Here is a 61,671-nt window from a genome sequence, read left to right as displayed (position 1 = left end):
CTGCAGAGAGAGATTAATGAACAGCAAAAACAAACCAAAAATATCACAGGTACAAACGACCAATTTTTTTTAAAACATAAGGGAAATATACGTAGTATTATTTAATACAAGATGTATGTAGTGACAGCCAAAGGTAATTATAGGGTTTATCTGTATAGTGAATCTGTGAGCAGTTGGATCCAAGCACTAGTAGGTGTTTGTGGGAGTGTGCTTGTGTATGTAAGGTTTATCCATAAGAAAAATGCTCAATAGTGGTTGAGAGGAGCCAAAGTCCTGCTCCCAGTGCGCTGAGGCACACTGTGAAACCAGAATTAGTGGTGACTGGCGGCCATTTTGCCCCTTTGTCATTCATTGCTTTTAAAGTTTTGATCTTTTTGTTACTGACCCTATTCAACTTTTGGTGCCCACCCAAAAAACCGATGTTTTAATTCAGTTCGAGTCAAAAATATGTTATTCATCACAAAGGGAAACTATATGTTGCTATAACTCATATTATGCATGTCTCTTTACAGTTGTTATAGATGCTGATGGCTGCAGGCAGAAAGTATCTCCTGTACCTCTGACTGAAAACACTTGTTGTTGTACCGCAGAGGATGCTCAGGGATTTCCTTAATGTTTTTAATTTTAGAAAGAATCCTTCTTTACACAATAATCCCTAAAGAGTCTAGAGGAGTGTGTAGAGAAATTAGTTCCAATAATATTGCAAGCAACAAAAGTTATAAAAAATGTTAATTTTGAAAAACTACTCAATCAACAAAAGGTTTTTAGAGTAATTCATAACGTCTATGCAAAAGTTGAACCAACATTTTTGAAGTCCGCCATTTCTTCCAGATTTTGTTTGATTTTTTTTTATTTGATACTTAGTTTTACAAATTGTATTCTTTTCCAACTGCGTTTTAAAGATCACTCACTACACAATACTACTACAATACTACAATTTAAAGGAGCAGATCGATCCATACCGCAGATGAAATCCCAGGTGTCTTTGATTCCTGGATGAAGGAGCTGTTCAGAAGCCAGTTGATCCTTTTTTCCGACTCGGGTCTTCTTTCTTCTGCTCTGTGTTGCGTGTTCTCAGATGAGAACTGAGCATCGACTACCTAAAACATGTCACTTTTATGGTGTGAGAGAACCGTTGGAAGGTTGCAAAACACCATTTACTGGGAGACAGGGAGCAAGTCAGTTTACTGAAACTTTCCTTTCCCTTTTTTGACCTAGTAGGAGACCCCCAGCAACTACTTCCTCTCGCAAGTCATCCTTTGCCCTTTCTTACTTAGAATTCCTAATTCTAAGAATTTTCAAATTTTTAGAATTAGAAAATTCTGAGAATTAAAGTTTTCTTAATTCTAAGAAAATTCTTAGAGGCTGATTGACTTATTCTTCCCCATCCCATGCTCCACTATCCTCAGCCACCCCTCAATTCTTCCTAATTAATTCCACCTGCTGCAGCTAATTAGGCTCAAGCCAGTTCACCTGTGACCCTTTCTCTGTAATCCTGCCTCCAATCACAAACACTCCCTACCAGATCGTCTCCTGTCACTGCTTGCTCAGTCATCATGTGGTTCGTCTGTCTCAGTAATCCTTACCTTGGTCAGCCTGTCAAGCCACATCCAACCAGCTCACCACTTACAGTCTGTTCCACCAGCCTCCAGCCAGTTAAACTGTTATCTACAGCTCTGTCATAATTTGCCTGTTCAATCTGTCATGTCCAAATCCTCTTCTACAATAAACCTTAACCTACAATAAATCTGGGTCACGGCACCAAAGCAGGGTATAAGAAATCGCTTGTGCTATCTGCAGTGAATATTCTGAACTATGTATCTTTAAGTGAAATCTGCTACTGCGGTATGATATTGTATCTATTCTTTGTATTGTGATTATTTATTGATTGTATATAATGTCTGTTTTATGTGCTGATTGACTGTCCAAATGCCAAAGGCAGATTTTCATTGTGTTTTAAACACACTGGACAAAAAAGTCTTCATATCTTATCTTACCTTTTAAGACTCTGTGTTTGGCTTGAGTATCAGGTTCTCTGATCTGCTCATTATTACAGATCTGAGGAGAAAACATGCAGTGTATGTGTATGTTTTTGTTGTTTTTTGTTCCTTTGTTTATTTTTACCCTACTTATTTCTTTAGCGCTATTTATAATTATTATTTCTGCATTTCTGCCTTATAATCCAAATAGACTGCATAGCTGAATTTCTGACTTCATTCAAATACTCTTAATTATAGCTCCTGGTCCTTGACCTTCCATGGGGTCAACTGCAGGTTTGGTGCTTGCTGGAGAACCAAACCAGCTGCTACAAACTGCAAGCACCATTTAAATACTCAGATGTTTGAACTTCAAAGTAAGACAAATTAATCAACAGTCCTTGAGACATTAATTCATTCATTTTTTTTGAACCACATAGTACTTTTGTTGGGTTTTGGGGAGGGTTTGGAGCCTATCCCAGCATTTATCAGGCAAAAAGCAGGTACACCCTGGACAAATCACCAGTCCAACACCCTTTGAGACAATTGCCACCAAACCCTGATGACTGTTACTGATCAAAATGCAGATCTAGTGCAGTTAAAGTAACTTTTGAAGTGTACTGTATCTTTTCAAAACAACCAAACTGTATTGTTAGTCAAGCTTCCAGTAACAGACCACAGGCAGCAGGTCTTGTCGTCAACCATTTCTATACCAGGTTCTTATTCCATCTCTGTGTCCTCCTCATTCTGGACTCTCTCTCTCTCTCTCTCTCTCTCTCCTCTCTCACTCACTCACTCACTCTGCTGTCTCCCCCTGTTGTGCTACATTGATACATCGACCAGAGCAAATTATTATCATCCAGTGTTATAAAATATGATAACGTGAAATTCTCTATTGTTCTCTTACTTGAGATGTTCTCCTGTTTTTTTTGAAAATGGACCTGATGTCCATGGTTGGCAAATAAACTAAAAAGGTATATATATGTTGTTCAAATGGACACAGAGATGTGAAAGTAGAAGAGGAAAAAAGAAGAGAAACAGATAATACAAATGCTAAAAGGGAGAAAGGTGAAGAGAAAGAGGAGAAGAAAGCGAGGGAGCGATACATCCTTTGAGTTTTTTTTATACGCCTGCAAAGAGAGATATAAAACTAACAGCAAAACCAGTCGATAAGGTATTACAGGTACAAACAACCAACACCTTGTTACCAATACTGAATAATATACAGTACTATTTAATACAAATTTTATAAAGTACCAGCTAAAGATAATAGGGGTTTTCTGTTCAGAAGTGAATCCGGATGTACCTGAATCCAAGCACCTGTAGGTGTTTGTGAGAGTGCACTTGTGTACGTAAGGTTTTTCCATAAGAAAAATGCTCAGCAGTGGTTGTTAGGAGCCAAAGACGATGGGAGTTGCTGCGAGTCGGGCTGCGTACCGATCTCGAGTGCTGTCAAGGCGCCAACACCAGGTTCAGCAGGCGCGCAAACATAGGGACTGAACCCCTACACATAAACACGTGCGTAGGGACAGGCCAAGTTTAGGGGGGTAATTAAGCCGTGCAAGCGCCCCCTTTTGTTACAGTTTGCACGTATTGTAATAGAGAACGATCTTTCAAACTCTAACAATAATAAAAAGACTCAGATCTGTGAAAGTAGCTGTGAACGGAAGCATACAAACTCCTTTTCCTACCTCCTTTCTTACTGACTGCTCAGTTCAGACTGTTAGAAGAAATGTGAATGTAATCATTTTCTTTTTATCTTTTATTAAGGACTGTTCTACTGTTTTAACTTCACACAGGAGAAACAGATGTTTCTCCAAGACAAGGGGTCCGTTCTTCGTACGTCGCTAACTCAGTTAGCAGGATTCATTGTTGACGATTTGGCATGATCTTGGATCGTTTGGTTCTTCGAAAGACATCCTGCACTTGTTGTCATAACAACATGTGCGCCAGCTTAAGCCTGCTCCAGAGCAGGCTTATTTCATGTAAACAAGATTAGATCACGGCTGTATAAGCGGAGGAGATAGGGAAGTCTGCCGTAGCCATGTCCATTTTTACGACTGCAACCTGTTGCGGAAGGTGCAAGAATAATTTGCTGAGTTTTTCGAATTAATCGCGTATTGCGCAATAGACAGGATCCTTTAGCGCAGCGCGACAGTGTGATTGTAGAGAGATTTTTCTTGGTGGCTGTTATAAACAGACAAACACATAATTTAACAGTGGCTTTTAAAGAGGAAAACATCATGTTGGAGCCATAAATCTAAAATATTTAAGTTATTCGTATGATAGTTTGCTTTTTATTTTTATCATATTCAGTAAGAAGAGTTGTTCGGGCACTGAGCTATATTATACACTGGAGTGCTAATCACCGTCTGTTAGAACGAGTCGCTTTGAAGCCACCAGCCGCCATATTGGTACTCCCTATTTCCCCCCAGTAACTAGGGAATATGTGCGCAACAGCATCGAATAACGAGGATTTTCTCAAGTTCAGGGGGGACTTAAGACTTTTAAAATGTCAAATGCCAAATAGTTTTATGTTATGTTCTAAAAAAATATCAAGTACTGAGAAAGTCATGTGCTGAAATATTTTGCATTTAATTCATTTAAATATATATGTTTAACATTTATAAATATATACATAACAATATACAAAAACATATATTTACATATGTGTATACATATATACATATATACATATACACATACTTATATTTACGTATATATATATTTAATATGAATAACATGTAAAATATTTCAGCACCTAATTTCCTAGTAGTTGATAGTGTTAGTACATCCACTGACTGTAGAATTACCTGTGAAACGTTTTCACACAGCCAGAAAACTGCTTGTTGTTGCAACCAAATCCTATGGGATTCTGGGAGAGTAGGGAGTAGCAAGATGGCGGCCAGTGACTTCAGTTTTTCAGCAAAATCAGCACTCCAGTGTATTATATAGCTCAGTGTGTTGGGGCCATTTTATTGTGAAGTTTAGTTTTACTTTGAAAGGCTTGCTTCCTGTCGAGCCGTATATTGTATTAGAAAAAACTATGGACGGATTATCTAGACACGGAGCAATACAGTTTTACCGTGTAAACTGTGGATGACTTGGAAAAGGAAGGTTTTCATTTTTTATGGATAAAGATTTTTTTTTGTTAAAATTCCCAGTTTGCACGTGTCCTTTACTTCCCGTCTCTAAGGAATGACACTGAAATTTGGATCTCTTGACATAACAAGTGCCTTTTTAAAATAAAGTGTAATAATTAAAGGCTACCATTTTGTAGAATATTCTTGTATTTCACTTTTACTTGTCCCCATGTTCTAGTGGGTTCTGTGGAGGCTCTGATATAAAAGAACAAATAATATCAAATTATTAAAATGCAAAAATTCATGCTGTAGAAAGTGATAGAAACATCTACCATGGACAGTATTTACGCATTAATTTGTCTGCTGCTTTTTGCCGGCCCTCTCTCCTGGCTTTAACAGATTTTGAGGTGTTTTAATTAATGACTCAAATTCGGCATAACCTTCTATTAAAAGCTCTTGTTCTGCTTGGGAGAAAAACTGTGGGCGTTCTTTGGCCATGCTGAACAGCCAATGGCAGCGTTGCTGATCATTGTTTCTACTATCGATACATTTCCCCTTTTAAACAAACGCATGAACGCGCAGTTGTCTCAGATAACTCAATCCAGTGATACTAATCGTAAACAACAGGTGTGTTCTAAGAACCCAATTAGCCGGATCAGGATTAGCCGGATGAAATCATCTTGGATGTCTCATTTGATCTTGGATGTTTTAAGCAACGTACGAAGAACGGACCCAAGGAGTCTCTTGCTATATAGACCAGTTCATTGATATTGTTTTGATCCGGGTTTTTCGCGCATGCGCGCCGGACTGGTAGGCAAAAGACGAACACAATGGCAGACGCAAACAGAGAAACTGACGAGTTCTCCACATATTTTTCTTCTTTAGATAACGTATCACAAGATCGTTCTAAGAATAAATTGATGGTTGATGGTATCAGATTGCCAGATCCACACAGCAAAAGCCTGAAGGGACGGAGCGAGTCTGTGAAATGCTGGCCAAGGGTTCCGTACCGCGACATACAGCTGCCTTATAAACACGCAGGCCAGTACACACGAGAGAGCACGAAAGCCATGAAACCACTAGGCGGCTACAATTATTTTATATCGGGAAATCAGCTCCAGCAACGCCCGCGACGCCATGAGGGATTAAGCAGTCAGAAAATGGATGGATGGATGGATGTTGTTCACACGTTTGTTTTACAGCAGAAAGCGGAGTCGGACACAGACAGCGTCTCAGCAGAGAGGAAGACCCGCCCGGTAGGATAAAAAAAAAACATTGTTTACTACGGATTATTTTGGTGTTTTTGTCTTGTTAAAATGGGTGGCGGTGTTGGCGACATTGCAGCGTAAACACAGAAGTACTAGCACCCGTGAACGGGCGGAGGGGAGGTGGCGATCGCTACACGTGAACGGGCGGAGCAGCCGCTGTCTGAAGCAGCAGCAGCGGCTGCTGCTGCTTCAGACAATGGCTGCTGCTACCGCTTCTCCGGCCCGTGTAGCGATCGCCACCTCCCCTCCGCCGCTATTTAAGTAGAACAATGAATAGAGCAGAATTAAGTTGTATTTACCGGAGATGAAGTGTAGACTGCAAATTCTGTTGTAGAATGATCGCTCCCCCAGTCCATTGTGTCTGTCTGCGCTCTTTTCATTGAAAATATCCATTTCTTTCTTCGTCCTTCCCCCTTCGGTAAACGACAGAAACATACATCCGACGATTTGGAATGCCTCTCTGTGCAACCGGGAGCACAACAAGTCGTAGGCATTACTCAGATTCCAAAAATAAACTAACTAAAAGTACGCTCTAAATCACCCGTTTTGTCATGTAGTAGATGAGAACAGTACTGTTTTTTGCCAACCACCGTGCCCGGATGTAGCGCTGACATCACGCGTGTACTACCCTCTATGTTAATCTTATACCTCTTTGTGTACCAACCCCATGTTGTAAAACCCCCCTTATCTTTTACACCCATGTTGTGAATTCCTGACTCCTCCTGTCCTTTCTTTGATGTCTGATAATAAAGGCAAAGAGACAGAAGGTAGCCAGCGCAGATGGGAGCCGAGACTGTGATGAAAACAGCCTCACGTTTCTGGCCCTTCTGCCCTCTTCTCTTTGAGAAGAGTCTAAAACTTGTTTGTGTTGGTTTTCTTTCCAGAATAAAAGATTTATTAAACTTAACTCTATCACAGACAGCACTTATCGTGACGACTGCTGACACACTTCCGCTTTGGCTAAAGAGTCCTGACCCAAAAAGGGTATTCGGATGAACCCTACTTTGTGGATTCAGATATTCAGTCTAAGCAACCAATAGGTAGAAGTTGTCCTTTTAATGCACACCCCTCCTCATTTACATTTTAAGGTAGAAATGCGTGCAGAAATGTAAAAAGGGCAGGCAAAAATCAATGACATTGAATAAATATATATGGCAAAAAAATACAAAGAAAGAATAAAACATACAAAAAATAAAAACAGAAACAGAAATACATTTGTTTGAAAATAAGCAATTAATAAATTAGACGATAAAATTTGGTAATCCTCACAAAGATGAATAAATATGTTAAGAGACATATACATTTAGCCTGTGTCTCATTATATTTAATAACTGTCTACATTCATATACTGCATATTTTTGTTCATTTAAATATATGCATATCTTCTGAGCATTTATTTGTTTATGTGTTTATTTTGAATTTGTCACTTGGTATTTCATACAGAAGAATATTTGAATGTTGGAGTTATGGCTCAGAGAAATAAGTATAACTTCATGCTCCTACAAAGATGAACAAAGAAGCTTATTAAGAGATATATATACATTTACGTCACATTGTATAATTTATTTACTGCCTACATTTATTTATGTGCTGAATTTTGTTGTTAAATTAATTACACACATATTTAGTTATTTATTTGAGCATTTATATAATTCTGTATTTATTTTCAAATTTGGCAGAGTGGGTCCTCCGTATTCCTGTGGGTTACCCGCCCAGGCCAGAAAAGAAATAAACCGGCCAAAAAAACAACCTAAAGCTATAAAAACAAGAAAGGCGATGGCATGAAGAAAATGTAGTTATCATTGAGTTCTGTTTAATGGCCATACCCTTGATCATAGTAGTGTTGAGAATACTGGAAGGTGTTTATTTATATATTTAATCTCATCTGGCTACAGGGGAAATGACAAAAATCACACACCTAAACGGGCCTAGTGGCGAGCAGCTGAAATATCTGCCCTGGAGCCCAAAAGAAGTTGATCAGCCCCTGCCTGTTGAAGTCAATCAACATAACAGGAGAGAACTTTGTTCTCTGAAGACTTCATGATAAGAAGTTGACAAACACGGGCGTGAAACCCGCATCCATCATAGCCGAACCATTTCAACGCAGGAGTTCAGCTATTTCCCAACAGACCAATTCAATCTTAAACATTTCCACGAGCACATGCATCAGCATCAACATTAGGCATCATAAAAGTACGTGTCTTCAGCAGAGGGGCAGATGCACAAGTGGCTTGTTTTCAACAAATTCAACAAAGATGGGCGTGAGCTCGTCCTCGTCGCTCGTGGCTGTGAACACTGGGAGGGGGCGGGGCCTCCAAAACAAAAACACTCTGGAACCCAGCGCCAACATGTACGCCGCTCTAATCACTCAGCTTTTAAGAATGCGCTGGTTGAGCCAAAATGGCCGCCGACGCTGCTCGGTTGCAGCGCTCAAGTGGGCGGGGCCACTGCGAGGCTGGAGTCACATGATCCGCGCAGAGCCAGGCTGAGCAATTCCAATATGGTGGCCAGCTTGGCAGGTCTACGGTTCCTGTTGATGTTATTGTTGTTCTGTGGGATCAGGTACGGCGCCTGCAGCCAGGAAGCTCCGCAGGTCGTGGGGCTGCGACTGGAGGACCCGGTGGGTCCGGTGCGCATGAAGGGTCGGATCATCTCTGCGCCAGGAGGAGCCACGTTCAAGCTCCGTCTCTTTGGGGCTAATCTGAATGGAAGCTGGCCGAGCTTGGCGTTCGCTGGGGCGCCCGCGGGAGCCGCGGGGGCGGTCGGTGATGCTCCGGACCCGTGCGAGGATGAGTCCAGCCGCGACGAGTCCGAATTTGAGGTCAAAAAGTTCGAGCCGGACGAGATGTACAGCGGCCTGCTGACGGTGGAGGTGAAGCGTGGGAGGATCTCGGACCACTTCCACCACCTGTGTGTGCAGAGCGGGGAGAGGTGGGCATCCGTGGGCCCGGACAGACTGCGGATAAGCGGCGCCGGGGCTCTCCCAGCAGACCACATCCCGCCGTGGGCTCTGGGTCTCCTGGTGGTGCTGATGCTGCTGATCTGCGGGCTGCTGAGGACCGTGAACCTCAGCCTGCTCTGGCTGGACCCCGTGGAGCTCTATGTGCTCCACAGCTGTGGCTCCGAGGAGGAGAAACGCGCCGCCAAGCGCCTGGAGCCCATCAGGAGGAGGGGGAACTTCTTGGTGAGTTTCCGAGAGCAAGTTGGAAAACTAGAAACCCCAGCAGGGATGTTATGTGGGAGCGCTGTTCTGTGTCCTTCTTTCCCGTCCAGGCATGCTCGCTGCTGTTCCTCTGCGCCTTGGGCCACTCGGTCCTCGGGGTGCTCCTGTACAGGGCGCTGGGCTGCGTCGTGTCCGCGGTGTTCACCAGTGGCTTCCTGATCTTCTTCCTGGCCGAGCTGGCTCCTCACGTCATGTGCTCCGGCTACGGCTTCCAGCTGGCGCCCGGACTGACCTGGCTGGCCCAGGTCTGCATGGTGCTCACCTGCCCCCTGTCCTGTCCTCTCGGGCTGATCCTGGACCTGGGCCTGGGGAGAGACATCAGCACCTGTGGGATACGGGAGAGAGCCATGGAGATGATCCGCGCCAGCGTCAATGACCCCTATAGGTAGAATAAAAGCTCAGTGAGCATTTTTTTTTAAATTAAGTAAACCTCCTGAATCCGTTCTGATCAGCTATACCAGCCTGGTATTCCCAGGGCTCACCAGGGTTGCGGGACTCGGTAGGATCTTCTGCAACCTATTAAAGTAAAAGTATTGTAAGTTACAAGAAAAAAAAAAGACTGCTGTCAACAGATTGTTAGTCACATGTTTGGCTTCACTCACGGAGCCCAGAAAAGGGGTTTTTGTGTTGCTGTTAGGCAATTACTTTACTTCATTAACTATACTTGTTTGCTTCAAGCAGCCAAACATGCTGTCACAAGTCCGGCGGTCAGAAGCTGAAAAGTTTGGGAACCCCTGACCTAGACCGTGTTCGTACCGTATTCATGTTTAGGATCACCGCTCACTCTGACTTTGCGTACTCAGGTTACAGCAGGATGGGAGACGGAGAAGGAGAAAGGCGTATGTAGCTGCAAGGAACACGGCTGACATTTTTGCTTTTAGATGTTTTCTGAATAAAACCTACTTTTGAAACCATGCTGTTAACATTACCGGCTACTAGTGTAGCTATGTGTCGACCTTAAAGTTCCAAATAGTTATAGCTCCATAAAAAGATACATTTTAGAGTCTTAATGATATGACTGATGACTTGGACTTTGTTTAAAACCTAACGTGGAAAAGCGTGCTAACGGGATGATGAATAACCAGGGCTGAGATTTCAATTGAAGAATAGCTGACCCAGATTGGAAAGCAACGGAGGTGTAAGATGAAACTAAACAGGCAGACATCTACCGTATTAAAGTATTTTGTTTGGTGGCACTAGTGGCTTTCATTTGAAAGCAGAGCAACAGGAAACAGGTTTAGAGAGACCTGCGACGGCCTGTCCCCACACCGCGACGGCCTGTCCCCACACCGCGACCTTCCACAGTATTAAAGGTTAACAAAAAAATTAAGGCTTAACCTGGACTAACCTTCGAGTACCAAAGAACTGAGTTGGACATGTCCTCCAAAGACTTTAGTTATGAGCGACTCCTCAGTCAGAAGGAGAAGAGAATTACTCGGAGGGCTGTGTGTGTAAAGGTTCGTTTGATCTGAACTTGTTTAGTAGAGCTGAGACATGTTTGAACTTGCCATCCACAGACTGAAAACATGATTTAAGGCATCTTTCCAGGGCAGGAAAGCTTTCCAGGAAATGGTACAGTTTTATTGGAGGCAATCTGTAGCCCCGTCACTTTCCACAACATCTCCTGGGGTAAAAACAAATGATCCGGGTAGATATTTAACCCAGAAGACGACCCTGGCTTTGTGGAGGTAGAGGTAGTTTTTCAAATATTCTGAGCATTATGTTTCAGGCCCTCAGTCTGATGCTTTAGACTTTAAAGTGTAACTTACCCCCAAATAATTTTTTTGCAGATAAACCATATATTCTGGAACAAGGCTGCTACTTTTTTATTTATATTTTTTACTACTTTTTCATGCAAACTTGTTTAGTTCTCCAGCATTTCTCTTAAACCCGTCTCAGTGCTGCCCTCTTGGGGTTGAACAGTGGGTACTGCAGTATAATTTTCCTATTGGTTCAAACGTTATGTACTTTCCTTACCATAGTCCCCTGTTCGGGTATAAAAGCATCTCAGTCAGACACGTCCTGTTGCCCCTGCAGCTAGTCAGATTCAAGAGCATCGATCGATAGTGTTTAGCGTTTATCGCTTTGAACGTTAACCCGTGTCGGCAATGACGTCACTTTACCACTCACAAACTGCACCCATCCTGTCCTCCACTGCCTCAGTAGTGTTGGCTTCGAGCATCTCGGGGTTGGCGCCTATAGCCATTGGCTCCAACTGATAAGGCTCAGCCCCGGTGGGCTCCACAAAGCATCCCTCAACCTGCGGTGAGGAGGGGGGTGAAAAATGAAAAGAAAAACCACCAGATGTCGCCTTTGTCCTTCCATGTTTCAACATGTCACTTTCCCTCATCCTGACCTCAGCCCCGGGCCCTGCTTCACCACCAGAATTGGAACCGCCCACTTTGGGGTTAGGGTTAACCTCCCAGACATTAAATTAACGGATTATCAGGTTACAGAGGACCAACAGGGTTGTACTAAACCTCCCAGAAGTATTGGTTTTAAGTCAGAAGCAGCATTGATGCGTTCAGTAGTTATTAGAGTCAAAAGACGTTATTTAGATAAAATGCACCGTAAACATAAGCAACAAACAGCCCAAGGTAGACTAAGGGTTCAGGGTAATAGGTTTTGGAGGTTCAGGGGTGGCATATCTGAATCATGCCTTCAGGCTTCATCTTCCTGTTGTGATCCAAACCATTTTTTGGCAAGAAATCATTCTAAATGATCCTATTTAGACCTGAGTTAGTTCCCCAGACTGAACTCAAACAACCATGCTAAATGCCTTGAGAATAGTTTAACTGTCCCACTGAAGACTTCAGATGAGCCAATTTTCAAAATTTGGAACAAGAACAACCTCAGATGCTTTTCAAGTACCCCATCCTTTTAAAACAGTACAGCAGGACTTGTTCTGTGTAATTTCATTAAAACAACAACCAGAGAACTCTTCAGCACTTCTTTACTCAGTAGATGCAGTTTAAAAAAGTGTGAAGTGTTTATTTCTACCTTAAAAATTGAAAATTTATACTTTGGAAATTTGAAAAAAACTAATAAGAAAGTCCCTAAGAGTAAGAACACCTTGTGGCAAATTCTGAAGCTTCTCATCAATGTCAGCCTTCAAATGCAGTGTTGGATTGTTGCAATCAAAAAACATTATTTGCACTTCAGCCAATTTTCTTGGCAAATAATTTGAGTGTTTAATACAAGCAGCAATCTCATTCAGTGAGTGAACATGTTGCGACATGATCCGAAGGTAAGAAACGCAGAGAAATATGCTGCCTTGGAGGAGTTCATTTTAATTGTATGCTACTAATTAGAATATAGTAGAAATACCTTTATTCTGGCACGATGGGGAAATTTGAGCATGGCAGCGGCAAGAAAATATATAAGTAGACCGGATACAACAGAATTACAGACTAGTTCAAGTAATATGAATAAAAAGCTCATTTAAATTTAAGTTTTAAAGCAAAAGAGAATGAACTTACAGAAAAGAAATTGCACATTGCAATATTATAACGTGCCAATATATAATATGGCATATTCAGATGAAGATTGCTTACATTATGCAAAAAAAAAAAAAAAAAATGCAATATTTAAGTTAATAATAGCGGAAGACATTAGCCAATCTACATAACATTGGAGAAAAAAACGATTCAATATGCATGATTGTACGAGCAAACACCTTAGAGCAGCTAAAGCGTGTTCAATGGACATTGGCGTCTGAGAGACTGTAAATGATTCTTGATCAGAACAAGAATCCATGCGGCCATTAGCATGTTTGTGAACACTTACTGAGTCTTGTCTGAGCAGCAGATCAGATCAGCAGAGCAGTGTGGGTACTAAATATATCCTGCTGGTTCCTTAACATTGAACTGGAAAATGGTGAACTTGGGTTTGATGTTATTTCCAAGTTTCCACTTTAGAGCTATATCAAAGACTATAAGCAACCAATACATTCGTATTTGCCTGAAATATTCCCAAAGAACTATCTTTAATAAAAGCATCCCAAGGACCAACTGTGTTACCAGTGCTACTGTTTGGAAACTATTACTTAAGGCTAACTATTGTATACTGGCTAACTATTGTATACTGGCAATGCTTTACTTGAAGCAAACCTATTAGTGCGTTCCATTTGTCCTCGATAGTCGGAATTTACTACCTCCGGGTCAGAAAATTGAACTGGAACGGCCCTAAAGTCGCTATTACGAGTTGGAAAGTCGGGGCAACTTTTTGGCATTAAGATAGCAAGTCTTATTTCCACATTGCCAGACAGGACACTGGGGGGGGGGGGGGGGGGGGGGGGGGGGGGGGAATAAAAAATCATTTTTTTTAATAATGATAATGCATTTAGCCATTAGGCTGGACTAAATTGTTCGGCGGGCCGGAACCGGTCCACGGGCCGTAGGTTTGACACCCCTGCTCTAAGGACTTAAGTCTGTCTTCAGATGGCTTGGGCTCAAATACCCTGAGAGAGTGATTCCCAACTCTGGTCCTCAGGGACCCATCCTGCATGTTTTAGGCGTCTCTTTAATGCCACATGCCTGGCTTAAATGAATGGATCATTGAGAGGCTCATGTAGTACTTGCCAGCACGCAGAGGGGGGTCATGCAATAATTTAAATCAGGTGAGTTTGAACAAAGACGCGTCCAAAACCTGCAGGGCAGAGGAACTTGAGGGCCAGGGTTGAAAACCACTGCCCTGAGATCTGATTTGAATTAGTCCTAATTATTTGTGAAGTGACTTAGGCCCCGTCCATGCAGAAACGACATTAGGTGTATCCGCAAAGATATTTTGTTGTGTAGGCTGTGCGTCCACACGGATCCGGAGTTTTGGGAGACCGATCGTTTTTGAAAAGGGGTCCATGAGTGGATACATTTCAAAACGGTTGTTTAATTTTTCCATATGTACACACGAGCTGTATATTTTTTGAAACGATGACGTCTTACCTTCACTTGTCCGCATAAGCCACATGCACCTCACTTTGACAAATAACAGCAAAGATGGCACCGCTCAGTGTTCATACCTAGGCAAATATTGGCTTTGTTAAGGCTGTTGGTAGCATTCTCATCAGGACTTTTTATCAGCGTAACGAGGGACTGTGAGCTATGCGTGGTGCAGCTTGGAGGGGGAGCACACACAATGAAGAACAGCCCTGTCATTGAGCCGTTCGTCAAGCTAATGACAGCTAACGTTAACGTATGTTGTTCAGCAGGTTTACAACGCTGTTGATGCATGTTCAGAGCTTTACTGACTTTTTTGTGTTACTCTCAAACATCCGTGTGGTACTGTTAGCTCAGTAGAAATTAAATTAGACGTAATTTCAAAGTAATTTTGACAACTTTCAGCATAATGACCTCCTGACCAGAATCCTGCTTTCTAAGGAGCCTGTTCTATGTGGGGGTGCTCCGCCAACCCACCTGAAGATGACGTAGAACATGCACAGATGTTCGTGTCTGATTCCCCGCCATGCTTCTGTTTACGTCACATAACTTTTCTGGACATGCGTGGTGTTTTTTTTTTTTTTTTTTTGCATGTTTCTGTGGCAATGTCATAGTGCCACCAATGGGCCTGGCATACCTAATACAGCCTTTTCAGTGGCGCTGCATCCTCTCGTGGAAATACACATTTTTTCTTAGTTGGTTATGAAAATTTACCATGTTCGTCTTGGCGTGGACGCTGCATTAGAAATTTCTTCACCAGACTTGTCTTGGAGCAGCACTCTGAAGACTGAAGACATGTCTTCAACAATGTCTCAACTTGGTAGCCTTTCATCAGACTTAATCTGGGATGTTACATTAGGAAAACTACATAAAGTCAACAGATTTGGGCAAATTTTCTAAAAAACATCTAAAAACTTTTAGTTAAAGACAAGTTAGACAATTGGAAATGGATTCATATAAAAATATATTAGTTTCATGAACTTTTAGTAAAGCAAATGTTAACTGATTGTTTCTGAACTCTGTGTGTGTGCGCTCAGTGAGTTTGTGAAAGAGGAGTTCAGCCATGGGATGCTACGGACAAAGACAGTGGAGGACATCCTGACTCCTCTGAAGGACTGCTTCATGCTTCCCAGCTCGTCCGTCCTCGACTTCTCCACCATGTCGGAGATCATGCAGAGCGGATACACCCGGGTGCCCATTTATGAGGAGGAGAGGTAGGAGCTTCACAGTTATCCATGTAAACACTTTAATCAGAACGTGTTATCTACAAATTATTGTACAACAATCTGACTGACTGAATATCCCCCAAAAGAAGTGATTAGATATTTGTGCCAGAAGTTGTGGGATTTAGTTCTTATTGACCAGCAGCCTCTTTCCAGTATAAACAACTTGGTGGTGTCATTATTTAAACACTGGAAGGCACCATAAACAGTAAATACTATCATCTTAACCAGCCTCTTGGGCAGGTTACTTTTTACAGGTGTATTGTAAAAACCATAATATATAACATCATTTGTGTTATAATAAGAAAGAAACTACAGAGAAAAGAACAGGTTTATGGTGTTTAACACTTTTCTGTAAAACTCAGATGTTGCTAAAACGTAATCCTGACCAGACCATCCCAGGAGGCTTCTGCTGTTTTCAGCTAAATCTACAGATTTGTTTTGCTTGTAATGAATAACCTCTGCTGGAAAATGTTATTTTAAATGAAAGACTTGTCATGGAAACATTACAAAACCCCGGTCAAAAGGGTAACTGTTGGTCACATCTTAACTAAACGCTATTACTCTCTTTTGTAGTCCACATTTTTCTAGGCTGTTATGTAAAAGAAAAGACAAGTTTATTTAAAACTAAAAAAAATCCCAACAACTTTTATACCTACTTGTCTTCTATCATGTTTAATAATGATAAAATGTAAAAATATACACAGTGGATCTCATATGTTTAAATGCAACTATAATGAAGGTTTAAAAGCATTGTGTTTATGTTGATTGAAGAACACATTATGTTACAGTTGGTTAAATAGCCAGAGCCCTGTTCTACAAGGCTGGTTTATCATCATCTTCATCATCACCATCAACTTTATTTATAATGCGCTGTACCACCAGACACAGCTGACACAAATTGCTGAACATTAAAAACAATAAAATGAGACCCGAAGAGGTGACATGGGTCCCCCTTCCCATGGGCTCACCACCTATGGGAGGGGCCAAAAGGGTCTGGTGCATTGTGCAACGGGTGGCAGTAGAGGGCGGGGGCCTTGGCGTTCTGATCCTCGGCTGCAGAAGCTGGCTCTTGGGATGTGAAATGCCACCTCTCTGGTGGGGAAGGAGCCTGAGCTAGTGCGCAAGGTTGAGAGGTTCCGACTAGAGATAGACGGGCTCACCTCGACGCATGGCTCTGGCTCTGGAACCAGTCTCCTTGAGAGGGGCTAGACATTCTTCCACTCTAGAGTTGCCCCCGGTGAGAGGTGCCAAGCTGGGGTGGGCATACTTGTTGCCCCCATCTCGGTGCCTGTACGTTGGGGTTCACCCTGGTGAACAAGAGGGTGGCCTCCCTCCGCATTCGTGTGGGGGGACGGGTTCTGACTGTTGTTTGTGCTTATGTGCCAAACAGCAGTTCAGATTATCCACCTTTTTTGGAGTCCTTGGAGGGGGTAATAGAGAGTGCCCCTCCTGGGGACTCCCTCGTTTTGCTGGGGGACTTCAACGCTCACGTGGGCACGTCACCTGGTTGCCGAGGTAAAATCTCGGGTGTGGGAAGAGTTCGGAGAGGCCATGGAGAAAGACTTCCATACGGCTTCGAAGCGATTCTGGTCCACTATCCGTTGTCTCAGGAGGGGGAAGCAGTGCAGTACCAACACTGTTTATAGTGGGGGTGGTGTGCTGCTGACCTCGACTCGGGACGTCGTGCTTCGGTGGGCGGAATACTTTTAAGACCTCCTTAATCCCACCAGCACGTCTTCCATTGCGAAAGCAAAGCCTGAGGACTCTGGGTCGGGTTCTCCCATCTCTGGTGCTGAGGTTGCCGAGGTTGTTAAAAAGCTCCTCGGTGGCAAGGCCCCGGGGGTGGATGAGATTCGCCCTGAGTACCTTAAGGCTCTGGATGTTGTGGGGCTGTGTTGGTTAACGTGGCTCTGCAGCATTGCGTGGACATCAGGGGCAATTCCCCTGGATTGGCAGACTGGGGTGGTGGTCCCCCTATTTAAAAAGGGGGACCGGAGGGTGTGCTCCAACTACAGAGGAATCACACTCTTAAGCCTCCCTGGTAAGGTCTATTCAGGGGTTCTGGAAAGGAGGGTCCGTCAGATAGTCAAATCTCGGATTAAGGAAGAGCAGTGTGGTTTTCGTCCTGGCCGTGGAACACTGGATCAGCTCTACACCCTCAGCAGGAATCTGGAGGGGGCATGGGAGTTTGCCCAACCAGTCTACATGTGCTTTGTGGATCTGGAGAAGGCATTCGACCATGTCCCCCGAGGGATCCTGTGGGGGGTACTCCGGGAGTATGGAGTACCGGGCCCTTTAATAAGGGCTGTCAGGTCTCTGTATGACCGGTGTCAGAGTCTGATCCGCGTTGCTGGCAGTAAGTCGGACTCGTTTCCGGTGAGAGTTGGACTCCGCCAAGGTTACCCTTTGTCACCAATTCTATTCATAACTTTTATGGACAGAATTTCTAGGCGCAGCCAAGGTGTTTAGGGGATCCGTTTTTGGAGGCCTTAGGATTGCGTCTCTGCTATTTGTGGATGACGTGGTTCTATTGGCTCCATCAGGGCATGATCTACAGCTCTCACTGGAGCGGTTCGCAGCCGAGTGCGAAGCGGCCGGGATGAAAATCAGTGCCTCCAAATCCGAGACCATGGTCTTGAATCGGAAAAGGGTAGAGTGCCTTCTCCGGGTTGGGGAGGATGTGCTGCCCCTAGTGGAGGAGTTCAAGTATCTTGGGGTCTTGTTCACAAATGAGGGGAAGATGGAGCGGGAGATCGACAGGCGGATTGGTGCAGCGTCTGCTGTGAAGCGGGTGCTGTACCGGTCCGTTGTGGTGAAGAGAGAGCTGAGCCAAAAGGCGAAGCTCTCGATTTACCGGTCGATCTACGTTCCTACCCTCATCTATGGTCATGAGCTTTGGGTCATGACCGAAAGAACGAGATCCCGGATACAAGTGGACGAAATGAGTTTTCTCCGTAGTGTGTCTGGGCTCTCCCTTAGAGATAGGGTGAGGAGCTCAGTCATCCGGGGAGGACTCAGAGTAGAGCCGCTGCTCCTCCACGTCGAGAGGAGCCAGTTGAGGTGGCTCGGGCATCTGGTCAGGATGCCTCCTGGACGCTTCCCTGGTGAGGTGTTCCGGGCACGTCCCACCGGGAGGAGGCCCAGGGGAAGACCCAGGACACACTGGAGGGACTATGTCTCCCGGCTGGCCTGGGAACGCCTTGGGATTCCCCTGGAGGAGCTGGCCCAAGTGGCTGGGGAGAGGGACGTCTGGGCCTCCCTACTGAAGCTGCTACCCCCGCGACCCGACCCCGGATAAGCGGAAGAAGACGGACGGACGGACGGAAAATGAGACCAAGTGATAAAATGGAAAAACTAAGCACACAATAATAAATTAAGAAACTTGCTACAAAACACAATAAAACAATGCAAATACAGATAAAAACAATACCAGTAAAAATGAAGTAAAATCAAATCTCAATTGGTTTAAAGGCCAGTGAGTAAAAGTACGTTTTTAAACAAGTTTTAAACATGGACAATGAAGGGGTAGAGCATATGCACGGGTAGAGCGTTCCAGAGCCTTGGGCTCCAATAGAGAAGGGCGTGTGTCCTCTAAGCTTCTACTGTGAGCTGGGAACCACTAGGAGCAACTGGTCAGCGGACCTTATAGACCGATTGGGGGTGTAGTGGTGGACAAGCTCTACCAAGTAGGACGGGGCCAAGTTATGTAAGACTTAAAAAATGAACAAAAAGAATTTAACATGAACTCTAAAATACACTGGGAGCCAATGAAGAGAAGCCAGGACCGGAGTAATATGTCGCCTTGTATGTGCTCCTGTTAATGCTGCAGCATTTTACACCAGCCGGAGACGAGCAAGTGAGAACTGGCTGATTCCGAGACAAAGGGAGTTACAGTAATCCAACTGCGATGAAATAAAAGCATGGATTACTCTTTCCAACTGTTTCCTTGAAAGGATAGCTTTTATTTCTGCTATTTTTCTCAAATGATAAAAAACTAGACCTCAATGTGGCTTTTATTTGACTGTCAAATTTAAAATCATTGTCTTAAAACCACGATTTGCTACCGTGGGCCTAACGTACTTTGCTAGGGGGTCAATAACAACCGGAGGGCTCTGACGTCTTCCACTAGGACCAAAAACAAGAACCTCAGTCTTAATCTCGTTAAAATGTAAGAAGTTTAGGGCCATCCAAGCTTTAATATCCCCAAGACACAATGAAAGAGATGTAATGGACAAAGCCTTGCCTCGCATAAAGGCACATAGATCTGGCAATCATCAGCATAGCAATGGAAGGAGATGCCATGTCTTCTACAAACTGACCCTGGGCAAAGGAGGTACAGAGGCCCTGAAATCGTTCCCTGGAAGACCCCACAAGAGAGTGGAGCAGAAAAGGATTCACACCCTGGAATTTTTACAGAAAATCTTCCATCTTTCAAATGAGACCTAAGCCACTCCAGAGCAGTGCCACCAATGCCTACCTGGTATTGCAGACATGACAATAAAATGCTGTGATCCTATGTATCAAAAGCAGCCGTTAAGTCCAGCAAAACAAGAACCACATGATCACCGGAGTCGCATGTCAGGAGAATGTCATCATAAACTCTCAGCAGGGCTGACTCTGTGCTTTGAAAAGTTCTAAAACCAGACCGAAACACATCAGTTATATTATTTTTCATCAAAGAAAGATTTTAACTGAGAATAAACAAAAACATTTCTCCAAGATTTTTGACAGTAGAGGAAGCTTGGAGATGGGCCTGAAGTTCCCCAGCACAGTAGGATCAAGACTAGGTTTCTTTATCATGGGCTGTACCACAGCATGTTTAAAATTAGCAGGAACTATTCCAAATGACAGACTGCTATTAAAAAGTCAAGAACCAAATAACTGAAACATGGGAACACCTCTTTAAGAGGGTGTGGTGGAAGAACATCACATGGAGAACCAGAGGGCTTATCCTGGGTCATCATATCCTCTAAAAGTGATACAGTCATAGGTTCAGACTGATTAAAGGCAGGGGACAGCGACAGAAGGATCGCAGTCTCGGCATAATATCACAGCCCTTATAGAAGCAACCTTATCAATAAAAAACTGCATAAACTGATTGCACAATTCATCAGAGGCTTCTAAACCTGCAGTCTGGTTATCATTATGAGGCGAGTTTAAGTAGGTTTTCTTTTTTGGCATCTTTAACTAAGTCCTGATAATTGCACCAGGAGTCTGAACAGAAGCCCTAATCTTAAATGGAGCACAAGTGAGAAAGGTCTGAAATATCACAAACATATGATCAGAAATTATAGGCTCAAAAATTTCCAAGTTAAGCACAAGCAATCCAAAGGATAACACAAGCTCTAATCTATGACCTTTATCATGTGTGGGACCAGACAGATTGTATCAAATTAAAAGAATCTTTCAGAGGCAAAAATTCTGTTCTCAGAGGTTTATCCCTAAGTTGCACGGCGAAGCAGGCCACCAACTTGGTGAGTCTGACTTTGGGTGTATTCATGTAAAACAGGTCAAAGCTAGACAGAACATGAAGTTACATGAAAATTAACTAGAAAAAGCTGTTCCTGCGTAACAGCGAGTGAGAATGCTAATCTGCAGAATGATTGAGCAGAAGATGCAGAAAACATTGAAATCAGATTTGAAGAATTTGAAAAAATTTGAAGGAATTTGAAAAATGTGAAGAATTTGAAGAATTTGAAAAATTTTAAGAAATTTTAAGAATTTTAAGATTAAGAACAATTAGAAGAATTGGAAGAATTTGAAGAATGTGAAGCATTTGAAGGAATTTGAAGCAATTTGCATTGATTTACAATTGGAGCAACCAAAAACGCACAAAAAGTGAAATATTTTTAAAAGTGTAAAAGTTAGCATAACCATGAGATATAGCAGTCATGCCAGAAACGAGCCGGACATTTTGATACCACAATTGTTGAAATTGGTTGGGAAAAAAAATCATTGTCTTAACAGGGATTTGAACCTGGCCCCTCAGAGTGAAAGGCAAATGTCTTAACCATTGTACTAAACAGTACACATACAAATATAGCCAACATCTGAAGCCTTCAAACAGTTTGGACTACCTGAACAGTCTGAACAACAAGGAAAAAGGGGAAATATTTGAAGAATTTGAAGTATTTGAAGAATATGAAGAATGTGAAGAATTTGAAGGAATTCGAAGGATTTGAAGGATTTAAAGGACTTAGAAGAAGTTGAAGGAATTTGCATTGATTTCAATGGGAGCAACCAAAAACGCACAAAAAAGTGAAATATTTTAAAAAGTATAAAAGTTAGCATAACCATGAGTCATAGCAGGCATGCCAGGAACGAGCTGAACGTTTTGACACCAAAATTGTTGAAATTGGTTAAAAAAATGTTTTTTTGTTCTAGTGGGGATTCGAACCTGTCTTAACTGGGATTTGAACCTGGCCCCTCAGAGTGAAAGGCAAGCATCTTAACCATTGTACTAAACAGTACACATACCTGAACAGTTTGAACAACGAGAAATATTTGAAAAATTTGAAGAATTTGAAGTATTTGAAGAATTTGAAGAATTTGAAGTATTTGAAGAATTTGAAGAATGTGAAGAATTTGAAGGAATTTGAAGGATTTAAAGGAATTTGAAGAAGTTGAAGGAATTTGCATTGATTTCAATGGGAACAGCCAAAAAAACGCACAAAAAGTGAAATATTTTAAAAAGTGTAAAGGTTAGCATAACCATGAGTCATAGCAGGCATGCCAGGAACGAGCCGAACGTTTTGACACCAAAATTGTTGAAATTGGTTGAAGTATGTGGGAGTAGTTACACGCCGACGGAATAATAATAATAATAATAACTAGAAAAGGCTGTTCCTGCGAAACAGCAGTGAGAATGCTAATCTGCAGAATGATTGAGCAGAAGATGCAGAAAACATTGAAATCGGATTTGAAGAATTTGAAAAAGTTTGAAGAATTGAAAGAAATAGAAGAATTTGAAGGATTTTGAAGTTTGAAAAATTTGAAGAAATTTGAAGAATTTGAAAAATTTGAAGAATTTGAAACATTTGAAGAAATTTGGAGAATTTGAAAAAGTTTGAAGGAATTTGAAAAATTTGAAGAATTTGACAAATTTGAAGAATTTAAAAATTTTGAAGAAATTTGGAGAATTTTAACAAATTTGAAGGAATTTGAAAAATTAAAAAAAATTGAAGAATTTGAAGATTAAAAACAACTAAAAAAATTCTGAAGAAATTTAGCAAGGCGCCTGCCTCGTGGTACCGTCAAAAATACTAACAGGGAGTAACACTGCGAATTTCAGCTTCCTACGGTCTTCACAGCACCCGCAGTAGCCTTCGAAAGGTACCATGTTAAGTCAATGGACCTCCTAGAAGCCTCTGGCTAAAAGGGTTGTCATGGAGACTCCCTCACAGCTGTAGCCCTCTATTTGTCTGTAAAGGCAGAGCAACCCCGGCTAAGCAGAAGTTGGTAGGACCTTTCTAAAGCTATCTGGTTAGCAACATGCTAACCGTTAGCCGCTAGCATGGTTGTGTTCAGTATCACCGGGTGATTGTACTCTGTCAGTTTGGTCCAAATCCTGTACTGGGAAGTGCCTCAAAAAGGGGTGCCAATACTTAATGTCACCAAACGTGACCAAAGTTCATGGGTCAGATTGGCCTCCTTTAGCAACTCAGCCTCACCACATTTGGGCCAAGAACTCAACATTTGACCAAAATGGTGTGTAGTGCCATTTCCCACATGTGGGGGGTGCTGTATTGGCCAATTGGGTCGTGTCTGGGCATCATGCCAGGTCCTGTTGGAAGCAAAGGCCCAATAGGAAAGCATGTGACATCCAAAATGGGACAGAAAACTGACACATGGCTGAAAGTCACTTGAAAATTTTAAAATGTCAAGAGGAAGTGACTGTGCGAATTTCAGATTGCTACATTAATCATAGCTGCTGCAGCGGGCGTCAAAAGTTGCCATTGTATCTGAAAGGAGATTCTCCCTCTGGCCCTCAGAGTTCCGTCGTCATGGAAACTCACTGACACAGCTGCAGCGGCCAGTCTCCCGAAGTGCAGAGACTTTGTCAGACTCTGCCTCATTGAAATAGAATGGAGAACTTTGCCTCAAACAACGCTCCATATCTCCTGTTCTGTAAATGGTAGAGACATAATTTTTTCAGCGTTTAGTTCGTAACGGATAGGAGAACAAGAAAAACTATCGGTTTTTGCTAGAAATATTTTAATTTAGGCGTAAAAAATTATGATATAAAGAGGATTTTTATGAAATTTGAGAAATCCTCTACAAACGGTCCCGAACAAATCGCTGTAGCTGAAAAAGTATAAGAGATATCAAAATAATTCTTTCACTCTGAGTATCAGCAGGCTTTTGAGGACTATGGAGTTCATTTTTAGGTTTGTACAAAAATCGGTGTAGGCACAGCGACGATGTAAAAAGTGGATGATGTGGAAGAATGAAGCTCCAAAGCCTTTTAAGGATTTTGCACATTCGCTACTCCCGAACAAATTGTTCCTGCGGAAAAACCGTAACAGTTATCCACAAAATTCCTTTTTTATGAGTGCCAGAAGGGTCGGGACATTCATGTGTGAAAGTCTCATGCCTGTACATAAAACAGTTTAGGAGTAGCGACGATGTAGAAAAGTGCCTCATTTGGGGAGATTGAAGTCTGATCCTGTTTTAGCATTTTCCCAAAACGCCACTCCCGAACAAATTGTTCCTGCGGCAAAACCGTAACATTTATCGACAAAATTTCTCTTTTGTGAGCGCCAGAAGGGTCTGGACATGAATGTGTGAAAGTCTCGTGCCTGTACATGAAACGGTTTAGGAGTAGTGACGATGTAAATACATGTGATGTTTTGGATTTCCAGGTGTCATTTTTGAAAACCGCTCCATAGGAAATGAATGGGGAAGGTTTCGGGTTAGTGTCGCTCTGAGGTGATTTGCGAAAAATCTATAAATCCCACACCAATGATGGTTAGATTTTCCGAATCCAGACAAAAATTCCTACGTTTTGATGTATAATTTATGTGGATAGGTTGAAAATTGAGCGAGTGAGAAGAAGTTGTTCGGAGAAGAAGAATTTGTTGAATTTCTAGAGTGCGCACTCTAAACGAGGCTCCTTGACGACCATAGCAACGCATGTTATTTGCTGAATTTCTTGAAAAACCAAAATTATTTTAAAGACGTACTATACGAAAATGGTGAAAGATATGAAAAAGCTGAAACATACCATAATAGCCAAAAGATATCACTACATTTCAAAAGTTGAATGACGTTTCTAGCTGAAAGTAGGCTGAAGCAGTAAGATGTCAAAAAGCTGAAATATTTGAAGAATTTGAAGGATTCTCCATTCAATTTCAATGAGAGCAAAAAACGCACAAAAAGTTAAATATTTTAAATATTATAAAAGTTATAATTACAAAAAGTCTTAGCAGTAATGTCCTGAAGGAGCTGAACGTTTTGATACCAGAATGGTTGAAATCGGTTGAAAAATGCGGAACTAGTTAGAAGTCGAAAAACGTACGGAATAATAATAATAACTAGAAAAGGCTGTTCCTGCGAAACAGCAGTGAGAATGCTAATCTGCAGAATGATTGAGCAGAAGATGCAGAAAACATTGAAATCAGATTTGAAGAATTTGAAAAAGTTTGAAGAATTGAAAAAAATAGAAGAATTTGAAGGATTTTGAAGTTTGAAAAATTTGAAGAAATTTGAAGAATTTTAAAAATTTGAAGAATTTGAAACATTTGAAGAAATTTGGAGAATTTGAAAAAGTTTGAAGGAATTTGAAAAATTTGAAGAAATTTGAAATATTTGAAAATTTTCAAAAAATTTGAAGGAATTTGAAAAATTTAGAGAATTTGACAAACTTGAAGAATTTAAAAAATTTAGAAGAAATTTAGAGAATTTGAACAAATTTGAAAGAATTTGAAAAATTTGAAAAAAAAAAAATTGAAGAATTTGAAGATTAAGAACAACTAAAAAAATTCTGAAGAAATTTAGCAAGGCGCCTGCCTCGTGATACCGTCAAAAATACTAACGGGGAGTAACACTGCGAATTTCAGCTTCCTACGGTCTTCACAGCACCCACAGTGCCCTTGGAAAGGTGCCATGTTAAGTCAATGGACCTCCTAGAAGCCTCTGGCTAAAAGGGTTGTCATGGAGACTCCCTCACAGCTGTAGCCCTCTATTTGTCTGTAAAGGCAGAACAACCCCGGCTAAGCAGAAGTTGGTAGGACCTTTCTAAAGCTACTTCCAATTAGCAACATGCTAACCATTAGCCGCTAACATGGTTGTGCTCAGGATCACCGGGTGATTGTACTCTGTCAGTTTGGTCCAAATCCTGTACTGGGAAGTGCCTCAAAAAGGGGTGCCAATACTTAATGTCACCAAACGTGACCAAAGTTCATGGGTCCGATTGGCCTCCTTTAGCAACTCAGCCTCACCACATCTGGGCCAAAAACTCAACATTTGACCAAAATGGTCAGTAGCGCCATTTCCCACATGTGGGTGGTGCTGTATTGGCCAATTGGGTCGTGTCTGGGCATCATGCCAGGTCCTGTTGGAAGCAAAGGCCCAATAGGAAAGCATGTGACATCCAAAATGGGACAGAAAACTGACACATGGCTGAAAGTCACTTGAAAATTTTAAAATGTCAAGAGGAAGTGACTGTGCGAATTTCAGATTGCTACATTAATCATAGCCGCTGCAGCGGGCGTCGAAAGTTGCCATTGTATCTCAATGGAGATTCTCCCTCTGGCCCTCAGAGTTCCGTCGTCATGGAAACTCACTGACACAGCTGCAGCGGCCAGTCTCCCGAAGTGCAGAGACTTTGTCAGACTCTGCCTCATTGAAATAGAATGGAGAACTTTGCCTCAAACAACGCTCCATATATCCTGTTCTGTAAATGGTAGAGACATAATTTTTTCAGCGTTTAGTTCGTAACGGATAGGAGAACAAGAAAAACTATCGGTTTTTGCTAGAAATATTTTAATTTAGGCGTAAAAAATTATGATATAAAGAGGATTTTTATGAAATTTGAGAAATCCTCTACAAACGGTCCCGAACAAATCGCTGTAGCTGAAAAAGTATAAGAGATATCAAAATAATTCTTTCATTCTGAGTATCAGCAGGCTTTTGAGGACTATGGAGTTCATTTTTAGGTTTGTACAAAAATCGGTGTAGGCACAGCGACGATGTAAAAAGTGGATGATGTGGAAGAATGAAGCTCCAAAGCGTTTTAAGGATTTTGCACATTCGCTACTCCCGAACAAATTGTTCCTGCCGAAAAACCGTAACAGTTATCCACAAAATTCCTTTTTTATGAGTGCCAGAAGGGTCGGGACATTCATGTGTGAAAGTCTCATGCCTGTACATAAAACGGTTTAGGAGTAGTGACGATCTAGAAAAGTGCCTCATTTGGGGAGATTGAAGTCTGATCCTGTTTTAGCATTTTCCCAAAACGCTACTCCCGAACAAATTGTTCCTGCGGCAAAACCGTAACATTTATCGACAAAATTTCTCTTTTGTGAGCGCCAGAAGGGTCTGGACATGAATGTGTGAAAGTCTCGTGCCTGTACATGAAACGGTTTAGGAGTAGTGACGATGTAAATACATGTGATGTTTTGGATTTCCAGGTGTCATTTTTGAAAACCGCTCCATAGGAAATGAATGGGGAAGGTTTCGGGTTAGTGTCGCTCTGAGGTGATTTGCGAAAAATCTATAAATACCACACCAATGATGGTTACATTTTCCGAATCCAGACAAAAATTCCTACGTTTTGATGTATAACTTATGTGGATAGGTTGAAAATTGAGCGAGTGAGAAGAAGTTGTTCGGAGAAGAAGAATTTGTTGAATTTCTAGAGTGCGCACTCTAACAGAGGCTCCTTGACAACCATAGCAACGCATGTTATTTGCTGAATTTCTTGAAAAGCCAAAATTATTTTAAGGAGGTACTATATGAAAATGGTAAAAGATATGAAAAAGCTGAAACATACCATAATAGCCAAAAGATATCACTACATTTCAAAAGTTGAATGACGTTTCTAGCTGAAAGTAGGCTGAAGCAGTAAGATGTCAAAAAGCTGAAATATTTGAAGAATTTGAAGGATTCTCCATTCATTTCAATGAGAGCAAAAAACGCACAAAAAGTTAAATATTTTAAATATTATAAAAGTTATAATTACAAAAAGTCTTAGCAGTAATGTCCTGAAGGAGCTGAACGTTTTGATACCAGAATGGTTGAAATCGGTTGAAAAATGCGGAACTAGTTAGAAGTCGAAAAACGTACGGAATAATAATAATAATAAAAATACAGAAAAACAGGAAAACAATAAGTGAGAATGCTGTATAGCATTCTCACTTGACTAGAAAAGGCTGTTCCTGCGAAACAGCAGTGAGAATGCTAATCTGCAGAATGATTGAGCAGAAGATGCAGAAAACATTGAAATCAGATTTGAAGAATTTGAAAAAGTTTGAAGAATTGAAAGAAATAGAAGAATTTGAAGGATTTTGAAGTTTGAAAAATTTGAAGAAATTTGAAGAATTTGAAAAATTTGAAGAATTTGAAACATTTGAAGAAATTTGGAGAATTTGAAAAAGTTTGAAGAAATTTGAAATATGTGAAAATTTTTAAAAAATTTGAAGGAATTTGAAAAAATTGAAGAATTTGACAAACTTGAAGAATTTAAAAATTTTGAAGAAATTTGGAGAATTTGAACAAATTTGAAGGAATTTGAAAAATTAAAAAAATTGAAGAATTTGAAGATTAAAAACAACAAAAAAAAATCTGAAGAAATTTAGCAAGGCGCCTGCCTCGTGGTACCGTCAAAAATACTAACAGGGAGTAACACTGTGAATTTCAGCTTCCTACGGTCTTCACAGCACCCGCAGTAGCCTTCGAAAGGTACCATGTTAAGTCAATGGACCTCCTAGAAGCCTCTGGCTAAAAGGGTTGTCATGGAGACTCCCTCACAGCTGTAGCCCTCTATTTGTCTGTAAAGGCAGAGCAACCCCGGCTAAGCAGAAGTTGGTAGGACCTTTCTAAAGCTATCTGGTTAGCAACATGCTAACCGTTAGCCGCTAGCATGGTTGTGTTCAGTATCACCGGGTGATTGTACTCTGTCAGTTTGGTCCAAATCCTGTACTGGGAAGTGCCTCAAAAAGGGGTGCCAATACTTAATGTCACCAAACGTGACCAAAGTTCATGGGTCAGATTGGCCTCCTTTAGCAACTCAGCCTCACCACATCTGGGCCAAGAACTCAACATTTGACCAAAATGGTCAGTAGCTGCCATTTCCCACATGTGGGGGGTGCTGTATTGGCCAATTGGGTCGTGTCTGGGCATCATGCCAGGTCCTGTTGGAAGCAAAGGCCCAATAGGAAAGCATGTGACATCCAAAATGGGACAGAAAACTGACACATGGCTGAAAGTCACTTGAAAATTTTAAAATGTCAAGAGGAAGTGACTGTGCGAATTTCAGATTGCTACATTAATCATAGCCGCTGCAGCGGGCGTCGAAAGTTGCCATTGTATCTCAATGGAGATTCTCCCTCTGGCCCTCAGAGTTCCGTCGTCATGGAAACTCACTGACACAGCTGCAGCGGCCAGTCTCCCGAAGTGCAGAGACTTTGTCAGACTCTGCCTCATTGAAATAGAATGGAGAACTTTGCCTCAAACAACGCTCCATATCTCCTGTTCTGTAAATGGTAGAGACATAATTTTTTCAGCGTTTAGTTCGTAACGGATAGGAGAACAAGAAAAACTATCGGTTTTTGCTAGAAATATTTTAATTTAGGCGTAAAAAATTATGATATAAAGAGGATTTTTATGAAATTTGAGAAATCCTCTACAAACGGTCCCGAACAAATCGCTGTAGCTGAAAAAGTATAAGAGATATCAAAATAATTCTTTCACTCTGAGTATCAGCAGGCTTTTGAGGACTATGGAGTTCATTTTTAGGTTTGTACAAAAATCGGTGTAGGCACAGCGACGATGTAAAAAGTGGATGATGTGGAAGAATGAAGCTCCAAAGCGTTTTAAGGATTTTGCACATTCGCTACTCCCGAACAAATTGTTCCTGCGGAAAAACCGTAACAGTTATCCACAAAATTCCTTTTTTATGAGTGCCAGAAGGGTCGGGACATTCATGTGTGAAAGTCTCATGCCTGTACATAAAACGGTTTAGGAGTAGCGACGATGTAGAAAAGTGCCTCATTTGGGGAGATTGAAGTCTGATCCTGTTTTAGCATTTTCCCAAAACGCTACTCCCGAACAAATTGTTCCTGCGGCAAAACCGTAACATTTATCAACAAAATTTCTCTTTTGTGAGCGCCAGAAGGGTCGGGACATGAATGTGTGAAAGTCTCATGCCTGTACATGAAACGGTTTAGGAGTAGTGACGATGCGAAAACATGTGATGTTTTGGATTTCCAGGTGTCATTTTTGAAAACCGCTCCATAGGAAATGAATGGGGAAGGTTTCGGGTTAGTGTCGCTCTGAGGTGATTTGCGAAAAATCTATAAATCCCACACCAATGATGGTTACATTTTCCGAATCCAGACAAAAATTCCTACGTTTTGATGTATAATTTATGTGGATAGGTTGAAAATTGAGCGAGTGAGAAGAAGTTGTTCGGAGAAGAAGAATTTGTTGAATTTCTAGAGTGCGCACTCTAACAGAGGCTCCTTGACAACCATAGCAACGCATGTTATTTGCTGAATTTCTTGAAAAGCCAAAATTATTTTAAGGAGGTACTATATGAAAATGGTAAAAGATATGAAAAAGCTGAACTATACCATAATAGCTGAAAGATATCACTACATTTTAAAAGTTGAATGGCGTTTCTAGCTGAAAGTAGGCTGAAGCAGTAAGCTGTCAAAAAGCTGAAATATTTGAAGAATTTGAAGAATTCTCCATTCATTTGAATGAGAGCAAAAAAGTTACAAAAAGTTGAATATTTTAAATATTATAAAAGTTATAATTACCAAAAGTCTTAGCAGTAATGTCCTGAAGGAGCTGAACGTTTTGATACCAGAATGGTTGAAATCGGTTGAAAAATGCAGAAGTAGTTAGAAGTCAGAAAACGTACGGAATAATAATAATAATAACTAGAAAAGGCTGTTCCTGCGAAACAGCAGTGAGAATGCTAATCTGCAGAATGATTGAGCAGAAGATGCAGAAAACATTGAAATCAGATTTGAAGAGTTTGAAAAAAATGTAAAAATTTGAAGGGATTTGAAGAATTTGAAAAAGTTTGAAGAATTGAAAGAAATAGAATTTGAAGGAATTTGAAGTTTGAAGAAATTTGAAAAATTTGAAACATTTGAAGAAATATGGAGAATTTGAAAAAATTTGAAGGAATTTGAAAAATTTGAAAAATTTGAAGAAATTTGAAATATTTGAAAATTTTCAAAAAATTTGAAGGAATTTGAAAAATTTGAAGAATTTGACAAATTTGAAGAATTTAAAAATTTTGAAGAAATTTGGAAAATTTGAACAAATTTGAAGGAATTCAAAAAAATTTGAAAAATTAAAAAAAAATTAAGAATTTGAAGATTAAGAACAACTAAAAAAATTCTGAAGAAATTTAGCAAGGCGCCTGCCTCGTGGTACCGTCAAAAATACTAACGGGGAGTAACACTGCGAATTTCAGCTTCCTACGGTCTTCACAGCACCCACAGTGCCCTTCGAAAGGTGCCATGTTAAGTCAATGGACCTCCTAGAAGCCTCTGGCTAAAAGGGTTGTCATGGAGACTCCCTCACAGCTGTAGCCCTCTATTTGTCTGTAAAGGCAGAACAACCCCGGCTAAGCAGAAGTTGGTAGGACCTTTCTAAAGCTACTTCTGGTTAGCAACATGCTAACCGTTAGCCGCTAGCATGGTTGTGTTTAGTATCACCGGGTGATTGTACTCTGTCAGTTTGGTCCAAATCCTGTACTGGGAAGTGCCTCAAAAAGGGGTGCCAATACTTAATGTCACCAAACGTGACCAAAGTTCATGGGTCAGATTGGCCTCCTTTAGCAACTCAGCCTCACCACATCTGGGCCAAGAACTCAACATTTGACCAAAATGGTCAGTAGCGCCATTTCCCACATGTGGGGGGTGCTGTATTGGCCAATTGGGTCGTGTCTGGGCATCATGCCAGGTCCTGTTGGAAGCAAAGGCCCAATAGGAAAGCATGTGACATCCAAAATGGGACAGAAAACTGACACATGGCTGAAAGTCACTTGAAAATTTTAAAATGTCAAGAGGAAGTGACTGTGCGAATTTCAGGCTCGTACATTAATCATAGCCGCTGCAGCGGGCGTCGAAAGTTGCCATTGTATCTCAATCTAGATTCTCCCTCTGGCCCTCAGAGTTCCGTCGTCATGGAAACTCACTGACACAGCTGCAGCGGCCAGTCTCCCGAAGTGCAGAGACTTTGTCAGACTCTGCCTCATTGAAATAGAATGGAGAACTTTGCCTCAAACAACGCTCCATATCTCCTGTTCTGTAAATGGTAGAGACATAATTTTTTCAGCGTTTAGTTCGTAACGGATAGGAGAACAAGAAAAACTATCGGTTTTTGCTAGAAATATTTTAATTTAGGCGTAAAAAATTATGATATAAAGAGGATTTTTATGAAATTTGAGAAATCCTCTACAAACGGTCCCGAACAAATCGCTGTAGCTGAAAAAGTATAAGAGATATCAAAATAATTCTTTCACTCTGAGTATCAGCAGGCTTTTGAGGACTATGGAGTTCATTTTTAGGTTTGTACAAAAATCGGTGTAGGCACAGCGACGATGTAAAAAGTGGATGATGTGGAAGAATGAAGCTCCAAAGCGTTTTAAGGATTTTGCACATTCGCTACTCCCGAACAAATTGTTCCTGCGGAAAAACCGTAACAGTTATCCACAAAATTCCTTTTTTATGAGTGCCAGAAGGGTCGGGACATTCATGTGTGAAAGTCTCATGCCTGTACATAAAACGGTTTAGGAGTAGCGACGATGTAGAAAAGTGCCTCATTTGGGGAGATTGAAGTCTGATCCTGTTTTAGCATTTTCCCAAAACGCTACTCCCGAACAAATTGTTCCTGCGGCAAAACCGTAACATTTATCGACAAAATTTCTCTTTTGTGAGCGCCAGAAGGGTCGGGACATGAATGTGTGAAAGTCTCGTGCCTGTACATGAAACGGTTTAGGAGTAGTGACGATGTAAATACATGTGATGTTTTGGATTTCCAGGTGTCATTTTTGAAAACCGCTCCATAGGAAATGAATGGGGAAGGTTTCGGGTTAGTGTCGCTCTGAGGTGATTTGCGAAAAATCTATAAATCCCACACCAATGATGGTTACATTTTCCGAATCCAGACAAAATTCCTACGTTTTGATGTATAATTTATGTGGATAGGTTGAAAATTGAGCGAGTGAGAAGAAGTTGTTCGGAGAAGAAGAATTTGTTGAATTTCTAGAGTGCGCACTCTAACAGAGGCTCCTTGACAACCATAGCAACGCATGTTATTTGCTGAATTTCTTGAAAAGCCAAAATTATTTTAAGGAGGTACTATATGAAAATGGTAAAAGATATGAAAAAGCTGAACTATACCATAATAGCTGAAAGATATCACTACATTTTAAAAGTTGAATGGCGTTTCTAGCTGAAAGTAGGCTGAAGCAGTAAGCTGTCAAAAAGCTGAAATATTTGAAGAATTTGAAGGATTCTCCATTCATTTGAATGAGAGCAAAAAAGTTACAAAAAGTTGAATATTTTAAATATTATAAAAGTTATAATTACCAAAAGTCTTAGCAGTAATGTCCTGAAGGAGCTGAACGTTTTGATACCAGAATGGTTGAAATCGGTTGAAAAATGCAGAACTAGTTAGAAGTCAGAAAACGTACGGAATAATAATAATAATAATAATAATAATAAAAATAAAGAAAAACAGGAAAACAATAAGTGAGAATGCTGTATAGCATTCTCACTTGACTAGAAAAGGCTGTTCCTGCGAAACAGCAGTGAGAATGCTAATCTGCAGAATGATTGAGCAGAAGATGCAGAAAACATTGAAATCAGATTTGAAGAATTTGAAAAAGTTTGAAGAATTGAAAGAAATAGAAGAATTTGAAGGATTTTGAAGTTTGAAGAATTTGAAAAATTTGAAGAATTTGAAAGATTTGAAGAAATTTGGAGAATTTGAAAAAGTTTGAAGGAATTTGAAAAATTTGAGGAAATTTGAAATATTTGAAAATTTTCAAAAAATTTGAAGGAATTTGAAAAATTTGAAGAATTTGACAAACTTGAAGAATTTAAAAAATTTAGAAGAAATTTAGAGAATTTGAACAAATTTGAAGGAATTTGAAAAATTTAAAAAAAAATTGAAGAATTTGAAGATTAAGAACAACTAAAAAAATTCTGAAGAAATTTAGCAAGGCGCCTGCCTCGTGGTACCGTCAAAAATACTAACGGGGAGTAACACTGCGAATTTCAGCTTCCTACGGTCTTCACAGCACCCACAGTGCTCTTCGAAAGGTGCCATGTTAAGTCAATGGACCTCCTAGAAGCCTCTGGCTAAAAGGGTTGTCATGGAGACTCCCTCACAGCTGTAGCCCTCTATTTGTCTGTAAAGGCAGAACAACCCCGGCTAAGCAGAAGTTGGTAGGACCTTTCTAAAGCTACTTCTGGTTAGCAACATGCTAACCGTTAGCCGCTAGCATGGTTGTGTTCAGTATCACCGGGTGATTGTACTCTGTCAGTTTGGTCCAAATCCTGTACTGGGAAGTGCCTCAAAAAGGGGTGCCAATACTTAATGTCACCAAACGTGACCAAAGTTCATGGGTCAGATTGGCCTCCTTTAGCAACTCAGCCTCACCACATCTGGGCCAAGAACTCAACATTTGACCAAAATGGTCAGTAGCGCCATTTCCCACATGTGGGGGGTGCTGTATTGGCCAATTGGGTCGTGTCTGGGCATCATGCCAGGTCCTGTTGGAAGCAAAGGCCCAATAGGAAAGCATGTGACATCCAAAATGGGACAGAAAACTGACACATGGCTGAAAGTCACTTGAAAATTTTAAAATGTTAAGAGGAAGTGACTGTGCGAATTTCAGGCTCCTACATTAATCACAGCCACTGCAGTGGATGTTGAAAGTTGCCATTGTATCTCAATGGAGATTCTCCCTCTGGCCCTCAGAGTTCCGTCGTCATGGAAACTCACTGACACAGCTGCAGCGGCCAGTCTCCCGAAGTGCAGAGACTTTGTCAGACTCTGCCTCATTGAAATAGAATGGAGAACTTTGCCTCAAACAACGCTCCATATCTCCTGTTCTGTAAATGGTAGAGACATAATTTTTTCAGCGTTTAGTTCGTAACGGATAGGAGAACAAGAAAAACTATCGGTTTTTGCTAGAAATATTTTAATTTAGGCGTAAAAAATTATGATATAAAGAGGATTTTTATGAAATTTGAGAAATCCTCTACAAACGGTCCCGAACAAATCGCTGTAGCTGAAAAAGTATAAGAGATATCAAAATAATTCTTTCACTCTGAGTATCAGCAGGCTTTTGAGGACTATGGAGTTCATTTTTAGGTTTGTACAAAAATCGGTGTAGGCACAGCGACGATGTAAAAAGTGGATGATGTGGAAGAATGAAGCTCCAAAGCGTTTTAAGGATTTTGCACATTCGCTACTCCCGAACAAATTGTTCCTGCGGAAAAACCGTAACAGTTATCCACAAAATTCCTTTTTTATGAGTGCCAGAAGGGTCGGGACATTCATGTGTGAAAGTCTCATGCCTGTACATAAAACGGTTTAGGAGTAGCGACGATGTAGAAAAGTGCCTCATTTGGGGAGATTGAAGTCTGATCCTGTTTTAGCATTTTCCCAAAACGCTACTCCCGAACAAATTGTTCCTGCGGCAAAACCGTAACATTTATCGACAAAATTTCTCTTTTGTGAGCGCCAGAAGGGTCTGGACATGAATGTGTGAAAGTCTCGTGCCTGTACATGAAACGGTTTAGGAGTAGTGACGATGTAAATACATGTGATGTTTTGGATTTCCAGGTGTCATTTTTGAAAACCGCTCCATAGGAAATGAATGGGGAAGGTTTCGGGTTAGTGTCGCTCTGAGGTGATTTGCGAAAAATCTATAAATCCCACACCAATGATGGTTACATTTTCCGAATCCAGACAAAAATTCCTACGTTTTGATGTATAATTTATGTGGATAGGTTGAAAATTGAGCGAGTGAGAAGAAGTTGTTCGGAGAAGAAGAATTTGTTGAATTTCTAGAGTGCGCACTCTAACAGAGGCTCCTTGACAACCATAGCAACGCATGTTATTTGCTGAATTTCTTGAAAAGCCAAAATTATTTTAAGGAGGTACTATATGAAAATGGTAAAAGATATGAAAAAGCTGAACTATACCATAATAGCTGAAAGATATCACTACATTTTAAAAGTTGAATGGCGTTTCTAGCTGAAAGTAGGCTGAAGCAGTAAGCTGTCAAAAAGCTGAAATATTTGAAGAATTTGAAGGATTCTCCATTCATTTGAATGAGAGCAAAAAAGTTACAAAAAGTTGAATATTTTAAATATTATAAAAGTTATAATTACCAAAAGTCTTAGCAGTAATGTCCTGAAGGAGCTGAACGTTTTGATACCAGAATGGTTGAAATCGGTTGAAAAATGCGGAACGAGTTAGGCGTCAGAAAACGTACGGAATAATAATAATAATAATAATAATAATAAAAATAAAGAAAAACAGGAAAACAATAAGTGAGAATGCTGTATAGCATTCTCACTTGACTAGAAAAGGCTGTTCCTGCGAAACAGCAGTGAGAATGCTAATCTTCAGAATGATTGAGCAGAAGATGCAGAAAACATTGAAATCAGATTTGAAGAATTTGAAAAAGTTTGAAGAATTGAAAGAAATAGAAGAATTTGAAGGATTTTGAAGTTTGAAAAATTTGAAGAAATTTGAAGAATTTGAAAAATTGTAAGAATTTGAAACATTTGAAGAAATTTGGAGAATTTGAAAAAGTTTGAAGGAATTTGAAAAATTTGAAATATTTGAAAATTTTCAAAAAATTTGAAGGAATTTGAAAAATTTGAAGAATTTGACAAACTTGAAGAATTTAAAAAATTTAGAAGAAATTTAGAGAATTTGAACAAATTTGAAGGAATTTGAAAAATTTGAAAAATTTATAAAAAATTGAAGAATTTGAAGATTAAGAACAACTAAAAAAATTCTGAAGAAATTTAGCAAGGCGCCTGCCTCGTGGTACCGTCAAAAATACTAACGGGGAGTAACACTGCGAATTTCAGCTTCCTACGGTCTTCACAGCACCCACAGTGCCCTTCGAAAGGTGCCATGTTAAGTCAATGGACCTCCTAGAAGCCTCTGGCTAAAAGGGTTGTCATGGAGACTCCCTCACAGCTGTAGCCCTCTATTTGTCTGTAAACGCAGAACAACCCCGGCTAAGCAGAAGTTGGTAGGACCTTTCTAAAGCTACTTCTGGTTAGCAACATGCTAACCGTTAGCCGCTAGCTTGGTTGTGTTCAGTATCACCGGGTGATTGTACTCTGTCAGTTTGGTCCAAATCCTTTACTGGGAAGTGCTTCAAATAGGGGTGCCAATACTTAATGTCACCAAACGTGACCAAAGTTCATGGGTCAGATTGGCCTCCTTTAGCAACTCAGCCTCACCACATCAGGGCCAAGAACTCAACATTTGACCAAAATGGTGTGTAGTGCCATTTCCCACATGTGGCTGGTGCTGTATTGGCCAATTGGGTCGTGTCTGGGCATCATGCCAGGTCCTGTTGGAAGCAAAGGCCCAATAGGAAAGCATGTGACATCCAAAATGGGACAGAAAAGTGACATATCGCTGAAAGTCACTTGAAAATTTTAAAATGTTAAGAGGAAGTGACTGTGCGAATTTCAGGCTCCTACATTAATCACAGCCACTGCAGTGGATGTTGAAAGTTGCTATTCTATCCGAATGGAGCGTGTCCCTCTGGCCCTCAGAGTTCCGTCGTCATGGAAACTCACTGACACAGCTGCAGCGGCCAGTCTCCCGAAGTGCAGAGACTTTGTCAGACTCTGCCTCATTGAAATAGAATGGAGAACTTTGCCTCAAACAACGCTCCATATCTCCTGTTCTGTAAATGGTAGAGACATAATTTTTTCAGCGTTTAGTTCGTAACGGATAGGAGAACAAGAAAAACTATCGGTTTTTGCTAGAAATATTTTAATTTAGGCGTAAAAAATTATGATATAAAGAGGATTTTTATGAAATTTGAGAAATCCTCTACAAACGGTCCCGAACAAATCGCTGTAGCTGAAAAAGTATAAGAGATATCAAAATAATTCTTTCACTCTGAGTATCAGCAGGCTTTTGAGGACTATGGAGTTCATTTTTAGGTTTGTACAAAAATCGGTGTAGGCACAGCGACGATGTAAAAAGTGGATGATGTGGAAGAATGAAGCTCCAAAGCGTTTTAAGGATTTTGCACATTCGCAACTCCCGAACAAATTGTTCCTGCGGAAAAACCGTAATAGTTATCCACAAAATTCCTTTTTTATGAGTGCCAGAAGGGTCGGGACATTCATGTGTGAAAGTCTCATGCCTGTACATAAAACGGTTTAGGAGTAGTGACGATGTAGAAAAGTGCCTCATTTGGGGAGATTGAAGTCTGATCCTGTTTTAGCATTTTCCCAAAACGCTACTCCCGAACAAATTGTTCCTGCGGCAAAACCGTAACATTTATCGACAAAATTTCTCTTTTGTGAGCGCCAGAAGGGTCTGGACATGAATGTGTGAAAGTCTCGTGCCTGTACATGAAACGGTTTAGGAGTAGTGACGATGTAAATACATGTGATGTTTTGGATTTCCAGGTGTCATTTTTGAAAACCGCTCCATAGGAAATGAATGGGGAAGGTTTCGGGTTAGTGTCGCTCTGAGGTGATTTGCGAAAAATCTATAAATCTCACACCAATGATGGTTACATTTTCCGAATCCAGACAAAAATTCCTACGTTTTGATGTATAATTTATGTGGATAGGTTGAAAATTGAGCGAGTGAGAAGAAGTTGTTCGGAGAAGAAGAATTTGTTGAATTTCTAGAGTGCGCACTCTAAACGAGGCTCCTTGACGACCATAGCAACGCATGTTATTTGCTGAATTTCTGTAAAAGCCAAAATTATTTTAAAGACGTACTATACGAAAATGGTGAAAGATATGAAAAAGCTGAAACATACCATAATAGCCAAAAGATATCACTACGTTTTAAAAGTTGAATGGCGTTTATAGGTGAAAGTAGGCTGAAGCAGTAAGATGTCAAAAAGCTGAAATATTTGAAGAATTTGAAGGATTCTCCATTCAATTTCAATGAGAGCAAAAAACGCACAAAAAGTTAAATATTTTAAATATTATAAAAGTTATAATTACAAAAAGACATAGCAGTAATGTCGTGAATGAGCTGAACGTTTTGATACGAAAATTGTTTAAATCGGTTGAAGTATGCAGGAGTAGTTAGATGCCGAAAAACGTACGGAATAATAATCAAGACCTGAAGGAACTTAATAAGTGAGAATGCTGTATAGCATTCTCACTTGATAATAAAAATAAAGAAAAACAGGAAAACAATAAGTGAGAATGCTGTATAGCATTCTCACTTGATAAAAATACAGAAAAACAGGAAAACAATAAGTGAGAATGCTGTATAGCATTCTCACTTGATAAAGAAAAACAGGAAAACAATAAGTGAGAATGCTGTATAGCATTCTCACTGATTAGTTTGTCAATATCACAGAAGCATCATTAAGACACAGGTAGAGCTGACTCTTGCCGATGTCTCGTTATTTGGACATAATATATCTTTGCTCCAGATATATCACACCCGAATTTCCCCATTGAGGAACAATAAAGGAATTGTTATAAACCGATCAAGCACTACTCAGAGATTTTATAGCCGATTTCTGCTTAACGAGTTTTTGAAAGTGTGACCTGCTGGCAGAGATTTCAACCTGTTCTAATTCCTCTTAGAGACAGAGTAATAACAACAGTTGTTGGACTTAACCTCTCTGAATAAAACATTTTTTTTGTAACAGCTGAAAGTTGCCCAGCGTCACCAGTCATCTATAAATCCTGAAAAATCGAATGAACAGCTATTTTCTGTAAATAAAAGCTAGAGTTCCAAAAGACTGACATGTCCTAACCTGTCTGTGACGGATGTACGCCTTAAATGGTAAAACAGAGCAGCTTTTCTCTAATACAGTCAACTCACTCGCTCATCACTGGTCATAGCTGCTGCCTATTTCCAGCAGTCATTGGGCAAGAGGTAGAGTACACAGACCTTGTCAGAATCAGGTCCCATAGATCCAGATCTGAAGTAAAGTTGAACCATCTTCATGATGCTTAAAACCACAAACTGTAGCTGAAGGTACCTTGATAGGCCACAAGCCCTGCTTCATAGTACGGGTCCCTGGTCTGTGAAACTGTACTTAGAAAGAAAAAAGAGACGGGTCAGTGTTTGAACTTTTCATAAAGAAACCAATAAAGCCATCCGTTCCAGAACCTGTTTGAAGAGGTAGCCGTTAGCTTTGAGTTGGATCCCACTGACCTGTATGTTTGGTTTCTGTCAGGTCCAACATTGTGGAAATCCTTTATGTGAAGGATTTGGCGCTGGTGGACCCGGAGGACTGCACCCCCATGACGACCATCACCAAGTTCTACAATCATCCGCTTCACTTTGTCTTCAACGACACCAAGCTGGACGCCATGCTGGAGGAGTTCAAGAAAGGTGCTCTAAGATCCTGCTATTGTCTCAGCGCTTTGCTGCTATATAGCTAATGGTATAAATCTAAATTAACGGATCCTCCTGCTCAAGTCATTAAACCCTTTGGGCTCCCTTCATCTGTGCACCACCTATGTACCTTTTAAAAATGGAAATGGAGTATTATATTTCTACATATATTTTCCAAAATCTTTTTATCAACTTCACCTTAAATATTTCATCCATCCATCCATCCATCCATCCATCCATCCATCCATCCATCCATCCATCCATCCATCCATCCATCCATCCATCCATCCATCCATCCATCCATCCATTTTCTTACTCGCTTTATCCCTCATGGGGTCGCAAGGGGTACCTTAAATATTCAGGATTCTTTATTTCTAACCCCTTACATGCTGGTTTTAGAAATAAAAGTCTCTTTTATTTGTTAGAAAATTTTAACAAATTTATCTTTTTGTTTGTTTTTCTCATCCTGTATGCATAAATTATTATTTTTTAGGGGGTATTATAACGGCCGGGGAGTGTTTACCAAATACCAGTGATGTTGATTTGGATCAATTCAAATATTTTGTGTTAAGTTTTTAATAAATAGATTGTCCCACATGTACTAACAGATTACCATTGTAATATTATATATACATATAGTTTCCCAATTTCTTTTTGATAAATATGATTATTACGTTCAGCCCCCCTTACCATACATAACAAAAATATCCTACTTTTATTTACTTTTCATCCCTCAAATGCTATTTTTAAAGACAAAAAGTAGATCTTTCTTAGGTGGGGGCTATTATGTGAGGGTCAGAAAGTTGGAGCAACATAGATTTAGGTATTTTATTTTTTTATTTTTTGGGCAAACGCATATCCCATTCCATATAATATATAGCATCTAAAAGGTCTATATAAAATATGCCATAGATGTACTAGTAGAGCTACAGTGCATGAGAAAATATCTTCACCTTACGGAAACCAACAAAGTTTGATGGGATTTCAACTCAGGAGAATGGAAAAACAGAAAGCAAGGAAGAAATCAAATTGTAATGGTTAAAAAAACTAGGAGGCAGTGGCACAATACAGGCCAAAGGGACACAGATAGCTCCATTTAGTTTTAAATATGGTACATATCAAAGACTCAAAGAAAAATAATGAAGAAAAATGAATATTCCCCCAAGGAACACACAAATTGTACTGTATGGTATCCATGGAAGATAACAACAGTAACATGATGAGTGTTTCCCTGCAGCTTTCTAATGCAGTATAAAGACAGCACTGAGCATGTGCAGGGAGCTCAGTGCTGACTCAGTCCCTGCTGCTGCAGCTGACTGAGCAGGGTGGAAACACACACAGCTTCCTGCTGCATCAGCGGCAGCCTTCTGCAGGACTCTGTGGCCTGAACCGGGCCTAGATGATGGGCCGCTGCTTGGAGAAGAAAGTCTCCACGGTTGTCTTGGTTGAAGCTAATCAAATCTGCTAAGTTAGGAAAATTTGTTTTGCTCTTTTTGCAGATGATAGGAGGATTTTCTAGCAATGAGAAGTCCCAAATATTGGCATTGTTGTTTTTTGTTTTAGCTCATAAAGGAACAGATCTGCAGAAATATACGCTCTGCATGTAAATGTGTGTTGTCCATAATTTCAGTTAGTGATGGGGGCACTAAAGGCGCAGTTTGGCAACACTTTGGTCACATTGGTGCATACAGTAACTCTGGAGTGTGTTGTTGTGCTTATTCTTTGTAAAAAGGCTCTGTGAGTATCAGAGTACTTTATTCCTGTAAGGGCCTGGATAAAAGCTCAGGAGGCAAAGTGACACATCTTCCATATTAAAAAAAAAAAAAAAAAAAAACAGAGTGAACATAAAACTAGATTAAAAGATAAATGTGAAATAAATACTTAGTATTAAGTAATGGAAAAAAATAGGTAAGCTAGGGTTTTCTTCTTCATAAACTTTAATACAGAATTATAAATTGTTAATTAGAGGCACACAATTAATTCATAGATAGAAGTTGGAAAATAAAGAAAAAATGTCTGGTAGGGAGGCAACAGTTCAGGTAAATAAAATTTCCCAGGTTCGTAACCTAAAGCAACAATTGTTTTTAAAACTAATATGTTGAGCCATTTTCAGTTTACTTGTAGAAGTTGCTACCTTGTTATTTATTTAAATGTCCTGGTTTTTCAAGGGACTAATGTCATACACTCTACCGAATTTCCAGGCTTTTAGAAAGGAAACTGGTCTAGAGTGTCACACACCCTCCACAGTTTTTTAAAGCCATGAGGTACTTTTCCATATATTTATTCCTTCTTTGAGTTTAGCTTTTTCACACAGACCCCCACTCAGAGTGTTTTTTTTGTTTAAAATCTCAATCTTAGCATCATCTGACCAAAGCACACAACTCTAGTTGAAGTCTCTGTAATTATTTTAATTTTTATTTTTATTTCTCGACATGTTTATTTCCTGCTGGATACATTTGCTCCATTTAAAGGCAGAGTTTTCTAATTTGCTCAGACTTCTTTCTCATGCTTCACAAATTGAGATCCAGAACAACCAGGTCATAGTTTATTAGTGACCTGTGCTTTGGATGAAGGACAGTCTCTGTGATTGATGTTTGTAGGCAACTCTCACATGGCCATCGTCCAGAAGGTGAACAACGAGGGGGAGGGCGATCCTTTCTACGAGGTGCTTGGGCTGGTCACCTTGGAGGACGTCATCGAGGAGATCATCAAGTCAGAGATCATGGACGAGTCTGACGGCTACTGTGAGTGTCTGCGACCGAGTTCCCCGCTACTTGCTTCTTTGTTCAAACCTGTGGCTGTTTTCCTCCTACAGTGGACAGGAAGGTGAAGCGTCCCATGGCTCCTCTGGAGATCCCTCTGGAGCCTCGCAGCTCCCACGAGGAGTTTTCCCTTTTCAAGCCTCCAGAGGGCGAGCCTAAGATCCGCACGTCTCCTCAACTCCTGCTGGCCACGCACCGCTTCCTGTCTAGAGGTGTGTTCAGCATGATGTGTATTAAAGAAATGTTGTTTTTAGCCTTTATAGATGGTATACTACCCTGGTTTCCTGGTTCAAACATTATTTTTACACAAGTGGGAACTGTGTAAATAAATGCAATGCAACACAACAGCAACTGAATTAAACAAATTAATACTCATTGACACAATCCATGAAGCATAAGGACGAACGCAAATAAGATTTTGTATATAAGACTAAATAACAGCTTCACGTCAGACCAAGATGCACCAAAACATAAAAGAAAACCAACCAATGCAAAATTACGGTGGTGGCCACGTATTTGAGAGGGAGCTATCTGCGGTCACCGAGCGCAGCCAAATACCCAGTCCATACCGGAGGTTTCTCATATTTCTTCTTCGTGTGATGTATTGCTTATTCTTAGCCAATGCGGTACCGCGCACGTGACGTCACCGTCTCAAGAGCAACGCCCCTTTTGCCGTTTAGGTAGGGCATACAGGAGAGAACGCATACAGGAGAGAACGCACGGATAACAGATATGACCGACTTTACAGCCGTTAAACTTTCCCAAGACGATGTCCCAGGCACACGGATTACTGGCCGAACTGTCGAAGAACACACCAACCTTCAGCTCAAACGATGGCTTGACATTCGATGGCTTAAAAAGACTGGAAAACTGGCCGAGTTGATGAACGGTAAGCTTTGTTTTTTTTTTCCTGCGCGGCGATCATGGCAGCGTCGGCCGTTTTTTTTTTTTGTTGTTTGCAATCACCGTCCAGGAATGGGTATATGTTTAATGTTTGTCTCATTTGAAATGTTTTTGAGTAAGCCTGGTAGCAGGCTATCATGTTAGCGCCTGCTACCATGATAGCCTATATGCTGTCATGGTAGCAGGCGCTACTTTATTAACATGTCGGCCACCAAAATACTCTTACCTTGACTTGATGTCGCTGGAATTGGGTCAGGATGTTCTTCGGTTGGGCCCTTTCCTCCGACAAAATGCTTGCTACATATGTACTTGAATTTGGTAACTTTTTCCGGGTTGAACTGTTGTGTAGGCCGACCGCCCCGAAGCGTACACATTTCTCCTTGGCAGTCTTGAAGAAAACATCCTTCATATGCGGCCGATCAGCGTAACTCGAGTCGCTGTTGCACGTTCCATAGCAACAATGTTTAAAAACCATGGTCTTAGATTTGGAAAAAGCAGTCGTTTACCGAGTAAAACCTAGGCTAACGCACGTCTCTTACAGCGAAACAACGGCAGCTTTCCGGAGTTTGTCCCACTGCGTACCACGTGATGTGACGTCATCGTGACGTTGTGTTTCTAAAAATAGCTCGCGCGCGGTACCGCATTGGAATAAACATATATATATACAGAGACCAAGAGAGAGTTAAAAAAAATACTATTTAATTGACATTCAATGAGTGTGGTATAGTCTCTAAGATGTATGCTGTTTTCTAAACACGTTGAATAAATACTACCATGTGTCATAAAGTCTGTTTTCCACTTCACTCAACAGTCTGGGCTAACGCTAGCTTAAAGTTAGCTTAGGGCTACTTAGCGTTTTTGCTTTTGGTGTGCGTGTGTGTTTCAGAACCTTATATAAATATATATATTTTTTTTCTTTTATTAGTGAACCACTCAAAAAGTCAATTCTTTTGATCTGCAGTATATAATCTCAGGGAAAAGGGATAGTTATTTTAGTTAGTTGATGGTCAGAGTTTACCTGACTCCGCCAGATAGATTTGCTCCGCATATCCATCTGGAAACCTTCCGTTGAAGTAATTTTGGGAAGGGGCGAAAATACTGGTTAGCTGATTGGCCTATGTTGGTGATAGACGGGCCAAATAAACCAATCAGATTCCTCGTCGCTCGTAACAGAGCGACGACGAAAACACAACCACAAGCCAAGCTACTCTTGCTGCTGCAGGTAAAGGCTCGTTAGCTCAGCAAAGAAATATTCTGTAATTCCGATAAAACTTGCTCGATAGCCACGCTAACGCTAGTTTCATCGGCTGAAGCCGCCATGTTGTTTAGACTGAACTGACGCGCTTCCCGTTGCGTCACACCTCAACCCGCCTCAAAGCCAACGCTGATTGGACGTTCGTTTGGTGAACGGCTCCAAATTTTCTTCAACGGAGAGTATCCAGACTGATCTGCGAGTGAAACCTTGAAAACTTGCGAGATCAGGATGGTCTCACGAGGCTAGGTCAGAGTGGTCCTCTTCAAAATCCTGTATTTGAGATCAAGTTTGTTTATAGATTCTTCTATAGATTTTGTTGAAGCTGGTTTACTTTTGCTCTGAGATGGGAAATAGAAAGTTCTCCCAGGTCTAGTGGTCAGAGCTTCTGAAAGCGGGATACAACTAATAAACAGCTAACTAGGATGTGAAAATGACAGTTAACATAATGCATGCTTGTGGTTTTATAATTACACTGGCATGGAAAGGGCAAACTCTGCATGACAGATGAAGACAGAACCCTGACACATACAAGGCTGAGAAGTTGTGGGAATTTTATTTTATTTTTGCCAATATTGCTTCTCTATTAATTGGTTTCACTTATCCTGACTTTAGTAATAAATACAGCACAGGTTCTAAAAAATCAGTAAACAAAAAAAGGAAAAAAAGAAAGAAAGAAAAAAGCGATCTGTTGAAGGATGCTGCCAGGAGAACATTTCTGTGGGGGCACGATTGGCTTATAAACACTCTTAGAACTAATGCTACGACAAGGATAAAAACATTGAAGTCCTGTCATGATGTTTCCACCTTCAGAAGTGGAGCACTTCAGCCCAGCTCGAGTGTCCGAGAAGGTGCTGTTCCACCTGCTGCGCCACCCCAGCGTCAACCAGGAGGTGCACTTTGACCACAGTAACCGGCTGAGCCCGAGCCACTACCTGTACACCCGCAACCACCCGGTGGACTACTTCATCCTCCTGCTGCAGGTACGAAGCGCCCGCTCAGCCCGCCTGCAGGATCACGGCTTCATGCAGGCAGAGCCACTTATAGGCCTGAGGCAAATGACAGTTCTGACCCACCAGCATCAAGTTTGTTCGTGGTTTGGTGGAACCGAAGGACACAAAGTCTGACAAACAAACATGGGTTTTCACTGCCAGCAAAGAGTGACATGATCTGGAAGTCTAGTTCTTCTTGCAAACTGCACCTTGATTATTCAGGAATGGTTAAAATATAAAAGAAAAGCTTTTCTGTCAGAATTAAGGTGATCAAAGACCTAAATTACATCAAAAGTCTAGTTGGCTCTCAGACCTTAGGAAGAAGAGGGTTTTTGATGGATTAAATCACAGATTTAGGACCGATTTCTTACCCAAGAAGGTTTATTAGGTTTAGAAGTAGGAGAGGATTAACAAAGCCAGAGTGAGCTAAAACAATGGGCCGTTTTATTGTGTTTTTTAAAATTATTTTAACAAATGTACATAGTGGTGAAAGACTGAAACAAAAATGTGGAATAAACAGCCACTGACAACTCAGTTTAACTTCATTTTAGATGGAATTGTCAAAATAAATTTTTTAACCATATCAACATCCATATAATTACTTGTAGAAATACAATTTTAAGATATCCAGAATTACAGTTTTGAGATAAGATATTTCATAACCCCTCATTTGTTCTGAACAAATAAAAGAAAGAAAACATTTTCAAGATATCTGAAATATTTACCAGGAACAATTGAGTTTTGTACAGTTGAAAGAGCTCCACTGGCTATTAAATGTTAAATGGCTTGCCATAGTTGGGCAGCAAACAACTCAGCTCAACAGCTCAACTTTTGTCATGTATCCTATCAAAGCAACTTTAACAATAAACTATAACTATATAGGAACGTTCTGATGGGAAAATCTGTAAATTAAAAAATAATGGTAACCAACCTATGCCTAGTGGGCATATCATTACAGTACTCTGTGTGATACAGAGGATAGAGGAGGCCATTTAGGGACTGAAATGTTGTGTAAATAAGACAAGCTAATTAGTTTATTAAAAGAGCAAGTTATAGTTCTGTTTAATAGAAACGGTAGCCTTAAATGACCTCTGTGTGATCTGGAGCTACACAGAGAATAAAACGATCTTGACCATGATGAGGGCGGGGGTAAACACTGTCCTACTTCCACCCGTCAGCCATATTCTAGAGGAACTTGAGTTCTTCTTCTATGGTGTCACAGATCTTTACCCACAACATTTCATCTTAACTCATCCAAACTGTCTGTTTAGCAGAGTGTTGTATGTTCACAGGATGTAACTCTGTATCAAACTTTGAGGCGACTTTTGATCTATTTAGAAAGAAGGAAATACAATAGCTAACCTTGTCTCTCATCTGAAGAATCCAGTGCGGCTGCAGGTGGCTTTCATATAAACAGAGTAATACATCAACAGTCTGGAATGTGGGGAAAATGTTCCTTATTATGAGAGCTTGTATAGTTGAGAGAAATATTTTTCATTTTGGCTGAACTAAGAGTTCATTGTATATAGACTATAAAATTCACTTGTTCGACTAAAGCGGGGAACACCAATTCTGTTGAGAGGAAAGGTCAAAATTAAAGGTTGCTTCATGCCACATTAGGACGTTTTTTTTATCTACAAGGTCCTTTAGGGCAAAATAATAAATTGTACAAAAAAACAAGAATCAGTCATTTTTAAATGTCAAATTTTTATGTTTCTGAAATATTTTTAACAATTAGAATGAAATAAAACCAAATTGATATTCTGTGTTATTCAGTGATGCCTGTTTTTTTTTTTTTTTTTTTTTTAATTATCCTTGTTTGCTTGTCAGGGCCGTGTAGAGGTGGAAATTGGCAAAGAGGGCCTGAAGTTCGAGAACGGGGCCTTCACTTACTACGGCGTGTCTGCTCTGACGCTGCCCTCTTCAGGTGAGATGCCAAACTTCATCTTTCCAACACATCCAGAGAGACAGCTGTCTCATTTTGCTGGCAGGTGATTAAAAAATCGGTTTATTGCTCACTGTCTTTAGTGCTGCAATGTTTGGAGCAGCGAGAGGACTGCGTACAGGTGGACAAGCAAATGTGTTTGTTAAAAAGGCTCCAGAAGGAATCAGTCTGAAAGCAGTTTGTGCTCTCTGATCATCAGTGAGAGAGACATGCTCTTTTATATTTAGACTAGGGGTTAGTAAGTATTTTTTTATTAATATTTTATCAATTTATGTTTTAAATGTGGGGAAATGTTAGGTGGGACATTCCTGCTATAAGTTATTACAAATAATTATTTTCTCTGCATTTTATACCGGATAACGTTTTTTTTTGAATTCCTAAGTAAGAGTATTTTTCTGAAAATGAAAGTCCATGATACTTTTCATATCATTTGGTGTTAACATTGCACTTTCCACTAAGATGGAATCTGTTTGTATCAAAACTGATAGAACCAATAAAAAAAACCTTTATTAATAGGTGGTGTGGCCTCGAGTCATGTGACTTGGAGTGGAGTCACTCTCTTGAGTGGACTTGGGCTTTCACACATATGGCTTATGACTTCATTTGGACTTGAACTCTAACTTGAAAAGACTTGACATCTTACACCAAACAGAAAGTGTTTTACAAAGTAAGTGTGGTGCGCGGGCAACGGTGGAACCATGCCAGGCGCTCGGTCCAGCCCACTGCGCCCACCACCATTGTTTCTTCCTTGTTGCTTCCAAAAGCACGCTGCGTCCAACGTTCTGCTTAGCTGCTATTCTTCTGCATCCTACGATGACAGCAAAGACTCTGACTGTGGTTGAGGTGTCCTTTCAGCAAGCATTAATAGGGAGGTGTGGGCAAAGTTGGAAGAAAGGGGGGATAAAAAAGCTGTGTACGGTATCGCCCAAACAACGAGTAGGCTACTATGCAGCATAACTGGACCGTATTAATCTGTGATAATCTAAATCCACACAGAGTCAAGTGTCTCCATCCGAATCTTAATCGCAAGCCTGGAGAAAGTCCCACAAGTGCTGCCTGCGACATTAAGTATGTAACGATGTTTTAAGACGGAGAGCAACGGCGATGTCTGCCCTGAAGTCATAAGAGAAGTTTTTTTTTTTTTTTTTTTTTAATAATTGTTTTTGGTGAAAAAAATATTTAAGCGAAGCAAAAAATCTTATGTTTTTATATCCCCATCTGCCCTTCATGTCAAGCAGATGGGTCACTTACACAAAGTATGTTCTTTGTTTTTATTATTTAGGTTTCATTAATATACCACTAATGCAATTCTTGCAATTGTTAGGTGTAATGATACTATTATACTAAAAACAGTTTTATTTATTTGTTTTTCCACATGGAAATTCTTAGTTTTCTAATTGACTGTTTGAATTAAATATTTCTTTATTCAGATGATCTTCTTTATCATTTTTACATTTCTTAAATGTTTTAAAGTTGGATTTATTATTATCCTGACAGTTTTTATTCAGTTCTCATAATTCCTACATCTAACACAAAAACAGCTATATAAATAACTAGTTATTTTAATAATCTGATCTTACTCATATAATTTTATAAAAGCAGGTGTATAGTATTGCAGTTGTAGCATTTTTTAATTATGTACCACTTTGGTCATTATTTTGTAAATTTGCGGATTTTTTTTTACGTTCCATCAGCACTGATCTTCTGATAATTTTGAAGTTCACTCCATTCTAAATCACATTTCAGAATAATTTTTAAATGTAATTTTTCTAATTACATTTTATATTAGGTCAGATGACTTTTTGAATACTTGGTATGTACAATTTAGGACTTGCACTCGACTTCAGACTTTCATACTTTATTTGGGATTTGACTTGAGACTTAAAATACAATGACTTGGGCCCACCTCTGTTAATTATGTGCATATGTATAAACTAATCACACAATTCCCTAAAACAGTGGGGGACATTAGAGTTTACAAGCAGTCTAGTAAAATATTCAGTTTCACAAACTGTGTTCCTACTTTGTCTTTGAAAGTATGGAACTAGATTTATCTGTTTTCTGTGTCTGGAAAAGTCTGGAAAAAAAGCAAATAAGAGTATGTAATAGAATATTTCTGTTTACAGACTTTATTGTTTCTCCCATTGTCTAAAAAAGATGTCCTTCTTTCTTTTATTGAATTTTTCTGTTTACCTTCTCTCCGTTTTTCCTCATATATTTTCTTGTCCTTCGTTGGTTTCTTCCCCCCTTGTGTTTAGTCTTTTTTCCTTACTTTCTTCCTTACTTTGTTCCTTTCATGCATGTCCTTTTCCCCTCATTATCTTCTCCTTCCTTCCTTTGTTGTATCCACCATTGTTTGCTTACCGTTTCTGAAATGTGGTTTCTTGTGTTGGTTGCCTCATGTGTTGTCGGTCTTATCAATATTTAAATCCTACTTTTATTATCGCATCCTTACCCACAGTTGTTTTATTTCCTAGCACTATGTGTGTGTCAATCAGGGTGGGGAACCCTGTGAAGTAGAACAGAGAGGAGCGTATCTCTCTTCTGCAGATGCTTGATTTCTGACAGAGCCTGAAGCACAGATTTCATCTCTGGAGTCCTGCTGTTTGGTGAATGGCATCCGTGCTGTTTCAGACGGTGCGTGTGTGTTTATGTGTGACTGCAGTTCACCAGTCTCCAGTGTCGACCCAGCGGCACTCTCCCAGGGATCCCTTCGAGTCAGCAGATGCCACCAGCCCGTCCAGCTACTGCCCCGACTACACAGTGCGAGCTCTCACTGACCTGCAGCTCATACGGGTGAGTGGATGACGCATGACTGGGCGTGTCCATTGGTACACCTGTTGGGACACCTGCCCTGCTGTTGTTTTACTCGATTAACTTTATTTGTAAGCATTAGTGAAGATACAAGGTTTTACAGCTACTTGGAAACAAAATGGCCTTTTTCCTATCCTTTCATCCTTTGCTTTAATTCCTTCCTTCCTTCCTTCTTTCTGCTTGTTTACTCTCTATCATTGTTTATGTAAAGCATTTTAGTAGCTTGAAATTTAGTAGCTTGAAAAAATGGTAACACTCCAATATATCTTTAACTGGGTAGAACAAACTGCATCATCGGACCAACTTTTAGCCCAATATGCGTGTCTTTATTTTTAGAATCATGTGGGCTTTAATATTGGATTCTGGTTGTTGCTCAGAGTTGCCTTCTTGTTCTCTTCACCATCTCACCAGACCCATCTCATCCTTCTTTCTCTACCTCTCTACTTGCTCCTCCACCCCAAACATTTATACCAAAATCTAAAATGTTAGAGAATTATTTGGTGACTTAGAACTGGAATGTGGCCTGTTTCATAGAGTCGGGTCCACATTTAGGCATAATTTCAATCAGCTAGACTCTGAGAAGTTCCCCCCATGCTCAGACGGATCTTAATTCAATTCAATTCAATTCAATTCAATTTTATATATATAGCGCCAAATCATGAAACATGTCATCTCAAGGCACTTTACAAAATCAAGTTCAATGATATTATACAGATTATTCCATTTCTTTCGTTCAGTGCACTCATGTTGGCGTATGAGCTCAGCTTTAATGTAAAAACAAGCTATTCACCCAGCCTGATTTGTGATTGAGGGGCAAAGGTCTGAAATACCCGGTGGCTGTATCATTTTACTGGAAAAAAAAAAATCATGCGCCTTACCTAATAAAGCTTTGCCATGGACTCCTACATTCTAGACACATACAGAGGACACAGATGGACAGGGAGGTGAGGGTCTGCAGATTTTATTGTGTGTGCTTAAAGGAGAGTGGGGGAAAGAAATGCTCTGAAAGATGACCCCCATGGAGCCTGACAGTTAATGCACGTCCCTGATGATGCCCAGTAAAGGTTCATTAAGTCACATGAGGTATTCCACCAACAGATTCAAGATGGAGTCAGCATTATTATTATTGCTTTAAAGCATAGAACTCATTTGACTTAAGCAAAACAAACAAGTCTTGAATCTATATGGCAAGCCCCCGCCAAAAGAAATCATAAAGGATAATACATTGAACTGCGTGCCAAAATGCTTATTTATTTTATTTAATATAAATATCTACAACCAGTGCAATATACAAACCAGTGGTAAATATCAGACAGTATAATGCTCCTTTTTGCCACCTAACTTATATTATTTTATACACTTATGCACTTTAAACCCCATATTTACTTTTGTACTCATTCCACTCAGTAAGCAATAAAGGTATATTGAGTTTTTCTGTTGTACTCGTGTCATTGCACCAATGGATCGAAATTTTGTTCTGTCAACACTGAATGATGAAAAAGTCTATTCAATTGCATATAAATTAAATTTTGTTTTTGTTTTATTTCTTTCCGTATTTTGTGTATTTATCAATTTAGAGTAGCGTTTTTTATACATTGAGTTGGGATGAGCTGGGAGACAGGCACAGGGCGGCTCATGATGTCCATGATGTTTAACGGTTTGGGGTTGCTCTGTGGCCGCGTTGCAGGTGACTCGCCTGCAGTACCTGAACGCCCTCATGGCGTCGCGGGCGGGCCAGAGCCCAGATCCTCCAGAGATCAAGATCCTGCCCAACAGTCAGACGAAGCTGCTGAATGAACGAAACACCACACCAGGTAGCTTTGCTCGAAACGCCGTCTGACCCGCCGGGTCTGCTGCCTCGCCAAACCTGCGAACATTTATTTTCTTCCTCTTTCTGATGCCTTTGTAGTGTTTTATCTTTTCTTTTAGGAATGTGCTTTCCTGGTTTTACTTCAGCTGAACTGAATTAATTTTCTCTTTCTCTTTCTTTTCCCTCCTTGCGTGCCTCCTCTAATCTCTGGCCCGGCCAGAGTTTCCTGTAAACTTTTCATTCTTTGATACCATTGAGAACTACTTTTAGCGGGTTTTATGCATGAGGTAAATCCAACCTAGCCCAGTCTCAGACTTACTCACAGGCTGACACATTTACCTGCTCATAATATCTGTCCCAGAGAGCCCCTCTAATCATGTTAGAATGTCTGTGGATGTATAAAGGTAAATGCGTCTTTTACGTTTATTCCGTTCAGCCTTGTTTTTGCCTTTTTCTTTACATCACTTTGCCCGTTTCTGTCCTACCGTAGCTGCAGTAGATATTCTTCTTGATTCTCATCAGCCTATGTTTCCATAAAACAAAGATGTGACAGTAATACTTTGTTTGAAAAAGCCTGCAGGTGGGGATGAACCGTGTCTCTCTGGCGGCCATATTGGAGGTTCACCATGTTTGAAGGGAACTTGTTAAAAAATAAAAATAAAAAATCTGCCCTGTTTTCTTCCTGCTGCATTGTAACTCAAAATCCCTTTTGGCTCCATTCCACATCTGTAGCTTGATGAGATAAATATGTGCCAAGTAATAGGAAAGTGTATCAGATTCAGTTCCATGTAAATAATGTATATTATGTAAATATTATGGCTGCAAAACAGTATAAAATCATGAGATGGAAATAGATAGATAGATTTTTATTACAGACTCAAGGTCCAATTTACAAAAACGAATAAAAGAATAAAAAGGAAAAAAAAAAGACTCCTAGCCGTTCAAAAGGCCATCATACCAATGTCTCCAGAGTACAGATGAGTATTTTACTGCACCATATTTAACATTAGTCAACAGTTGGATAATTCTATTATTGGAGTCGTTTAAACTATTATGGGTGGGTAATTATTGCAATGATATCAGTTTCAATAAGTCGGCACTTTTCTCTAACCTCCCCTTCTTATCTGTCCTTCCGACACTAACTGCGACCTTTAGCATCACAGGCTCTGTGATCAGTGTCAGCAGGTAGGGAGGCGTGAGCTACGTAGCGATATTAGACCCTGAAGGATTATCACCAGTTTACTGTTCCTCCTTTTCCTGCAAAAGGAAACTTCCAACCAACTCATGTAGGTTAAAAGAAATGGTTACTGCCTTCACCCAGTAGTAGGAGTGTAACTCACCAGCTTTGTCACGATAGGATGTTATACCAATTTGTTTGGATGGATACAAATTTAGCTGATATAGTGAAGTCTGTTACCTGCTCATCTAAAACTATTATTTACACTGATATAAACTCACAAAAAATCCTATGATTTGACCATTTTATATCTAAGCTGTTACAGGTGTCAGGCATTTGAATCAAAAACAGAAAACAAAGCTGCTGACCTCCAATATGTACCCCGAGTGGACATGTGACATCCCCTCAGGTGTGCTAGAAACGGGACAGAATAGATGGTTTACAAAGTAATGTCCCTTTCTGTCCTCCTCCTTCTCCTCCGCTATCTTTTGCTTCTGTTGCTCTGATAGTTTCTCCTCTAAACCCCCTGCCCACCTGAAACCTCCCCTTTTATGTGTGTGAGCGCTTTCATCCTTATTACCTCACACCTCACAGCAGCTCTCCTCTGATTGGTCGGGTTCCACAGGTAGCAGCAGAGCCCAGGAGAGCTCAACAGAAGAGGAGGCTCATGGGTAGCACAGAAAACATTCAAACCATCTTGTTGTTTAGTTTTTACTGATAAATCCCACATGGCTGGATCGTAGTTACTGGACCAGACTGGAGCAAGAGAGACTTTTATTTAACTGGGTCCGCTGTTCACACTTCTCATGTCCATCGCCATTCCTTTATGTGATCTTAGTCACTGATTATTTTATACCTGTATGTACATATGTCTGTATAAATATAAATATAGAGTGAAAAGAGAAGGTATGTGGATCTTGGGATAATTTGATTTTCTGCATTAACTGGTTTTTAGATGTGATCTGAACTTTTTCGTTTAAAAAGACAATTTCTTTTAACGTTTCATGCTGCATAATAATGCAAAATCTCAGTGTTGGCTGGAAAAGTAAGTGAACCCTTGAGTTAATAAATGTTGAAACCATCGTTGTTCCAGAGGACAGCTTTGACACCCTACCCTGGAGTTCATCAGTTCTTATAGTGCTGCTTCTGGTTCCTGAAAAGGAAGAAAATGTTGCTTTAGGACATTGCAGAAATTTCACTCGGATTTGATGTCGCTGTGCATTCCCATGCAAACTTAAATCAGGGAGACCATCACATTCAAACTGGAAAAGAGATATAAGAGGTACTGGTGCAACCGAGGACTGCACTATGCAGTTAAATGTAGTCACATAGGAGGAAACCAATTTCAGCATGTTAGATTTAGAGCAGCATTTTGTCAGAAATGCTTTGGAAATCCATAGTCATGTTTCTGTTATTATGAAAATTTAAAATAACAGGTTTTTTTGTAGCTTAGATCAGACTATATCCAAAGAGGCTGCAGGTTATGCTCTTTGTTCCTTTGTTACTTCCACAAAGGGAACAACTAAACTCTGGCTCAAAGAGAGCCTACTTTTCAAAGCCATTTTGGGGGTAAATGGGGATATTCAGGTTACTACAAATTTTGTCTTCCTACACACTATACCTGTTGTAGTTTTCTTTCATTGTTCCCGTGGTGTCCTGCCGCTGGTCAGATCTTACCTGGGATGTTGTCCGGTTCCAATGCTTCCAAGTCACAACTCTAATGGGAGCATTTCCATCAAACAGGTTCCAGTGCTGACCCTGGAGGGAAGCGCTGCCTGTTTTCCACTAGCAAAGCGTTGACACCAGCTCTATAAAACAGGCGGTGTCTAGGTACCAACTGTTTGCAGGGCTTTTCACATTTTAAACATCAGCAACAGTCAATTTTCTCACCAAAACAAAAGTCACAACATACGAATGCCGTGACAACTGCATGGTTTGTGATAAAGACATACAAATCTTAAGTCCACAGCGCTGCTGTCAGTTTGTTTCAGGTTTATTAGAATCACAGACCCCAGATAGTGAGCAGCTTCTTTGCAGTATTAATATTGTTATTGCGATGACGATAAGTTTATGTTATAATATGCAGTCCTTAACAACACTAAGTTTTAACATCAGTAAATTGGTGGAATTATCCCTGGAATAATATGAGGTTATATTCCCTCACCTGTCCTGTCCAACTGCTTTTAAATCGCAACGTTCACATCGCAACGTTTTAAACTGACCTTAAAAACTTTGACTACGGCTCTGTTCATAAACTCTGTCAGCTGCTTTGATAAACCAGCTGGTGTTTGAGTCTGGTTTTGTCAAAAAAAAGAAAAAGTTATTTTATTCATCTTGTCACGAGCAGCCGTTTGTTGTCTTTGTTGGGAGTAAAGATGAGGTTGAGCCGTTGTGTGAGAGAGGTCCGTGCTATGATCATTTTAAAACAACGGCAAAATAATGACCAAGTTTACATAGTAATCTAGCCCCATCTTCTTTTCTTAGCTATTAGTGAGGTGGTGAGGTTCACATAATAAAACATCCGTCTCCTTGGGAATGTTCTAGAGAATGTAGATCCTTACCTTCTTCCTCACAAGGAGATTCTTTCCAAATCCAGTATGTATCCCGGCAGATGGAGTTTGAAGATTCGGGAGGATAAAAACAGAGAAAAATCTAGTTGTAAATCCATTCATTCTCATCTGCTGACAGTCTGGCTCTCTCTCGCTGCCTCGCAGCCTCCATTAGCAGTGACATTTCGTAGAAATTAGTTTGATTCCGATAAACCATCACCGAAATTCAAAATGCAAGAGATGGAGGATCAGACATTTACGGAGTTTAGCAATGGACAGCTTCTCTTACTCTGACTTTAGAAGTACCAAAGCCGCTCTCAACCGCGTTTTTTACATAACGGGTAAAGTGCTGGTTTAGCACTAGAACCGCTTTGATGGAAAACTGCTGTTTGACATTGTGACTTTGTGTCCTCTTCTTTGACCTTGCACATAGAAGTCTTTGTGAATTTGAGTCCTCTGAGCTGGACAGCAGGCACAACACTAAATAGATGTCATTTAGAAATTATTTTATGATCCTTTCCACCTGCATGCAATTAGACTCCTCCATGAACAATGTTTATATCCGTAGCTCAAAGGCACGTCACTTACTGACTGGTCTCTAAACTCTCTACTCCAGTTAGCTTGTACTTATGTCGGGGTTATCAGGGTTCACTTGCATTCTAATTTTTCAACTGAGACAAATGTTTGTGTGATGTTAGCGTGAACTGTTCCTGACGATACGTGAAGATGCAGATCATTCTAGACAGGTTGCATACCATTCTTTTTTTTTTTTTGGCGGGGCATTTTTTTTTTCTTCCAGGTTTAGCTCATTGCACTAAACTGTTCCGTTGTCATTTCTTTCATGTATGGATCTAGGTGCCAAAGTTACATGTGTTTATGAATCTGTTGTGTCTCTCCATTTGGATTGAAGCATCTGTTTGTTTAAAGCTGGTTGAAAGGAGAGACGTTAATGTTTTATGTTTCTTTTTGTCCACCCTGAAAAGTATTGAGAGTTTTTGTAAGATGTGAGGAGCACCCTGATTTTATATAGCTACCCCATGTGACTGATTTGTGGAGCAAAACAAAAGAATCGTGTCTATGGTCAAAATGTCTGTGGATGATCAGAGCTTTAAACCCTAAATAGGAATATGCAACTTCTTTGAAGTTGACATCCTCTAGTAGTGAACAACCGTTTTTATGCAAGAATTGCCATTTTTGGAAGGGGGGGTGGCAGTTGTCAAAATCTATATAAATAAAAGTTTGTTTTGAACATGAAGTATTGGTTCAGTGCAAATGGCAGATATTAATTAACTAACTTAATTAATCAACGCATGGGAACAACTAAATTAGTGTGAAGAACTGATAAACAGTATTTTTCAAATGGGTTCTGTGGGGAACGGATCAAGAGCACCACGAAGCTTCAGTGCGGATCAGATGTTTAGCCCCCAGGTGTCCTGTCTGGGTCCTGTGTTTCTTTTATGGCATGACAGAACCATCTGATGTGGGGGGAAGCGAACCTGTGGGACACGTCCTTATATAAACATTCTGGCCACCTGGGTTTGGTCGTTAAAAGCAGTCAGACACTTAAACGCTCAAAGTTCAGGTAACATTGACAAGTTAATTGAAACAATGATTTCAAGTTCTGTTACAAAAGATTTCTAATCGTTGTTGCTGGGGAAAAGTGACTGAAAATTAATTAAGTTCTTACGACGCTTCAAACTTGTTTGGCTGCCGAGCTATTTTCTTCATAACCTGAACATGTGGCCCACCTATTTTGCTGAACTTTTTTTCTTTTGTAATGCTCAATAATTCACAAACGGTGCCCTTTAAAATCCCGGCAGTTGTGATGAAGATGAAGAAGCATCGTGTATTGTCACGGCAGAATAACCTGATTTAGGATACAGACAGAAGAGGAAAAGGATACTTGATGGGACTCAGGTCCACCTTAAAGAGGACATGTGCTTTTGAGATCTTCCTTTTCACGTTGAAAACATTTAGGTGTAGCCTCTATATAAAGGGGAATTGCAACACTTTGGTCCGTATTCCTCCTTAATTTCCTCCTATGTTCTACCCTATTCCCTCTGTTCTGAGAGAAACTTGTTTTGATGCGGCCTCTTTAAATCTAGAGGTAGCACTTCCCACACAAACACCATTTTTACAGTATGCTGGGGGACGGTGTAATGAACAACCAATTACTTTTCCACTTGTAGCTTCAGCATCCTTCAGCTTGAACTACAAAGTTACTCAGAGTAATGAAAATGGTCAATTTGCAAGATTGGTAAACTGGAAGTCCTTGACCATTTTTAGCAGTTCCGCAGCAAATATTGTGACGTGATTGTTCAAAAACCTCAACGGCTAGAAATAAAATGCCACAAACAGAATATAAAGATATCTATGCAGCTCCCGGAACGACTACATTAAAATTTTCTACATTCCTAGAGACTCCAATTACCCAACAAAATGTATTTAAGGGCTAAAAATGCAAGTAATAAAATCTAGCAGGGGGCGTTCCAAAACTGCAACATGCAATGATCCAGCAGAGTACCAACTTGAAGGGGAATCAGATGGACTTTTGATGTTCTTGAACATTCAGACATTTGTTTTGGGGCTGGTTTTGTGCCTGAGTCATAAGCTTGAAAGCACGTTGTTTATCATGTCATCCTCATTGGGGTGTGTCTTAAAGGTGTCAACATTCCATGTCCCTTTGTGTCTTTTGGTGTGAAACATTGAATATTCAACTTATGCCAAAAGTCAAGCATCCAGTTTCACTCCATTAATCATTATATGTTTATGAGCAAATTTGTATTTTAAGTGTCTGTCATTGGTGCAAATGCATAAATGTGAAAAAAGTCAGAAATACCATCTTAATAAAGAGTGTTTAATTATTTTAATACGTTATTGAAAAGGGGTACAATTTAACCAGAAGATTTGGGTTATTTCAGGTCTATCTTAGACATTCGAATTGCATAAATGAAATAAATGGGAAATGTATTCAGTTTCAATGAAAGTTGAATAGAAAACCCCTACAGGTTTTGTTCTGTGCAGACATACGAGGCCATGGCGAGGATAAGCTTGAAAGTTAAGCCACTGTCACAGTGTTTCGTATCTTGCCATGTATGCTTAGGCATTAAAACACGTTTCATTGTGAGTGCAAACCTGAAAGGAAGATAATTTTGTGGAGCAATTCCAATCACATCCTTGAAATATCCATGTCACTTTAAATGAGCTCCCGTTCTGAATAGTGCATGTATATTGGAATCAAGGGTGTGGAATTCATTAAACTGTTTTAACATTTAAATGGAGGAGCTTTGTAGAAATATTAATATAATATTAATTATTTATATCACCTCATTGTGGGTTTTTGTTTTTACCTCTGCTCCCCCTCCCCCCCCCAAATGCCTGGATTTTATGTGCCAAAAGTTTTACTAGTTAATAGGTTGTTTTTGATCATTTAAAATTATTTTCAACCTCGGCCATTGTTTCTGTTGGGATTGCCAGCGTAGCTCAAATCTCCAACAAAGACAAATTAGCCTGAGGCTAGCATAAACATGCTCCTCCGTAACAAACAAATGGGCGAGCGACTTTATGTTGGTGTTTAAAATCAGTTTAAATACCAAAATGACTTCTGCTCAGAACAAGGGTACTGTAAATTTTATTCTAACTTAAGCGGATGATCTTCGCACATAGCTGGTATACTAAACGGTGGACTTGGAATAATTCCAACCTAACAGTGTGAGGATGCTCCTGCCTTCCTCAACCTGTCATAGGCCCCAGTAACGCGTTGGTTGTGCCTCTGTTGCTCACTGTATCGCTGTCTGGCGCAGACACTGATCAGTGGAACTTCATTCAGGGGGACTCTTGACAGGGTGAGCTAAAGCAATGCTGGGTATTTTCTGGTGTGGGCCCTACTTCAGCTGTGTTACATTAGCACCATTTTACTTTGTATTTGTAGTCTGTACGAGTTGGATTCAGTGTTATTATTGATTTTTTTTTTCTAACATATTTTCTGAGTAAATAGATACCAGACGTCTACTTAAATTTTAGTGTAAAACTGCTACTCAATTGCTTCTGAAGACTGAATGTAGAAAGATAATCACAAATTGATCAGAGAAATGTTTTAGTGTGACGGATGCCGGTGTAGAGAGCCTTGTATTAACAATTAGCGTATCATGTTCAGGATATAGTAACTAGATATTCAATCTCTGCATTTAGGTACAGCACTGTTACTACAAGAGAACTTCCTGTCATTCCCTCTTGCTCTCTGGGTTAAATTTGTATTAAAGATTTGTTTTCATTTCTCTTTTTTGAGAACGCTGTTGGATTTGGATGCATTGAAACTCAACTGCGTTGAATCCTTTCAATACTTTCTTAAGAAATAAATACAGTCCTAATATGAAAGTCTTGGTGTTGTCTTTTTTTTTTCTCCACACAGACAAAAAATGTGCACAATTTTATTTGAACGGTTTACATGTTACATGGGGTGTACTTAGTTTTTGCACAAACCTTTTTCATTTTGGCTTCCTTACTGTTTAATGAATGATGACATCAGAAAGGTTGTGTGTGTTTTTGCATATGGATTTAGTATTTGGGTGTCATCCCATTCTTAAGCCACAGGGTTCAATATAATGTTGGTCCACCTTTTGCAGCCATAACAGCTTAAATCTTCTGGAAAGGCTCTCCACAAGGTCCTGAAGTGTGGTTATGAGAGTTTTTCAAAGCACATTTGTAAGGTCAGACAGTGATGTTGAACGAAAAGACCTGGTTTAGAGTCTCCGCTCTAATTCATCCCAAAGGTGTTCTTTCAGGTCGAGGTCGAGGTCGCCAGGCCAGCCAGGGTCATCCACACCAAACTCTCTCATCCATGTCTTTATAGACCTTGCTTTGTGCTCTGGCGCACAGTCATGTTGGAAGAAGAGCGGCCATCTCCAAACTGTTGGCACAAAGCTGGGAGTGTGGACATGTCCAAAATGTCTTTGTCTGCTGAAGCGTTCAAAGTTG

The 61,671-nt window shown here is 40.2% G+C and overlaps 1 protein-coding gene across 2 annotated transcripts; it reads left to right on the top strand.

Annotated features, from left to right (window-relative positions):
* Positions 1-8,805: 8,805 nt before the first annotated feature.
* Positions 8,806-55,568, top strand: LOC105915610 (metal transporter CNNM3; the record flags this gene model as incomplete). Of its 2 annotated transcripts, none has more annotated exon segments than XM_012849772.3 (11): positions 8,806-9,511; positions 9,601-9,935; positions 15,522-15,698; positions 40,330-40,487; positions 43,091-43,234; positions 43,306-43,464; positions 46,221-46,390; positions 48,230-48,326; positions 51,010-51,140; positions 52,846-52,972; positions 54,771-55,568. In XM_012849772.3, coding segments are annotated over 11 exon segments (2,254 nt in total), but the record flags the coding sequence as incomplete, so codon positions are not given.
* Between the last annotated feature and the right edge of the window lie 6,103 nt (positions 55,569-61,671).

This window comes from Fundulus heteroclitus, unplaced genomic scaffold (genome assembly GCF_011125445.2).
Source record: "Fundulus heteroclitus isolate FHET01 unplaced genomic scaffold, MU-UCD_Fhet_4.1 scaffold_626, whole genome shotgun sequence".
NCBI classification, from domain to species: Eukaryota; Metazoa; Chordata; class Actinopteri; order Cyprinodontiformes; family Fundulidae; genus Fundulus; species Fundulus heteroclitus.
This window is presented reverse-complemented; position numbering and strand designations above follow the sequence as displayed.